General features: G+C 37.6%; 4 protein-coding genes and 1 long non-coding RNA gene across 6 annotated transcripts in view; 4 read left to right on the top strand and 1 right to left on the bottom strand.

Moving 5' to 3' along the window:
• rarga (retinoic acid receptor gamma a) overlaps window positions 1-1,191 on the top strand; it is a 37,287-nt gene extending 36,096 nt beyond the window's left edge. For both annotated transcript variants that reach the window (XM_079477906.1, XM_079477907.1), the window contains one exon: window positions 1-1,191. This exon is cut by the window's left edge and continues 822 nt beyond it. The gene's annotated coding sequence lies outside the window, so the exon portion shown is untranslated.
• A 232-nt stretch (window positions 1,192-1,423) lies between these two features.
• LOC306906547 lies at window positions 1,424-6,873 on the top strand. Its single transcript, XR_013787849.1, has 3 exons — window positions 1,424-1,607; window positions 1,819-1,888; window positions 3,748-6,873. It is a non-coding gene; the product is annotated as an uncharacterized lncRNA (long non-coding RNA).
• On the bottom strand, window positions 4,783-18,758 carry calcoco1a (calcium binding and coiled-coil domain 1a). Its single transcript, XM_079478047.1, has 15 exons — window positions 18,575-18,758; window positions 16,850-16,986; window positions 16,658-16,760; window positions 15,710-15,912; window positions 14,257-14,469; window positions 13,928-14,076; window positions 13,506-13,575; window positions 12,796-12,951; window positions 12,181-12,435; window positions 11,958-12,083; window positions 11,143-11,238; window positions 10,344-10,431; window positions 9,031-9,284; window positions 8,200-8,291; window positions 4,783-7,554 (listed from the first exon to the last, which is right to left on the bottom strand). The coding sequence occupies exons 2-15, from the start codon at window positions 16,979-16,981 to the stop codon at window positions 7,527-7,529; spliced, it is 1,965 nt and encodes a 654-aa protein (XP_079334173.1). The 5' UTR covers window positions 16,982-16,986; window positions 18,575-18,758; the 3' UTR covers window positions 4,783-7,526.
• A 38,536-nt stretch (window positions 18,759-57,294) lies between these two features.
• On the top strand, window positions 57,295-59,925 carry hoxc13a (homeobox C13a; the record flags this gene model as incomplete). The annotated part of the gene is made up of 2 exons (XM_079478856.1): window positions 57,295-57,958; window positions 59,669-59,925. 2 exons carry the CDS (start codon window positions 57,295-57,297, stop codon window positions 59,923-59,925), a joined length of 921 nt encoding a protein of 306 aa, XP_079334982.1.
• A 7,245-nt stretch (window positions 59,926-67,170) lies between these two features.
• On the top strand, window positions 67,171-68,740 carry hoxc12a (homeobox C12a; the record flags this gene model as incomplete). The annotated part of the gene is made up of 2 exons (XM_079477722.1): window positions 67,171-67,771; window positions 68,502-68,740. The coding sequence occupies exons 1-2, from the start codon at window positions 67,186-67,188 to the stop codon at window positions 68,738-68,740; spliced, it is 825 nt and encodes a 274-aa protein (XP_079333848.1). The 5' UTR covers window positions 67,171-67,185.
• Window positions 68,741-72,089: the final 3,349 nt, after the last annotated feature.

The following is a 72,089-nucleotide window of genomic DNA, read 5'->3' as shown; positions in this document are numbered from 1 at the left end:
CTTAGTTATATTTTGTTTGGATAGTTTTCTGGGCAGAACTACAGAATGATAATCGGATTTCTATAACTGGCAAACCTCCGCTGGGTCTTTATCCAACCGCTTGGTTGGGTTATCGGGCACTTTGGCCCAGCATGGAAGTCATTGATAATCAGTTCAATGGCATAGTATCTTCCATTGACCTTTAGGACGAGCTGTGTTAGGGGACTCCCGTTCCGTATCTGTTTTTATTGCATCATATTATTCGCTGCCAATTGAATGGTGTGTCTGTGCCAAAGTTTGCAGCTTGTAGGTTTCATTGTCTGTCCGGGAGCCCAGCTCCAAACACAACACCCACATGTCCATTACCCAAAAAGCATTCTGTCATACTGGACCCGTTTCATTTAACATGCTCACTCTGAAATTATGCAGCGCTTCAGTCAAACTCAAATATGGCCGATGATGTATATGATTACGCAATTTGACCTCATTGGGTTGGACACAAAAGGATAAATACATCTGGAGGACTTTCAGAAACTCATCATAATGAAATGCATACTGATCTCAAACACACACACACCTAAAAACTTATAAAAACACTTATAAAATTCAGACTCAGGGCATTTCTGTAAGGACCAAACGCTTGCCGTCTGGCAGGCAGCTTTGAAACAGGCAATATTTATGTGTGTTGCGTTGTAGAATTAAATGAAGCATTTCTGTTTATCATACACGGTCATTGGCAAATGTCTTCTCTTATGGATATAGAGTTTTTACCTGCAATGTCTTGACCCATTTATTGCCAAAAACACACCATATGCAATTTGGTGGTCATGAGCCGCTGAAAATACTTGGAGTTGTCTCAGTCAAGCAATATATGACTATGACCAGAACTCAGATGTGTGTGTGTGTTTGTGTGTTGAATGTGAGGATGGCTGCACTCAATAAGCTGTAGTATACTACAATGTTCAATGAATGTTATCACAGTGGTGCTGTCAGAGAGTGTGAGCTGCCATACTGACCTCTTTCCTCCTCAGAGTTGCACCACAGCCACACGTATAGCAATGTTGAGATTACTTTGTCATAACTTTCCGTCATTGTTTTGTTCTCTCAGCTTTGGATAACGTATTGTCAATACTATGTTTGTGTTCAACGAATTCTGTTACATAAAAAGCCATATAAACATTAAGAGGCACAATAAACTTTTTTTTCGAGAAACCTCTTCGTCATTTATTTCAACCAAAATGAATGTCGTCATTGACATGTGAGCTATGCATAATATATAAATGCATGCATCGCAAATACACACTATATATATATATATTATCTATACTATAGTGTTTAGTAAAAGCATGTTTACTTTCTTAATTAAGAACCAATAGGCATGTTCGAGATTCTGCATGTCTGCGCATACCCGTCGGCGTATGACATCAAAGTATCGCGAGAGGGTCTTCACGTGACAAGCTTGTTAACGCTGCAGTACCTTCAGTCAGCTTTTGCAATGATTCTCGGACGGAGCAGTTGTGTCGAATTGTATTATATTTATAATACACAACAATATACACAAAACGCAATAACTAGTTTCTGTTACTGCTTTGGTTTCTGTTAACCATGGGACATGGAAATACATAAGGGTAAGTAGATAGTAATAACAAAGCTGTTGGTTGCTTTGTGCACACTTTAAAAGAGGCTAACATTGCAAAAGGTTCACGTTTTTGCAATTAGAAAGGAGACTGCGTGATATCACATGCCTATGAAATAAAACCTGATTCATTAGAAATACATTTTCTTTGTTTTTAACATTCGCAACTATCCTTAATAATGTCATCTTTTCCCGTCCAGCAGAGGGCGTCCATGCACCGTTGAATTGCACTATACCCCCCTGGCTGGTGGATTCGGTGTAATTTATCAACTGGTAACCACACACAAACACATCTGAGAGCAAAACTAATGGATTGGGCCTGTGTGCCCTCATTCATCTGCATGTGTCATACAGTAATTATCCCAGGACAAAGAAACATCCCTGCATTACTCATGCAGAAAGACAGCACATTAAAAGGCTCAGAGGATGGAAGACTCGAATTATTTAATTTCACTAAGAAAAAGGAATTAATCTCGTAGGTCATTAAATAGACGGCCATTAAAAAGGAAAATATTTTAAAATGTTCAAACGTTCATTTTCGCAATCTTTTATCGAAACGATTATAACAACGAAATAGGCTTTTACATGCAGTAGATTGGAGCTCTTCAATATTCAAGCAATGCATTCAATAACCGTACAAATGTGTTCTTTTCGTTATATTACAAATATAATTTACACGGGTCTATTCTTAAATATGCCCTGATGTTCTCAAATAAATATTCAAATATTCTATAAAAAAATTAATTGGATGTAATTATACATCCATTGGTTTAAGACTAGTCCCAGACTAGTCTTTACCGAAAGCAAATTGCCCTGACATATCCTAAAAACTGTCATGGCCTTTGTTTTGTCTCAACATGCACAACTGTTATGTATGTATGTATTGATGGCATTTTCATAAAAGCGGATAAAATATGTTAATTTAACTAAGGCATAGTCCTGGCTTAACCTTTGCCTTGTCGGTGAAACCGGGCCCATATCTTTTTCTGTTAAATGCCTGGTCTAACTCGGCACTTGAAGTGTTCAAACCTGTCTGCTTTATTTGCACGCAGAGGCTTACAATATACAGCTCTATTTATTCTCAGCTTTAGGGTATAGTGGTAAACAGCGGTATGGGATTTTTAATTAAATGATTAGTATAATTGCATTTTATTAAAAATCAATAAACTAGAGCTAAGATTATAACAAGGTCCTTACGATGTAAACTGGTTCACAAGGACCCTATATATTCACTTTCAATGAGATGTTGCCATGGGAACACAAGGCAGGCAGGCAGGCAGGCAAGGTGATGGATTTAAAGAGGCAGGGCATGTTTTTTCTTTCAAGGCCATCATACCCAGCTTCCTGTGGTGTTCACGGCAGCGCTGAGCGTAATGAGAGTTAAATGAAGGAGAAAAGAGCAATGATAAAAGACGTCTAGGCTTCAATTGCTTCAATTACAGAAATAACAAAAGAGGCACATGTGGAGAGAAAGTCACTTGTATAATACATCTTCTGAATAAAATGAGCGCGCCGGTTTCGAGGGCATTGCAATGCTGCATTGCAATCTCATGTCTGCGTGGTGCCTACATGGTTGGGGTCCCTCTATGATTTGTTTTGCTTATTTTATTGCACACCAGGCAAATATAAGTCTTATCAACTTTAATATTTTTAACAATTTATTATTAAAAGATATAAGCTATACATTTTTCTTGTTATAAATTTGAATAAAAGTGTCTGTTAGAAAAGTACATTTAAAAATGTTAATAAATACTAAGGAAATATAATATAATATAATATAATAGCACATTTTCACTCAAAGTGCCTCACAATTGGAGGTCATCCTTCATTCATGTTCTCTGCACAAATCCAGGGAACTGGTTTATGTTAAGAAAGTTCAATATTTTGAGTAAAATTAAATATGAGTAATATTAATATTGAAAATTGCCTTTGCACTCAAAACAGACATAGGAAAGTGAGTATATAAGAGGAATAAAAGCAACTCTGAAATGTCTTAAGGTATTGAACATAAAAGAAAGGAATGACTCTAATAACTTGCCTAGCAAGAATATACAACTGCACTAGTTTAATGCAGTCAAATTAAGTAATAAAATGCAGAATGACTTCATATTTTATCCTTTCTTAATGTACAGAAAAGGCTCGGGCCGGAGATGGAGAAAATGGCTGGAGGAGCAAGACACTAAACACTGAAGAGACCATACATGTCACACCCCAGGAGATGAAGGTGTGAAGCATCTTCCTCAAACTCTTGGAAAAGGTGGAAATGTGTGACAATGATGCATTAAACTCTAAACAAGGCTGAGATCAGAAATAAACTGCAAATAGATGGCTAGAGAGATAAAGAGCGTTAGAAAGTGAATATAAAAGGAGAGAGAGTGTGTGTGGAAGAGTATTAGAAAACAGGGAGCAAGTAGAACGTTGTAATGTCAGAATGCAGTGCAGTTGCCCCGGGCTCTTCATATCTTTTACATTTCTAATTAAAAGAGATAAAGAGTGAAGGAGTCATCAATCCTACAGTGATTTCCCTGTTAAGGTTTTAGAGGCTGCCGTAAAGCAGGCAGCCCGGCTCCATTGATTTTATAATTAGCTCCCGCCGCGCTGCAAGGGGAGTGAATGTAGAAAGGAAAATCACGGGAGCTAGAAAGGGAGAGGTATAGAAAAAGCAACAGAGGAAAAAAATGGGGTGAAGGTCAGCAAAAAGTTGTTAAAAAGCAAGAGAGGATAACAGGAGGGCAATGGTGCAATTCTCCACATATATCTCGACAGGTAAATCAAAAGCACTGCCCGGACCCACCAGTGCAGGTAAATCCAGCATGGTGCAGAATTGTTTGCTTTCCTTTATTCTTCAAAATATCTTCTTTTGTGTTCAGCAGAACAAAGATATTAACAATAAAGCATTTTCCCTACTATTGAAGTCAATGGTGGCCAAGTACGTTTTGGTTCCATAAATTATTTTAAATATCTTACTCTGTGTTCATCAGAACAAGGAATTTATACAGATGTGGAACAATGTGAGGGTGAGTAAATGAAGACAGATTTTCATTTTTGGGTGAACTGTTCCTTTAACCCTAAAAAGATTCAACTAAAAACAGTGGATCTTAATGTGATTTAAACATAAAATACAAAAATGTTGTCATCGTTATAAAGACTGAAACACATCACAGATGTTACATTCATTATTTTATTACTGAAAACCCATCCCACACCCTCAACAAAACCACACAACCTAAAAAACATGTTAGGTCAGTCAATAAAGTCAAATTCGAAGCTAGCCCTCAAATGACCTGTGTTCTTAAAGACACTCTTACACAACAGAAGAAAATGTACTTTACTCGCTAAATATTATTAATCGTAATATATTCATTGTCAGATTACTGGTAATTGTGGTATGGCTGTCAAATGTTGTGTTTTCACACATGTTGATGTACTAGATTACAACTTCAAGAAAAACCTAGTCAAGCATATAATATAAAAGCATAAAGTACAGTAGAGTAGTGAATGACAACGAAACCATGTTTCATCGAGGCATAGCAATGTTGACATCCAATGCAGATGATTAAAATCAATACAGATGATGAAATGTTGTATAAAAAGCAAATAACATAAAACACGAACTATTCAAACTTGACTATAGATATAAGATAACGGCAATATCAACAAAAAAACTGAAAGAGGCAAGATATGTGCTTACAACTGGGAAATGTTTTTTTAATTTACGATACCTTTTCATTAATTGCACTTCCTAATGTATGCATTAAAATATTCTCCTTATGAATGTAGTTTAAATATAATCAGTCCGTCCTGAAATTATCATTTGTTCTCAGGTAATGAGTTTTACTATAATTAAACACCGTCACAGAAGGTCATATGACCCTTGTGAAACCACATAAAGACATTATAATACACGAGTTCCTAAATATCAACCTTGGTTTTTGTGAGGCACACTTTTAAACCGTTTAATTTACTGGACAAATACATGTTACAAATAAAAGGACCTTTTTACTGGAAATGTGCTAATTTCAGATAAACGTCATAGTTGCATAATTTACGTTTATAGTACATTTCAAACAGTGTAATGCACAAAGAAAAAAATACTTTGAGAGCACTCAATATAAAAGCCACGATTAAATAAAATTGTCTGTCATTGGTATGGTGGGGTTCCTCCACCTGATAAAAGCTTTCATATATTGAACGTTGTTACATTAAGATGATTGTTAACTTCCTGAAGGAATCAAAAGTGCCACTTCTACATCTAAACATGATATTCAATCGCTGGTTAGCTGGTGTTTCCCATTGCACATGTTGAGTTTATCTGTGAACTCTCAAGATGTTGTAACAACAGTTTAAAATACTTCTAGCACAGGCACTACAAAATAAAAGCACCCACACTAAATCTTGTGTTTGAAAGGATAGTTCACCCAAAAATAGAAATGTTGTCTTCCTTTCCTCAGTTTAGTTTCTTCATATGATGAAAGAATAAGATCGTAAAAACGAAACATTAAAAAATAGACTATAACATGCATCCACTATATTTCATGACTCCTTCAAAGATGATGCAAATTATGAGAACATTCCAAATTTTAATTTAAGAAGCATTTCTAGATGTATTGTGGTCTTTCCAGTGTCTGTTACATAAAAATAAAATCAAACCTCAGGAGTGACAAAGTCATCCAGAAGCAATATGAAAGACTGACAGCATGACAAGACATGCAATAGATTATTTCTTACTTTTCCTAAATACATGTACAAATATTACTGTTGTACTGCTTAAAAGTGAATATGAACTTGTTTTCTTAACAAAATGTTAGGTTTAAAAAATTACAGAGCCAATTTTGTGTTATTTTGACCGGTTTTCATTTTCTGCAAATACATGTGAGTAGAAACTTTGGGAGAAATATTGTTAGTAGTTATGAGTAATGATTACAAAAGTAGTAATGATCACAAGAATTATATTTTTACCTAAAGGCATAAATAGCAAATTAAGGATTAAAAAAGGTCTCTTAATTTTTTCGCGGCTGTATATAGACCTATTTCACATCACGACGTGTACAAAACGGAAGGAGGGCGAAAGGCTTGTCAGGTCAATGCTTAAGCTCCATTCACTTTACAGAACAGTTGCGGTGACTAGAAGCAGTTGGGCATGTAGCGCTCCCTTTATGGTGATTTGTCTAAATAAATCGCCCAAAAACAAACAATGTTTTTGTAATGTTTGTTTGACCTTTTTTTACATCTCCCAATAAACCATGAACAAATCGGACAACATATGTTACTGTTGCTTTTGATAAATAAAAGGAATGCCTGTGAAAAAACAAGCCGAATGAACGAATGAATTAAACATGTTTCCCTACTTCCGGTCTCTGTCGCCATATTGTGAAATAGGCGAATTGCACACATGAAACACATGATAAGAGTTTCAATGAACACCCGACTTAAATTTCAATTCAGGGTTTGAAATAACATGATGATGACAGCATTTAGCTTTTTTGGTGAACTATACCTTAAAAACCTGATAGGATCTGAATTACATTGTGCTTTGAATTATTGCTAATGTAGTTACAGATATCAGTACGAGCCTTATGAGCAAACTAAGGTAAATCTTGAGAAGCGAGATTCAAATCAGCCCTATCACACACACTCACACAACTTTCTCTTTTCATCTGCTCAATACAGACGCTTCCTTCGCTTGTCAGTTGATATGTCTAAAATAACACATCCGTGCATGTTGTAGTAAAACCATGTGAGAGGAATAGCTTGTGCATATTCTAAGTGCATATAAAGAACAAAGCAAACTGCAAATTTAAATACTCATGTAAATATGATATAAAGCGCAAATGCTTCTAATTACAAAACTCGTAACATGTTGAGGATGGAGCGAAGCCGTCCACAATGTGCACTCCTGCAGTCCCTCTCCTCACCACAGGGGGCTCTCCGCCAGATCTCTGCACAAGAAAGGAAACGCAACAAAGAGTGAGTTTGGGGAAAAAATGGCAGGTTCATAGACAACAAAGCAGGACGGAGGGCAAAAAACATGGATGGATAGAGGGAGGGAAACCAACGGAGGGGGTGTTAGAGTTAGAGAGAGAAAGAAGCAGGTGAAGGAGAGAAAAGGTTTTAATGATGCTGAAAATTGGCCGGTGAGCGCTGACTACCCTTTCAGTAAATCATTGCTACAGCTTCCTGTCAACTTATCTGTCCTTATGTCCTCCCTCACCGAACCTGCCCTATTCCTTTCTCTCTCTCTCTTGCTTTTCACTCCTCCTGTCTCCCTCACTAATTTTATGAGGTGGTATTCAAAACTTCCATCTCCTCACCATATTCGGACTGTCACCGTAAATAAAAGCCTGCATTAGCGCGCGTGTGCGTGCAGAGACGGGAAAAGAGACAGACTGTGACAGGGAGATATAAAGCGTGGCGTCGGGGAGAAAGAAGGGCCGAGTGTTTCTTGCGACAGTGACATATTTACTCGTGGGTTGTGTAAGAGTATATGTGAAAATCTATCTGGGCTCGTGTCTGCAGGTCAGAGATAACGACGATGTGACTGATGGGGTTTACAGACAGTGAATGGGTGTTTGCGCGTGCCGTACCCGAGGGTAGCATCTCTGTTGTCAGGCAGGAGAAGGGCCGTCTCTTCTCCGGAGCTGTGCCCTCCTGACACGGCAGCCTCGTACTCGTCCTCCTGTCAAATACACAGAAGCATAAACTTATCAATAAATGGAAAATGACAGACGAGCACTGCAGATGCTTCACAGAGCATCCAAAATATTGTTTGGTGATAATTTGTCATTTTTTGGAATCAGATTTAGGACTTTTCACCTCTTAAACATGTTTCTGAGTTTTACCCTCCTTTATTTTTTATTAAATACATTCAGACCTCTAAAAACTCACGATTGGTTGATTTAAAAACGAATGAAAAAGAATTAATTTAGAGAGCCTATCCAAAACCATTACAAGGTTATGACGTAAAAATTCACCTGCGTTTAGAGAAGCACACAACCTCAACCTCTGACTTTATAATTTAGAATTGTTTCAGCACAAAGACTAATAAAATAAATTAAAGCTACTGAGACTTGGTCCAAACAGGCCTTAAAGGGCCTCTTAATTTACTCACCCTCATGTCATTAAACCTGTATGACTTTTTTCTTCTGCCGAACACAAAAGAAGATACTTTGAAGAACGTTGGTAACCAAACAACATTGACTTCCATTGTATGGACAAAGACATTGCTCAAAATATCTTCTTTTGTGTTTCACAGAAGAAAGAGTCATGTACAGGTTTTTGGAGGACTATCCCTTTAAGTGTGCGATCATTTCATAGCACAAACCGTAAAAAACATACCTTAATTGTATTGTATTAAATACTATCAGGTTACCACAGTTATTGTATGCAGTACGACAAGAACACAAACAAACCCTTACCGACTCTGAGCTGTGAGGATGTGTGTAAGCACTGGGCTGGTGTGGAGATGAGAGGGGGGCGGGTTGGCTGATGACCACCATGTTCAAACCGCAAGGGTGTCTGGGAGAAGGTGGTGGGGTGGCAGGAAGCAGCAGGTCTGGTTGGGGCTGCTCACACAGGCTGTAGTGGTTCAAAGGGCCAGACGAGTGTGCGTCCTGCAAGGCCTCTGGGTTCTCGTCCTCAGAATCAGACAGCAGGGGGCTTTCTGCACGGCCTGCAACCAGAGACAATTCAACTATACGTTTCCTGTAAGGTCACTTTGTGTTAAGCTCTTAAAGTTGGTGTTAAATTATGATGTACTCAAAAGGCATGTTTCATTGTGTACTTAGTCTGTCCAACTGAACATTTACATTTATTAATTTAGCAGACGCTTTTACCCAAAGCAAATGAGGTAGCGTTTCGCCTTAAGCGTCAACAATAAACGCAGTATACCAAGCTATGTTTATAAGCTGGAATAGAGCTAGCTAGCAGACAAGGGAAAAGCATAAACTATCATTCGTTTTTATTGTTAAAGAGACAGCTCAACCCCAAAACTTGTCTATGACTTTTTGTTCTGTGGAACACAAAAGGAGATATTTTGAGAAATGTCTCAATGCTTTTGTGTCCACATAATGCGAGTCAATAAGGGCCAATGTTGCCTGGTTATTAGCGTTCTACAAAATCTTTCCTTTGGTGTTCTGAAGGCGAAAGAAAGTCATACAGGTCTGAAGTAACATGAGGATAAATAAATTATGACAGAATTGACCTCAGTTTTGGGTGACATATCCATTTTACTACGTTAAACAAAGTTAAATCAACCTGTAAAGTGACAACTGTCTTAAACTAAACTGCTTTAAATGATCTTAATACCCCTGACTCCTGTCTGTTGTGCAAAGCCAGCCGATCAGGTTGCATCTTGCTGTTTTCGAGAATACTCTATTCATTCGTGCAACATGCATCAGAGATTAGACTGTGAGCGGCCAATGGGTGTGCTGTCTGAAACTGAGACTATTTCACAGTTATTGGTCTAAAATACTTCTATAATAAAGCAGTTCTACATTAGATTGTTGTGTGGTGTCAGTAAGTGGGGGTTGGGTGTGCCGTGTTGCACGGTGGTATATTGTTGGGCTGTATAACCGCGTCGCACGGTGGTGTGATTTTACGACGTGGCTCTCATCCGCCCTGGAGTTCTGTGGTATTGTTGTGTGAGGGCAATAAAGAGAGTAGGGCGCCTCACAATAGTGTCGTTGTGTAGTGATGTTTGTACGGGATTAAAGAAAGCAACATGACTCACTGTTCTGCAGCAGGCCTGTCTCACTCCATTTAGAGTCACTCAGCACCTCCAGTCTTCTCTCCAGCTGACGGCTGTACTCCATCACTTCCTGCAAACAGGGCCGAACCGAATGAAAATAATGCCACACTGTAACGTTTAACATTTAGCACACGGTCTATCATCTTGTCTCGAAATCTTTATAAATGTACTCCAGCAGTGGGACTATGTTTGTGTGTTTGAATGGAAAAACTTAGTACTGGAACAGTAAACACATTTTATTTACAGGTATTCATGGCATGAAAATAATAAATGCTTTAAATAAACAAATTTCATACATAGCACAACAACAACAACACATGATAGGATATCTGACTTCTGTGACAGTAACACTGTCTGTGCAAAATTATAGGACTTTATTTAGATTTTAGTCACGCTTCGTTAAAAATAGCCTACGTTTTTATGCCTCCAAGGAATGTGATATGACCACAGGCCTTTGTTGATGTTTTCACACTGGTAACACATTTACCAGATGTTCCTTCTTATTACACCTCAAATAAAACTATTTTCAATTTACAGAAATTCACGCAAGACAAGATTCACATTTCTGCTTTTACAATCCCGTCTGCTTTGTTTCCATTTCTACGTTTATTTACCATCCAGGATAAACCAGGGGCGAGAGATGAGCTGCAGCTGATGGTTAAGACAGGCACAACAGTCTATTTGTGACGTGTGTGTGTGAGTAAAATAGACTAAATTAAGACGGCTACACTGAAACACGTTTTTTTTTACTTTGGTGTGTGTAAGAATGATGTGATCTTGCCTGTATTTCTGTCTGTAGCTGTTCTTTCTCTTTCTGAGCCACCCTGAGACTGGCCTTCAGCTCCTGTAGCTCACGACGAGTCTCGCTCAGCTGAACCTGAACACAAACATACGTCCACATAAGTAATAGTACTTTATTTATCTTAAATCTTTACTTATCTTACTTTATTACTTAAAAATTACAAATTGAGATCTTTGTTTTCTACTTAAAATATTAAAGATGTAGTGTGCAGTTGAGTAAACTTATTTTAGAGAGACTTTCACAAACTTTTGCACGCAGCATATGCACAAGGGATCAACAAACACATTATTACTTATAGTTAATATATGTGTTCTCTAATACATTGTATTGCCATAAAATTGTCAAAGGACAACAACCTAAATATAAAGCGTTTCGTCTATTTTGTACCATATTTCACCGCATATTTTGGTACTCCTTAAAAGACTTAAAGCAAATATTGTATACACATATGCCCCATGGACATCATTTTTGGCCACAAATATGTACAGTATAGTAGGTTTATACTGTAGTATATTTTATATACCTAAATTAGTTAAAATGTTTCTGAGTTCTGGGGTCTTCCTTTTTTTACTATACAATAGTAATATATTTGTCCACATTAAAGTACTTAAGTTTACTACAGTTTGTACTACAGTTCATACATTTACTACAAGGGTACTACAATTATCTGTAACAAATACTATAGTACACTGCTATAGAAGTGTTCAGGACCTTTAGTTTGACGGGTGTGTGTATTGGACGGATTATATTAGTGAGATTAGTGACCTATAAAAAGCGTAGGATTTTATTATTACCCGATTGCAGTCTTTCTCTCGCCCCAGCTCCACCACCACTCTCTCTTTCTCCATCTTCGCCTCCTGCAACATCTCCTCCTTCTGCTGGATCTCGTCATTCAGTCGGTCAAGATGAGCTTTATCCATCTGTCAATCCATACAATCATTTCAATAAACAGTTCTATAGTTATTAACGCAACATCACAGACCTCTCTCAGCATCTGTCTCTCTGCTGTCCTTCTACCTCAGTGTTCTTCTGTAGGTTCTCTCTCCCTTGTGCCCAGCTGGCTCTGCCCTCTCTTAAAGCCAGGCTGACATCTGCCAGCTGGAGGGTGAGTTGTGCGGCCTGCAGACGGGCCTGATGGAGCTCGGCTTGCGCGGTGTCCCTCTGAGCGACCATGTCTCTCAGCTCACCCCTCAGAGTTTCTACAAAGCGTTCGCTCATGTTCAGACGCTCCTGAAAGCTCCGGAGATCCCCCAAGGCCACTTCATTGGCTGCCTGCTCCATCATGACACAGAATCACAATCACAGACGTTGTACATTTCATTCTTGCAGGATAATTGATCTATGAAACATACTACATTTTAACTCGTCAAAAATGAAGTGATGATTAAAAAATCTACGCTAAAGCCCTTTGATCTCATGTGTAGGTTGGGAGTTCAGTCTAGAGATAGTTACGGGGCATCTGCACATCTCGTACTTGTATTCTGCTTCCGAAAATGAAACATAAATAAAGCGTAGAGCTGGCTAGCTTGCCTTACAAATATTTTCCTATCACTGTTGATGTTTCTCATACTTTCTGTTCCATACAACTGTGAACACTCCCTGTCGAGGATGTGAAAACTGCCGGAGTGTTACCTCCTTCCTGTGCGCGCTGTTCAGTTTGTGTGTTAGGGTTGTGATGGTGTCTCTAAGCTGTAGGGCGTGTGTATCTCTCTGTGCCAGTGAGCTTCTCAGACTCTGAAACTCTTCAGACAAACTGTGCAGTTCTTTCTCCGTCTGCTCCATCTTTAACTAAGAACAACAAAAACAGCACTGTATTTATATGTCTAAATATATATACACTTTATAGCTGTTTATAATCTATATTACATACAGCCACAGAAAAACATCCATTCCAAAATTGTACTTCATAGTGAAAGTCATCCAAAAGCAATGTGAAAGAATAACAGCATGACAAGACACATGAAAAATCTAGGTTATTGCATGAAAAATTATTGTTGAACTTTTCCTAATTAGATATATTATTATTCGATTTTCATACATATATATTACTGTTGTATTGCTTAAAAGTGAACTTTGCTGTATTTGAGGTCTGAAAAAAATATATAGCATCTTTTCTGTATTGACCTGTTTCTCCAGTTTTCATTTTCTGAAACAAAAATAAAAATGTGAATTGAAATGATATCTGTGAAAAATATTTTTAGTGGTTCACCGAATGAAACAAAACTTATTTTACCTAAACAAATACCTATAAAAATACGTTCTGAAAAACTGAAAATCATTCTGAAATTGTGAATTTTTCCGTGGCTGTATATCGTTATAAGCTTATATGTTAGTAAAGAAACCTTCAGGTTGTTCTGCTCATCCTCATCTTCCTTCTTCTGAAGTGCAGTTTTCTTGGCTCGTTCCCTCATCCTAGACAGAAACAGCACAGATGAATGGGTCAAGCAACGGACAATAAAACACTGTTTACAAAACTAAACATAAAGGTCTAAGTGGTGTCCAGTGCATCTTAGAGAAGCATTAGCATTCAATCACTCCAAGTATTTTTAGAGGTGGCTAAGGATGCAAAACGCCACATTGCATTAACGCTAATGGGTTTTGCTGAACATTTAAAGACCATAGACTCGCACAACAGAACTGTGCCAAAAACAAGAGTCTAAACTTTACTGAGTGGGTTTGTTTCAAATACACATCTTGGATATGTCTCACATTAACATAGTAGCATCATCTGGGGAAAAAGGGCCACTTCTGAAAAGCATCTCACCTTTCTAGGTCAGTCTCTCTCTCCAGGCCTCTTTGTGTCAGAACTTTAATATCCTCCTCTAGCTCTCTGATTCTTTGCTCATTCGCTTCTTTTTGAGCCAGGAGGGCCCCCTTCTCCTCTGAGAGGTCCTCACTTACGTCCTCAACTTCCTACAAGAGAGGGAGGTGTAATGATAGTGAGGAGTTTATCTTAAACCACAACACTAAAAATCATTTAGCAGTTATACTATGGCCAGCATTTGTGAAAGTAAACATTAAAGACAAAATATTTACAAAGGCATAACTCAGGGTTGACCACACAGGGCGATGGAATGTGCGTGTTTATGCTACCTTCTGCTTTTTCTTCATCTCCTCCACTTTTTCTTTATATTCCCTCACTTCCTCCTTCAGATCGCTGATCTTTCGCTCCATTTCCCTACGGCTGTGCTCCCAGTAGTTTCTGTCTCTCTCTCTCCTGTCTCTCTCTCTCGTCACGTTCTGGTCCGCTGCTTCCAGAGCCTGGAGGAGCTCGGCACGTTCCTTCAGACAGTCCTGCAGGTGGCTCTGTTAAAGAGAACAAAAGAAAAACATTTCGGAAACATTTCATTGTTTTCGAAATGCGGTCGATTCGATATTGATTCTCAAAAGCCACAAATAGACTTTGCCTTTCATGTGTCCGGAAAACATTGAACATTCTGTAAGATAATTATTAACGTGGATTTTACTGCTAATACTAGTTGTCTCCACTAGATGTCACTTTTGTTTTCACAATGGAGATGTTACAACAGGGAGAATATCGTTCATTCATTACTTTATTAACATGGTGGATGCAGATGTGTTGTCGAATATAAAAAGTTTAATATACAGGTTTTTGGCTCCTCGTTTCTTTTTATTACATCATCATTGCAATCTAATGTTTACTTTTCTTTTTTAGAAATATCTATAGGATTTGTTTTAAATCTATATGCAGAATCGAGAGCTTGCGAATCAGAGCATCTGATACCCAGACCTATTTCAGACATGGACCCTATGATTAAAAACCTTAAGTCGTTTTATATCAGGAAAACATGAAAGTTATGATACAGGTATTTGTGCTGGAAATACAACCCCAAAATGTTATTCATAAGCTTTGATGTTATTTTCTTAAACCCTTCTTAAACTTGGCATTTCAAATATGTATGACTTTATTTCTTCCACAGAACACAAAAGAAGATATTTTGAAGAATGTTGTGAACATCCACTTTAATAGTGCCCTTAATATTTTCTCTTAGTAAGTTTTATATAATACTTTATATAGTACTTTTGAAAGATATATTTAGAATCATGTAGACTCACATAAGGGAGTAGCATATCAAATATTTTAAATGGAGCGGGTCAACGTGTGATCACATGACCAGTAAAGTTCAGCTCACTTTACCTCGGTAAGTCCCGTTTAACTCAGTATTTAGACTCTTATATATGCTGTTGCTTTAAGACATTACATCTATAAGGAACTGTGACAGATCAGCATTATTGACTTGGTTGCAAAGCTCAACACAGACTAGATGGCGTCTGATGCTTTTCATGTGATTATCAAGTCACACATCACAACCGCACATTGTGGGCATTTTAATAGGAGACTCTCTGTCTGAGGTTTGCAGCTTCCCTGGATTAAAATATCGATAAACTGCATCATCTCTTTTTTCTTTTCACTTTTACGCTGTTATTTCTACACAAACGGACTGTTGTTAAAACAAATCCACTCATTCTCTAATAGATAAATGTATTTTTTTACAGATTAAAAATATTTTTGTTTCCATCTGACCTGCAGTAGCTGGGCTCTCGGGATAACCAGCAACATGTCCTCTCCCACTTCCTCTCCCTGACACTCCTCTTCCAGAGTCACCAGCTCTTCCAAAGGCTTCGGGGCAGAGAAGGTAAAGGCAGCGCTGACAGAACAAACATCTTCCTTTCCATCCACATACACAAACTGGTACTGCTGAGCACTGGTTCCTGGTAGATAAGAAGCTAAACGAGGGAGGAAAAAAATGACGTAAAAGGTCACACAGTGATCACAACCTTCGGTTTATGGTACACATAATAAACCTGAATGATAATCAAAAAAACTGTGGTGAGGAAGGCGGGACGAGAGCCGTGACGCGGGGCCGGTGGCGTGAGTGATAAGTGCAAGCAGCTGTGCGCGCACCGGTCCCGCATCTTATCACGGAGGAGATTGGGAGCTTAAAAGGACGATCGGCAGGACTGTTGACGAGAGAGGACCGGGCCCGGACATGTGTTTAGTTTGTGTATGTTTTATGGCCGGCAGTCGACCGTGAGGTGGCTGCCGGTTACTTCCGTGTTTATTGTTTATTTAATTAAAGTTTTATTGTTGGAATGTTCGCCGGTTCCCGCCTCCTTCCTTCCCTTCTAACGAACTATATTACAAAAACGTTTCCGCTTGTTTTAAATATTGGCAAAGTACATTTGAATTTTGTGGTTATGTCAGTGTGGTTAAGAGATGTCAAAAACAATGACATGAAGGCTGTGTCTCATCCTTATTACATATCCTTTGTTGAAATAAAAAGCTACAAGGAAAATCTATTGTGATTATCTGTTACATAAGGTCAAGCTTTAGGTAATGTATCGAATGATGCCGGCAGCCAATTGAATCAATGAAAGAAACTGCTTCTTTTATGTCGCTATAGCACTCAATGCCTTTTTTGTATTGCGTTGAGACCATCACTGCCAAAACCAAAATCAATGCTTGTGAGACCTTGGAAATTAACACAGCAGTTGACAGAAGTCCCCTCTTTGTAGCTGGATGGAGCCACTGCCCACACAAACGTATGGTAGTCTCTGACCGATGACCAGCCAACCTGATTGTAAAAGGAAACAAAATACTTTGTCAGGAATTACTAGTAAATCAATATTTTCTGACAAATTCATGCAGGTGGCTTTATCTTACCTTAAAAAGTCCAATCCAGTCATTACTGGCCCATGTGTGATGCTGGTTGATTGTGTAGTGACAGTCCACTCTGCTCTGAGGGAAATAGCAACTTCCCACATTTCTGAACTCGACCCCCCATGTGTTCTCCATGGCAGCTGTGTAGTGATGAAAGTAAAAATAAAATAAACACATTGTTAAAAATAACTCATTCTTTCATAGTTATAATGCATGCTGTTTTTATGATCCCATATTAATCAAGAAACCACATAGAATGTTAGTATTTTGCTTTTACACGCTGCAATGCGTGACTATTAAACTTTATTTGGAGAAAAAACGATGGATGTGTCATTTGTAAACTATCCAACTCTGACCTATGGAAGTGTTGACATGTGAGGTTTCAAGGCAAAGTATAAGAACAGTAGTGCTATCGATATCTATTTTTATATCCCATCTAGTCTACCTAGTTATTTATCTAGATCTCCATACGCATGTAACCATTGGTTTCTAAATGAATTTAGGAAAGGTTTTCATTAATTAACGCCACAAAAACGGCATGGACATCATCATCTGGGTTCAACTAGGACACCACAGTAGGTGAAAGTTCGATGTATTGCGTAATTAAAGTGGACCTGTTTGTTATGTCATACTAGACGGTAAAGGCCTGAGGATGACGGAATCATTTCTCTCACCCTGACACACAGATCAGCTCTTAAGAGTGCTTGTGACACTCTGTCACATTTTGCAAATGCCATGACTGACAGTGTGAACTGTATGGATAACTTGCAATGACAGGTGGGCCCATCGTCACTTGTGCTCATAATAATCCACGTGCCCCATATTTAGGCTGTCCTCATTTTTATGACAGGCTGCAATGTGTCTAACAATGCAGCAGAGAACAATTTATAAGCCATTATGGTCGGATCTCATTATTTAAGTTCCCTAAGGTCTCTTAGAAATAAACAGCGACTATGGTGCCTTTAAGAACTCTCCCCTCGAACCACCGGTGCACTTAGCAACAGCACTTTCATTGACTTCAGCATCTTGTTTCTGACAGGTGCTACACAGAGACTGAAGCATCACAAGCATCTATCCGGTTAGTATCTCGAAGTAACTTTTATATCAACTCAATAAATGCATTTTTAAAACATGTTTTAAAGTATATCAAACTAGTTCTTCAGATCAAGAATAAGTTGATTCCCCATATATGTGTATATAAATATATATTTGTTTACTATAACATATGTGGGTGAATAACCTATAAATATGTGAAAAATACCCTAAATAGATTTTAATAGAGAGAAAAAAGTCAGGTACATGTACATTTAATATTCTTATCAAAATATCATACGTTTATGTAATAATATTGGCAACAGCAGTTGTAAGCTGCGTGCTGTAATGTAAAGCAATATTTTTAGTTTTTAAATAAATGGCTGACTTGCCAAATAAACTTAGCAAACAATCGCGGATGGCCTTAAGCGAGGCCCAAAGTTAGAAACAAGCTCAAAGCACGCGCGCAAAGAAAGAAACAATACAAAAGCAGATCTGACACTTAAACAACTAATACAAACCATATCTACATTTTAAGGTTATTTTGAATAAACATGATCTTGAACTGCCATAAATCAGACATCCTGTCCATTACGAATGTGACATGCATTGTGTCCACTGCAGCTGCGTGCTACGGAGCAACACTGCAGATTTTTCTTTGTGGAAAAAAATGCAATTGTCGTATTAAAAACTCACCCGTTATAGGTCAGATGATCAGGATAATTTCCGACAGAGATACGATGTTCCGTTATAACGAAGAAAACACATCGATAAGACCGACGACAAGTGTAATTTACACTGACATTCGCCGAGATGAGCTGTCCCACGAACCCCTTCACAACAATAACAAAAACACAAGCATGGGTGCTTGGAGAACCCCGCTGCGTTTTGGGAAATGAAGTTACTTTGGTGATTCCAATAACGGATCAAAACCTCGAAAAACTACAATCCCCATATATATCAAATATGCCTTCGAAGGTCAACACGGGACGTTAAACTCGCGGTGACGCTAACGCGAATAGCGCTCTGATTGGTTTACGTTCATCATATGTTTCCCGATTCGGCTTCTGTTGGTTACATCTGTATGTCAATCATATTTTCGTCGATTTAATTGGTTGGCACATAATACGCATGGTGCACAGCAGCACGACGCATTTTTAATAGACGATTGCGAAATGTAAAGTCAAGCGGTTCTGTTTACATAGAGCACCGGCATCGTGTATTGATGGTTAATATTGTCTATACATCTATAGTCTTGATTTTTGTCATGACTGTGTCAAGCTTAGTTTTGTCCTGGATATTTAACCCTAAAACCCGCGTCGACTATCAAATATTTAGCTCGAGTAAACAACACGCTACATATCTTTGCAGGCTCGAGAGAAACTTAATACTGGAAAGCTTGGCAGTGAAGCCAAAAGGCCTATTATATTTCAATAATTCCTATAAATGTTTGTCTCTCCCGCTTAGTCTCACTTTAAAATAAGACGTGAGCTCAGTGGTTGTAATAGTGAAACATTGAAAGGGGATTTTTAATATGTTAAATAAATAGTTCCTGGAAGGCAGTAGTTTGGCAGCCATGTGTGTTGAGTTTCAAAACAGTAGCCGTTTTAAACTGCTTTCCTCGTTTTGAACACCAGGTGGCGGTGTACTTTTACAAACTAAATATAAGCGAGTGAGAGGGATTGTGTCTTGGACCCAGCAAGGTGCTTCTTGCCTTTATTATATTTAATATGAATACATTTTGAAACTGATTTATTATAAATGCATAATTAGTTGTTTAATAAAATGATAATGCAATCTTTAATGCTCAAAACCGGGCTGTATTTTACCATTTATGTTTTGTCTTTATTTACACCATTTAATAATTGAAAGGTTATTACTTTCAATAATGTTCCAAATAGGATTTTATCACATAATACTATATTTCACATGTAAATTTTATTGAAGGCACCGATACACAACTTCGCCTAATTTTTCTATATAGCCTGGAGTAATAGGTTGGGGCAGTCAGGCATGTTATCTTTCATATTTGTGGTGTACTTAAATGGATGAACGATTATATCGAAGAAGAACTTTCTTGAGGAATTTGGCGCACGCAGGACGAAGGGTATCGGGTGCTATTAAGAGGTCATAAGTCACAATGATATATGCAATCTAAATTAAGCTAAAGTGCCAATTTAACACTTGCCTGCTTTTGATGTTCAGGATTTAGACTTTCATATTTATAATCTTCGCACACTGGCTAGCGCACTACATGCAAACATCTTGATATCCTTCAACCTCAAATTGCCTAATCTATTTAAGATTATTATTATCTTTTGTACCACTGACAAAAAAATATCACCTTATTTTTTGTATATATGTATGAAAATCTAACCGCAACAGAAGGCTCTGCTCTGCAAGGGCGGCCACCGCAAACAAGATGGCCACCCTGAGTCTGTAATTGCATGCAGGCAGTAAATGAGGCAGCCCAATAAAGGTGCTGGGATTGTTTTAACAGAGTGAGCTTGGCTGAAATGCGTCAAAGGCTGCCGTGAAGAGCAGGAAAGGGGGAAGGGCAGAGGTCTGTGATTGATGACACACAGACAGCATGTTACCGACCTTGCATGATGACGAGTCTCCCTCAGGCCCGTGACACTCCTAACCTTGCTCCTCCCCCCATGCGCTCCATGTCATATGATTTTGAGCAGATCAATGAAAAGAACTGGTGCAGTCCGGAGTTACAGCTTATGTTGGACCATCATTTTTCCATGTCAGGACTAACTTGGTCAGGGATTCCTTATGGTTGTTTTATAGATGCTGCAAAACTATTGATGTTGTCAAACGGTTTGCAACCATTCAGAGCAAAGGTCTAAATCACAATGATGTAACTGGAATTAACTGGGTGCAGGTTTTCAGGTTTTATGACGTCAGGTCATTTCAGTAAAAATAAAGACAGAGACCGAAAAAACTTCATCACGGTCTCTACACGTTTAATGTTGTTTTGGTTGCTGTGAGTAAATCTTTTCTAATGCTTAAAGGGATAGTCCACCCCAAAATGACAATTATTGTCATATTTTAATGAATGACAGTAACCGAACACCATTGGACCTCATTGACTTCCATTGTATGCACACAAAACACTGAAACATTTATCAAAATATCTTCTTTTGTATTTCACAGAAGAAAAAGTAATATACATGTTTTGATTGACAGGAATGCGAATAAACGATGACGGAATTTGTATTTTTGAGTGAACTATCCCTTTGAGCCTTAAAGTTTAAGGGTAATGATGCCACCCGAAAAAATAGTGTCGGATCATCTTTAACCATGTATGATGAACATTATGTTCACAAAATTACAGAATGTATCTTTTATAATTAGGTTTGCGTGACAGATCACAGCACGTTGAATGGGATGAGCACTGTTGACAAGCAATAGCATGCATTTAATTGCAACACGAATTCACTGACAGTGGGCCTCTGGGGTGGGGCAGTTTTGCTCATATCATGGTGGCATCTTTGGAGAGAAACGGGAGGGAGCAAGCAAACGTCAAAGACGGGTAGGCTGAACGACATGTGAGAGACAACATCTGTAGATATAAGGGATTTAATCGACGTGCAGAACAGCATGTTGGTTGCCAATGTCTAAACTAGAGAAGACAGAGAGCAGGATCCAAGGGTGGCGAAGGAGAAAAGGTGATGAAACTAAAAGTCAATCAAAGGCACCAGAAAGTGTAGAACAGGGAAAGGAGGGGAAGTAACGGAGATAAAGGTAGAAGATAAAAGATGGAGAGAGAAGGTGGGTGTGCCAAATAAAAGGCACAGGGGAGGGCAGGGGTATTTAGTATGCATGGCCAAGCTGCCCCATCTGCTTAGCACAGCAGTCCCCATCGTATAACTGTCTGTAGGCTGTGGGCCACATAAAGAATGTCTCCAATTTGATGTAATTCGGCAAAATTAACGACAGCTTTACCCAGGATGGGCCGTGAGGGAATGATTAGAGTTTGATCATCCATCTGATCAGTGGCCATGCCTGGACCGAGCAAAACGGTGACACACCGGGCACGCTCTCGCCAGAGACCCACACTCGCAGACAAACACGCAGAAATCCAATGCCAACCTGGCAGGCCGTAGCCTCTGAATCGGCACCTTTAAATGAGATCTATCTCTCTCTCTCTCAGCTCCACCCAAACATTTTGTTACGGCGAGGAGATATCTCTCGTGTGCAGTGGCCGGGCTGACATCAGTTTTAATGCTGCTTCAGGCAGGCCTGCGCTGTATTTCAAAGCAAAGGGGTCCAACAGCCATCTAATTTACGGAAGTCTGAGGTCGCATTGTGGTATTTTACAAGAGTGCTTTACTGTGGCCATGATTGGAATTGGGTATGAGTTTAAGAGAGATGGGGTGGATTGGGAATTGAAAGGGGGATTGATCCAGGCTAAGGATTGAAGGAGTTATTTCCTAGATGCTCCTTCCATTCTCATTTCATGTCATACGGCTCTCTTCTACCATCCCCCATCTCTCTTTCTGTCCTCCCATCCTCCCAGGGATCCTACTTTTACAAGCGAGCAGGGACATTCCATTTACTAGGGGCCTGGTGCATCTCTCTGTGCTGAGGACATAAACAGTGAAGCCTGTGTTATCAGTGCAGAGCGCAGGGCTTTAGATCAGCCTCTTTCGGCTGGCCCGCACTGTTCCTCTGGGTTTGTGCTGTTGTGTGGCGTACTCAGAGAGCCACTTGGTAATTAAACTGAACCCACAGATAAACAAGTGATAGACTACAGGGGTGTATAAAGGACGGTGGAATGGCTACCATGGTGACCGGGGAGATGGCAGAGGTTGTGTTGAAACGAACACTAAAGTCTAATAGTGTATGCTTGAACACCTTACGCATCACGTACATTGCAACTATTGCATATACATGCTAAAAGAATCACACATTGTGTGATGTGGAGGAATAAAGCATGATTCATTTCATGAATATGGTACATTTTGATGTCATCGCTTGAATGAGCAAAGAAATCCATGTTTTTTTTGTTGTTGTGAGAACAGTTAGATACTGTAAAATAGTTTGCCTATTTTAACTTAAAAGCTCAAGTTTAAAAGCTGCGTTAAGTTTTGATTTAACAATTTGATTTAACTTACAAATGTCAGGCAGCTTTTGAACGTAACTTTTTAATCAGAAAATTTACCTTCATAAACATGTATAAATAAAGTGTAAATATATACACTTAATACCCCTTTCACCGACGTTTTTGAAAATAATACTCTGTAAAAAGTTCTGCTTCACTACCTAAAGCAGTTATGTTATCTGCAGCATTTGGAACACAAGCGGTGCATTTTGTTCTTGGCATGTAATTGCTGAGTGGAAAAGATTTATTCATGGCAATGAGCAGAGCAAAATTAATTTCCCATCTGACAAACACTCTGGATTTTAACCAGACTGGAAAAGCGTGACTGCCAGGTACCTGCATTAAAGGCAGGGTGCCAATACACTTTTAAGGGATGGTTTCAGACCCGATTTCTGGATATGTTGGCATGTTTCCTAACAGCGTTTTGATTTTGTGAGAAAAGCCGTCCAGAAAAGTAATTGCATGTATAAGAAAATATCTTGCATCTGGTTTGATGGAATCAATTCGCATACGCTCGTTAGAACATAAAATGTTCTTTTCGCTTTTATGGCTTCATCAACTTTCACCCTCCCTTTGTTGTCTTTGTTTCTTTTGTTTTATGTCATTACATTTGGCTTGTTCTGTGTTTTTTGTGTTAAGTTGGTCTCTTAATGCATTTGTATTCATCGCTTGCCATTTGCCCCTTGTATCATTTTACCTATGCTCAACCTCCACATCTATCTCTTCCTCTATCTTCGCATTTTTATATTTTTGGCTGAGCTGGAGACCTTTCTCTGTGCCGTGACCTTTAGGTTTTAAATGAAGCCCCACTGCGGCTTGTCTCTCTTCATAGACCGCCAGTTACGAGCCTTGGGAGGACCGCAAAAAAATAACGATTCAGATGAAATGGCCCCTTTAAAAAGCTCTTCCAAATTCCTTTTACATTTTTCCTCCCTGTCCTACTGCCTTCCCTCTTTTTTCCGGCCGCATTAATATTCACACTAATGAGGAACATCCTAAAGTGCAAGCTTTGGAAAATCTAAGCCAGACAAAGAACAGGCCATAAGCGAGTAGTCATACACATAAACTCACGAAACTGTACACTGTGCAAACAAAGTGGTACAACCAAGCATGCAAATACAGTGATGCTCATTACTGATGAAACTGAAACAAATGTTTAAAATGTCAAATGATTTATTGAAATGGGCAAAGTCTGATTATTATTATGTCTTTGCCAACAAAGTGACTTTCTCATTTAATTATCCTTTAAAGTTTGCCTCTGTATGAATCAGTCATAGTGGCTTCTCATTTGAATGCATATATTGGGATAATGAAAAACAAAATGAGTACTTTTATCCCATACATGGGTTTGTAATGATGCACTAGCATGAGAAACAATTTGAGGACTGCAGCTTGAGGCTTTTGCATTACAAATTTCAATCATGCATATCTCACCCGGAGACAAATGATTGCACATCATGAAAACATTTGAATTAAAGGGCCCCAACATACATTTGTATCATTTCCCCTATGAAAAAAACCTCTCATTTTCATATTGGGTATGGGTACATATAAAGCAAGTCATATGAAACAATGCTAAAAGAATGTGAAACGTTTTGATTTCTTTTGTATTGTATAAAAATGATTAAAAACGTAATTGGCTTTGGCCTTTTTTGTGATTTTCAAGGCCTTCTCTATACCTTAACCTGAAATACTGCATTGGTTAAAAGTAATTTTAGATATATTAAATTCAATGGAAAAAGTAGTTCATAATTATTGCATAAATATTACATTAAAACATACAAATCACTAAAATCTATATAATATTATTGTACAAAATGTTACTAAACAAAAACGTATTAAATTTATTTAATCTAAAATATTCTAAGTGTTTCATGTTTAGTCCCTTTTGACTGGGAGGAGTGTGACCCCTGAAAACGGAGCACAAGGGGGTTAAATGCGTTTCAGGGTGTGGTGGAGGGTTCCTCCCACGATGCTTTTACATTTCAAAGCGATTTTTTTTGTAGCTAAGTTGATGTAACTGAGAAAAAAACGTTTTAACATCCTGATGCCTGTTTTCATATACATTTAAGGCACGTAGGTCAAAGAATTGTTTTTCAATATTTTTTAGACACAATCAAGATTTTATCTGGTTTTGAAAGGGCTCTGGCATTCAGCTCTGGCTTGCTTCGCTCTTTTCTCGATTAAACAAAATAAGTCAGGCACATGATAGTGCTAGCAGAACATTACCCTTCTAATATGCCATACAAGCAACAGTCAACGCGGGTATTACAGTACATATAAGGCAGTATAAAGGCCAGCAAATGCTTGTCCAGATATCAAAGAAAATTCGATCCAAGAGTGAACACGCAGGCCGAACACATTGCTGAACTCTTTGTTTGAGCTCAAGAATTCAGAGCTTTTTTCTACACCAGACTCTGGTCAGCACAGGTCCTAATTGGAGCCAGATAATCAGGGCCCAATTACAAGTATGCTAGATACACAGATTGTACACACACAGCGTTGCTTATGCAACAATTTGGGTGCTTTTTTAAAGGCAAACTGGCACACATGCAAACACACGCACACCTGTATAATGTTATCCTGTTTACACTGACATTCCAGCTATAAAAAACTTTCAACACACCCAAAAGATGCACAAGAAAACAGCTGAATAACAGGACTTAGGCTCCACACACCGTTAACCCTTCAGGTCAGCCACAAAACAGACCATCGTGTGTACAGCATCAGTGTTGAGAGCTTTGCTCTGGAAGACATTAACACTCTACTTCACTGCATTAGGGCGATCATTGGGTTGGTGTGCTTTAGAAACACACATTTTCCGTTTTCAGATTCCTTCTCGTAAAATTCCCACCACCCTTCCAGACACCCCGAGCGGAAAATAGAGTGATGGAAAATTTCAGGGAGTTTGAGCTTGAGAATGGAAAGGTGTTGATTCTGCAGTTACGTATACATTAATAAAAAGAACAACCCTGTGTACGGTTTTGAGACCATTTACTAAAATAAGTCTGAAAAGACCTGAAGATGATATCACATTTACATTTATTTATTTGGCAGACGCTTCTATCCAAAGTAGGAGAGCATATAAACGTTTTGTAAACACGCCAAACAGTACCGTTAGTTTACAAGGCCATGCTACTAGGAGAATAAGCAAAGGAGAGAATGAACAACAATATATATATTATTTTATTTAAGGCACAAGACATAGACAGTTATTGTTAGTCAAATAAATGTGGAACAGGTTTTTTTTGGGCTGTTTTTTGATAGTTGTGAAGGATGCTTCAGTTCAGGCTGGCAGTTCATTCCACCACACGGAAACCGAATGAGTAAAGGTTTCGCCAGGCATCGCTCATTTTCAGACCGAAGATGACGGGAGGGGATGTAGACCTGGAGCAGTGATGGGAAGTAAACAGTGTAACTTCAAAAGTCAGACCTGTTTTTGAGCATGTGGGTGTTCCTTTACAGCGTCAGCGACTGCTGAATGTGTGCGAGGGAGAGTCCTGAAACTGGACCTCATTCCCCTGTAAATTCTCAGTGTATGATTTGTGGCTGTGATGAGGTAAGGAAACCTCATTTTACACAGAGTTACACTCAAACAGAGGAAAAAAATAGAGGCGTTTCAAGAACACTGGGGAGTAGAGAGGATGAAGTAAGGAGAAACAAAAATTTGAAGAGAAGACATCTATGCATCAGATCATTGAAAGAATGTTTCCAATTCAGCATTGTGATAGAAGTAAAACAAATATATGTGGACATCTGCATTCATAAAGGCCTGAATAAAAACACACAATAACTGCGCACATGCTTACACACGTGCGTGATTTGTAGCCGAAGAGGAAATTCTCCAGCAGAGCGCGTAAGGCACTGCCAACACATAAACAATAGCTCACCAATTCAGGAAGAAATGTTGGTTCCATCGACACATAAAAAGAGCAGTTTGCCATGGAGACATAAACACTGAGCGCATAAAAATTTAGTCACATAAACTCTGCACTTAATATCTGTCATGTTTACGGTTAAATCGGACATTCCGTCAAATTCATCGCCGCGATTTAAATAGTGGCAAAATAAATGCCACATTTGGGTAATCTGTAGTTTTTGATGCTACCTTACTGGTGAGGAATACTTAAATGCACGATTAAAAACAATCATCAATTGTTATGACTTACAAAAACAGTCAAAGAAGAATTACAATGCTGACACCATAATAGAGACAGTTTCATGGTTAGGTTTGGAGAAATAGTGAGAAACTAAATAAAATGAATGGCACTGTGCCATATTAATCGACTCTAATTTGCACAAAATGGAATGCCAGTTCAAGAGTTTCAATGATGATTTAACCTGAGGATCGAGGATGATACAAGAATGATAAGAGATGAACTATTCCATATTCAGAAGGCAGTATTTTGGTAGAAATTTGAATTCCCCAAGTATGACTATAAAACCTTGTTGATTGAACTGCAAATCTTCCTGAGAGGTCCAATAAATGTAAAGCTGATTTATTTCAGCAAAATCAAAGTCAGCTCGCGCAGGCGGCCAATTCATTTTCAGTGATCTTTCGTTGAATACGACATGTAATCACGTCAAGAAATAGACCCTCCCTTGAAATGAAAGGCATTCCTTTGCTCTGAACACACCCCACTATGTCAGAGATCTGCAGTCTGGCCATCACACAGAATGTTCTAGTTCAGGTTCAATGGAGCTCGGAGCCTGAGGGAACCAGGAGATGGTTATCCACGCCGCTCACACTGCAATGCAGAGGCTTCGCTTCTCACCGACAACTATACGTAAGCCTGCCACTTTCTCGTAGTTGCACATACACAGACACACTCTCCCTCCCTTTCCTTATCACAGAAATAAGCATTTTTACAGAGTTTTAGCTATAAAAAAGCAGGAGCAGATAGCCCATAAATCCGGCCATAAAAACGTTAGGTTGTCAGAGGTGCCATCAGCTATCAATCGTGTGGTCGGAGGCTGGTGGAGGGGAAATCGGTGATAAAAAACAGCATTTTAGGGAAATTATGTCTAGTCTTCCATTTGCAAAGTGCTGCAGTCGTATCCTGCCAGAATCTTAATCACGGGCTCGGGTGCGGGTGGGTAGGAGAGAAAGCGTGCGCGCGTAGAGCATGAGATCCGGGGAGGGTGGGCTGGTGCCTGAGGTTGGGTTGGAGTTGGGGGGATTATACAACTAGCATAAATCTTCAACACGGTCTCAAGTCTTTCACGCACACACACCTCTGCACACTCTCATATTCTCTCTATCCACCTTCATCGCATCTCGGTCTCTCTCTCACCTCATTTGCACTTTCCCCTCGCTCATTCTCTATCTCTTCGTTATCCTCAGCTTGACTGTGATTTGTTTCCTCACTTGCTCTATTGATTTTCTGTATTGTCGCTGTAATCTCAAACCGCATCCAGTAGATTGACACACATAGGGGAGATTTCTGTGTGGGAGAGTGTAGGCATATTTTCTCTTATGTATAATTTATTACACTGTACATAACAGGGATTTGCCACAGTGATGGTGAATAACATGTATGCCTGACACTTTTAGCAAAAGCTATTTTATTCAGGCTGTTCATTTTATCAGTACATGCATTCCCTGGGATCGAACCCATGACCTCTGTATTATCAGCATCATGGTCTACCAGTCGAGATGGACAACCATTATGGCTTTTCTAGTGAAGCTGTTGGACTGAAGAGATGCTGCTGCAAGATAGTAAGCAGCATCCCGTTCTGGGACCAGCACTAAAAACACAGCATATGCTGGTGGTAATGCTGGTCTTCTGAGGAAGTTGGAGGAGCCATATTTCTGAAAGTGCTGCTCATGGACTTGACAAATGGTGTGATTGTCACATAGGAGGCGCCATTTTTACATTTAAGGTAATTTGTTAATTAATTTGAATAGGCTCCAGAGCGCTTACAGAATGAATGATGTGTCTTCGAAAACACACACACACAAAGGCATAAAGCATTGTGGGACTGTTGTTTTAATGCACCAAAATAGGTCACTCACATTAAAAGAAGATCTCGATTTTTTTAAACGAATAACAATAATCAATGACTTAATTTCGACCTTCTTCTAAATTTGAGGCTCATGCAAAGTTGACCCTTCTGCTTGGAGTCTCAGGTGCTGTGCTGCCACCTGTGGTCTCACCAGAGAATTGCATGCTGGGGTCATTTGCCTGGTCTACATCTTTTGATTCTGTGGACGTCAAACAAACTGCTATTGGATTTTTTTGATAAAATATTTTTTACATATTATTTTTGAAAAAAGAAATACAAAGTGTTTTATGGAACTGTTTTGTGTTTGCCACGATGCGTGAATGAGGCCACATATGATCAAATATCAGTCACGTATCAAACAAAGGATTTTTCATAAATCATTATGCGAGCCCATAACCACACAACAAAGCTATGGAAGCCCAATCCTGCCAAAATAAAAAATGTAAATACAAAAAAAATCCATGAAGAAATGTAAAAAAGCGAAAATAAATAAATACAGAAATAAATTTTCTAAATAAATTAAAAATTTATGAAACAATATATTTAAACGTATATTATTTCTTTTACAGGGATTTCTGTAATTATTTTATGCATTTTTGCAAATATAAGTTATAATATATATACATTTTCACATTTATTTATTTCTATATTTCTTTGTCCATATGGTAATGAGGGGGCGTATCTTGCTTCAGACATCGCAGTCGAGCACAGAGTGGTGCTGTATGCCATAGGTAAACTCTAAAGCCATAGTAACATCTTGTGCTTTGACAAAATGACATGCAAGATATGAGTGTAACCAAATGAAACAATAATATATTATTACAGCAAATTAGACTGCAGCATACTATATACTGTAGTGTACTATAGTATTTACTATAGTAGGATTTAAAAGCCCTTAAGGAAATCAACCAGGATTTTATCATAGTGTTAGTGTAGAAACCAAGGATTTTTGGGCAAATTTGTATGACCACAGATCCGCTAGAAAAACCATGGTTAACTCTGGTTATACTGAAGCAACACCATGGTTAAATTGTAGGGGTGTGACGAGATCCGATAAGTCTCAAGAACACAATTTCCTTATGCAATTGACATGATGGAGTGTTGGGCTTGAAATTGCGATCATTTTAGTTGCATATGCTCCCTAAATTTAACCTCTGCGACCTCAAAATATACTTGGGAGGATTTGTGTGAGTGCACATTTTGTTGTGGTGTGAGCTGTTTTCATTACTGTACAGAACACGCTAATAACTTCACAAAGTATGTGCATGCCGTGAGCTTCAGTGACCGGCCCTGCCATTTGTAGACAACGTGATTTTCCATACCGTGGTCATACTTTCACACAGTTTTTATGTGTAAACACGCGTTAGACGGACCACAAGTGCAGAATAGCAACTGCTAATTCATATTATGTTATTTTAAATACCTCACAGGCAAACCTTTAAAAAAACGGATCATCTGTCTCTTACTTATATGCAAAGCATAAAATATGATGTGTTTATGTTATTTTAACTTTTTGTCTGAAGGTTATGTTCAGTCAGTGGAGGAAGGAGGATTGACATTGTCCACCTCAGCTAACACGAGCATGCAAAAGCTGAGAAAACAACCACACTTCTTTACTAAAAGCTACTCCTGTTAAGAAAACAAAGCATACATTTTTTGCAATTACTGTCTGTCATCTTAGTTTGTGACCAAACATTTTGCTAATTTAACATATTGTTTATTTCTGCATGATATAATTAATTAAAATTAAAAAGATTAATGCGTTTCATAAAGTACAAGCTGATTTTATAATGCCTATATTTTACATTTTTTATTTAAGTTGAATAAAAGACAATTTATTTTAAAAAAAGCCTAAAAATCAAGTATCGTCTCGTTCTTGTGAGATAAGTGTCTCGTCACACCCCTCTTAAATTGTGGTTACAATGGCCTAACTATAGTGGCGATTTTATTTATTTTAATTAAAAGTTTATTTTAATGAACACTGTAGTATCTGGGAATTTGACTAGACTTTACCTAGTGTTCCCTTATTAAATTAAACATTCAATTAAAACAAATAAATGGTCACGTTAAGCCATTGTGACCACAATTTAACCATGGTGTTGCTATAGTATAACCAGAGTTAACCATGGTATTTGTAGTGGAACTGTGGTCCTTCAAATCTGCCAAAAAACATGGATTCTTTCTAAACTTACAAAATAAATAATAAATAAATAATGGTTGATTTCCTTAAGCGCTTTTAAATCATACTATAGTACTATAGTGCACTACAGTATATATTACTATAATATAGAATGCTGCAGTTTACTATAGTAAATGCTGTAATATACTATATTATTGTTTCATGTGGTCACACTCATCTATTGCATGTCATTTTGTCAAAGCAAAAGATGTTACTTTGGCCTTAAAGTTGACCTGTGGCCTGCAGCAGCACTCTGTGCTCGACTGCCATGCCTTAAGCAAGACACGCCCCCTCATTACCATATGCTCACAGAAATGAGAAAAATGTGGAAATGCATATATATATATTAGCAAAAATGCATGAAAGAAATACAATAATGTTAAAAAAATAGATATTTAAATAAATAAATAAAATAAGTTTAAATATAATTATTTTTATTCAATTTTGTTGTTTTTAGATTACATTTATTAATCGATGTATTTTTGTATTTATTTATTTTAATTTTGGCAGGATTGGGCTTCCATAAAAAAAACTACAGTGACACATGATATAGAAATCTTGTTCTCTTTTTCATGTTATTTTTGCATTTGGTTTGCATTATTTATTTGTGTATGTTTTAACCGAAGGTTAAGTAAACTTGAAAATAAAATAACCAAAGCGCCTCCAAATTATTATTAATTATAAAGAATTTACCTGGCTCAAAAGAGTAAATTAACGTTATTATATTATGTGTATGTATCAAAAGCTTTATGTTTTATTTATTTATTAAACTTGAAAAAAATTGCAAGTAAATAACCAAACTATGACATAGTAACTTAATGACAATATAAATTCACCACAAGGCACTTACACAGCGTGAAAGGAAATAAACGTGTGGCACTTTGTAGCTGTTTCCGACATCTAGGAACACGTTGTTTATAATCTCGCGATGCTGAATAATTTTACAGCAATGTAACGTGGTTTAATTATGAATGTCGATTAAAACAATGCCAAAGTTTATCAAATATCTACACAACACTGCGTTTGCGTGTCGAGGTTGCCGGTGTAACACAGATTTGGGGGAGGGGGATCAGACGTGCAGCAAAATACAATTTCAACCGCCAGAGGGCAGTGAAACATCCATAAAACAACACATACAGCCAATCTGCTAGCAGTAAATCTACCGGTGTATGTTCAGAGGAATGTATATAAAATATATTTTCAGTGTTTATGAAAGAGTGCTGCTGCGGCTGCTGCTATTGTTATTATTATAAGTAGTAGCAGCAACATCTAATGGTGGGAATCATAATAGTACTGTTAAAATTATTTGCTCTTTTAATACTCTGAAAGTATTTTATTCCACAGAATTTATGAATGAAACTGGTCATATTGCAAATAATATTTTATTTTGTAAATGCACAGTGAATCACATCAATGCCTCATGCAAATTTAAAGACCAATAACAAGATACTTCCAAGATTCGTCATTTTAAAAAGTTTGATAACTAAAATAAAAGTGTTTTAACAGAGACCATCATGCTCTAACCATACCAAAATGTGGCAATATAACAAACTGCCTAAACATTTGAGATGTCTTTGACTTTCCAAAATAAGCCCATAAGCTGCGGCCCAGTGATTCTCAAATGTCACACTATAATTTTCCACCCATAAAAACGTAAATGGATTTGTATTTCTTTTTAATGTTCAGACAGTTTATCACTGATAATTATTAGAGGCAATAATGTAACTGTACATAGAAACCGTTAAGTTAACTCATCACGGTGGCCTTTAAAGTGCAAATGTCTGTGTTAAATATATCGAAAGATTCATTGTGGCTTTATTTTCTTTTTCAACCACGCAGTAAAAGGAAGGGTAAAATGAGTGAACGACTTTCACTTTAGCTGGTGAAAGATTACGTTTGAGTGGAGAAACTGTGAATGTTTACCTCATTAAATAACATGATTTATACACATCATTTATTCATATTAAAATCTCTGACCAACGTTTTAAGGGAACGATGATATGTTGTAAATCATAGCAGAGATTTTTACCCGCCTTGAATTTTTACGTTATGTCATTTCTCTCTCTCCCCCATGTTTGTGTATGTGTGGCACGGCTGCGATCACGGGGTACATGGTTTTGACTTGTTTTGTGGCTCTGTGTCACTTCTGGTTCCCCAGGCCTCTACAAGCTTAGTCATAAAATGCCTTTTTTTCTCGGGGCAACTGTGGTAAAAGGAACACCTGTAATTCGACTCAGTGTTCTGAGCAGAGATGGCCAATGGCATCTTTACAGCGCTTGGAATGAGGACGCACACCTAAATAGACACTTTGTGTAGCCTATTTGAGCGAAGCAACGCACAGATATGCGTCTCCCACCCGGAGAGAGGCCATCTCCTGAAGCATGTGAATGGGCACCATTTTGGCTCTGCTCGCGTGTGTGTTTGCACAGGCCTTGCGTGGAGGGGGGATGGGGTAGTGTGCAAAGGCCCTGAGGATTCCTGTTAACGTTTTAGTCGTTCACTAACCTGTGGGCTGCCAGACACATTCAGTCAAAAAGCATTCGAGCTGCCCCAGGTCTTTTGAATGATTTACCATTTATTTGGACATCTGCAGAGCTTTTGCACCTCCAGCAATTTCTCTTGTTCTTCTTCTTTTTCTTCGCAGCGACTTTTAAATGGCTCCTATTTACACACACACACCCACACACACACACACACAGTTTGACCTCTGCTCTCATCTTGAAATTACCTTCTGCTGATTCACCAACAAAGTATCTGCAGCACAGTCATCTCACCTGCCCAATTGGAGCGCTCTAAATCATGTCCTCGTCTTCAGATCACACCTAACCCATGCGGCGAGTGCTCTCCGGCCCCCTCAAATCTACTGCCCTGCTGACACCCAGCACATCTTTACCAGCTGGACTCATCAATCCGACTGACAGCTGCCTGGTACTGCGTGTGGACCTGGATGGCATTCAGAAAACCAAACCGCTCTGATGTGACATCCACACCCTACGCAGAAAATACCCACTATGTACGTGACGGCGCACAACTCCAATCTGGTAAATACGCAGGGATATTTGACATTTGCCCCCAGTAGCAGTAGCAAAATAATTTGTTGCACTTTTCTGTCACGCTAAGCCACAGCTGCCGGAGTGGGAAGGGGATGTCGATCAATGACAGGTCTGAGTGCTGTGGGTGGGACTGCCTGTGTGGCATGATGGCCAAAGGCCTTCTGTCTTTTAAAAAAATATGGAGTTATTAGCCTCTGTCTCTCCGTCAGAGGCACACACACTCTCACACACAAACACAGCAGGCAAAGCCATAATTAGCAGAGAAAGAGACAGACAGGATAATTGGTGGACAGTATACATTCACAACTCTGGTTCAAGTAGGGCTTGGCGCGTAGTGTTTTACACTTCAACCGGACAAATAGCTCGAGGAAGCAAAGTACAGATGGATTTATTGGTCACCTCTGAGTCTTTTGTTTTGAAAGGCCGATAATAAATCAAATTGTCAGCTTTAAAGAATGGAATGGCTTTCACAATGTTGACACTTTTTTTGGGTTAAGAATTGATCTTCAATTATTAAAAACTGTTTTGATCTGTTGATCTGAAAAGGACTTGCATTTGAAATGCATTGAAGCATATAATGGAATTTCTGATGTGTTCTTGGAAAGGCATCAGTGAGCACAAACGGTTCCGGCATTGTTCGCCATGTACGTGTATTTGAACATTCTGACCACATCCAAGAATCAATGCAAGACAAACACAAGACCGCTACGTTCCTTCCTGTTGGTTACTTTTAAACAGAATTCGTACCGTTTTTCGGTGTTGAATACAAGCTCGTCTTTTTTGACTGATGAAATGAGGGAGAGAGAATGGGGGGTGGGGAGGAGGTGAAGCTAGCACCGAGAGAAGGAGGAGGGAAGAAAGACGGAGAGTGGGGGATGCTGCATTTGGACATGACATTGTAAAATCTAAAGGCCTTTTATGACTTCTAGTGCCAAGGAGAATATACGCACCACAACAAAAAGATATCAGCTCACGTCACGAACCCATTTTTCTTTCTCTGATTATCCATCTAAAGTTCCTTCCATATTTCTGTCTGTTTGAAGACAGGGAAAGTATCAACTGAGGATGATGTAATTAGTTTCATGTGGGATTCAGACTTTGTTGGCATACAAATGTAGCAGCATGTTGTTTGAGACATGTTTACAACCAAACATTATGTCTTCCAATAAAAGTGTTTAGTGATAAAAGAGCACTGGTAACTGTGGGACAATGATTAACATCACAAGAATAAGAGGAGGTATGAATGGATCCAGTTTTGAATCTTTTGGAAACAGAATGTTGCAGTGATGATATCAATAAACATCTATAGTGTTTTCCCTGGAAGGTTGCTGTGGGAATCTAGATACCTGAATAATGGATTTGGATAGCTACATAGCTTGTATAAGAAACATTATTCAATGTCCAAATTCTTGTCAAACACTTCAGTGGACACTGTGCAGGAATGAAGAGAGCATTGATTATTTACTGAATAGGGAGTGTGCGTTTGCTTCCTGCTTGGCTAGCTGTTTCGTCAGGCTACAGACTGGCTCGATCCAAAGGGTAAGACCTTGGGTTTGGCTCTCGCTGCTGTCTGTTTACCATCCCTCCTCATAAACCTCCTTACCGCGCCATCCAGCCATCCCTCAGGTACTCATTGAGCCTGCAGCAAGCCTCAGCCAGTCAGCACGGCAAACACACAGATGTCATTACCTGAGAACAGCAAGCATCGGGGAAAACCATTAAGAGAAGTGGACTGTGTTTTGCATGAACCTCACACAGCTACTGTGGTGCATAAACAATTGAGCTGGACTATCTAATGAGTAAAATTTGGACTAAATACCATTCTTTATTTGCTACCATTGCTAAAAGAATGAATGTGTGAATAAATTAACATTTAATAACTTGATTTAATAGTTCAATAGTTAATATAATGTATAATTTTACACTCCTAGTGGTATATTGATGTAGGCATCTATTGCATACGAATACAAAATACATTAATCTGTTTTGATATAAAGAAAATGTGTTGGGCCAAAAAAGGACAAACCCAACCCAATGGATTGTAAATGACCTCATGCTGGGTAATTTTTTTGTCAAAAAGACACTTTTTTTACAGTTTCTTACAGTGATGCTGTAGCACAACTCATTTGATCTAACTTACCTCTGCATTCTGTACCCGCTTTCTAATACAAAGAAAGTTTATGTGGATTTATAAATAACTTTGTAGTAACCTTTAGTTTTAAGAGTGAGCTAAAATATTAACTAAACGTCACGTGAATGTGTCTGCTAACATGACCCAGCTAGTTCTAACCTCCTCCAGAAACTCGTAATAACTGTTATGCCATGCTCACATAGTAGTGGACCATAATTATGATATGACAATTTGCAGATATTTACTGAGCTTACACAAGTTTGAAATTCTTTGTTTCTAAGGAAACTCATAAAGCTAAACAGTGTATGGCTTGGATGACAGAAATGACTTAACATTAGTTTGTCGTAATAGTCTTTTTGTAAATTGTAATGGAAATTTTCTAGTCTAGCTTCTTGATGTGTCTATCTATATGTTTATGAAGTTTCTATCTATGTTTTCTTCTCTATGTTATCATGTTTTTCTCTATACACGTCATACCACTCTGCCTTTGCCCTCGAGCAGAGGCCAAGATGTTCTGTTTGGAATAACGGGCATCACTTCTCGGAAACCAGCTCGGGATTCTGGCTAGGGGGCAAAGGGAGGGGGTTTTCACGTAATTAATATAAAAACTCTGGGTGCAGGAGGAAAGAGTGCCTTTTCTCTGCACATGCTCATTGCTTATGATGCAGATTAAACGACAATAAAATACTTTGCAAAGTACCTGATGTCTCTGTATATTGCGTTTGTCAAAATTGACTCACCTTGATTAAGGAATAAGAAAATTCCACAACAATTTGGCGACGAGGATGGGATCACAAGGCTGACGGAGAACGGACTAGAGTTGACTGATCATCCTGGACATAGCAAATCCAGCTCTAACCCCATACAGGGATGAGAGAACTTTACTCCGGACTCCAAGCTGAAGTGATCCCAAAAGAACTCAGTGCAAGGCACAAAAGTGAAAAACGGTGAATCGTGTTAGATTCTAAACAGTCTGATTTAAGAAGGGGGGACTACTCTGAATCGTGTTAGATTCTAAACAGCCTGATTAGAGGGGGGACTACTCAGAATCGTGAATATGGATAAACCAACATACAGAGAAATGAGGAAAAGGTGGGGAACGGGAAGTTTACAAGGTGTACCCTATTTAATAGAAAAAGCTAACTTTCCAGAAAACGGTACATTTAGTACCACAAAATTAGGGAAAATAAGAGAACACATGGGGAAAAAAGACATATTTAAAATGTCCAAAAGAGAAAGGGAAAAATATGACGAAGCGTGTAAATGTTTAGAATTATGGGAAAAGGAAGCAAATAGACGTGACTATGTTTTTAAAGAAATGGCATTTGAAGAACTGCCACCACCGAAAACTCCATTGTACCCTGTTTTGCTTGAATATAATGATTTAACCCCTCTGTCTTCTTTACCCCCATCTATGACTGAGTACAACCACCAACCGGAGGATGATTGTGTCCCTCCTCACCGACATCTGAACCCGATCGAGGCAGCTCCAGTGCCCCCACCAGTGTCTCCACCAGCACCAGTGCCGTCTCCACCACAGCCCGTGGTGTGTCAAAAGCAAGAAAGAGCGCAACCAGCACCGACAGACAAAGAACTTTTGACATTTTGCAAAGAATTCTCACCCTCAATGAAAGAATTAGAGAGACTGTTGAAAGTCAAACTGAAACCATCTGACCTGAGAAAGTTACAGGGTAAATGGCCTGTGGAGGAAGTATTTAAAGAACATTCTGGACTTCAACCTGATGCAGACGGACCGGACATTGGTCCGTTCGAAGGACATTTCAGATCCGCTTTTCTGCGACACCTAAGGGGAGAGCTGAGACGAGAAGTGGAAAAATCGTGCATCGAGCCAGATCGCGCGAGAATGAGTGAGATTGTACGTCATGCTGTACACGCCGAAAGACAAACAGGCAAGAAAGAGCTTCAGAAGAAAAACACCCAAGATAAAGAACTCCACATGGCTCTAATGAATATCGGAGGAGAACACGGAAGAATAGGAAGATGGCGAGGGAGAGGAGGTTTTAAACCCTCTAGCACCTATGATCCAGAGAAATGTTTCAATTGTGGAAGAACGGGGCACTGGTAGAACGACTGTCCGAAGCCTCTGAGACCAATGGGGTCAAGAGAAAAGGTAGATGGAAGTGAGGAGGTGAGGCATCATTCCGAGGGTGGTGAGTATGATTTCCCTTAGCATATGCAATGAAGAAATGCTTTTTCCTACTGTATGCAATGAAGATCTGCTTAGCTCACATTCCATGATGAATGAAACAGCTTTCTGAACTTTGCTAAAATGCACAATGCTTGTGTGCAACAAACCGCTTGAATTTTTGATAGATTCAGGGGCAACAAATAGCCTACTGTGATTCACAAGAAGTGTTTAAATTTGCCAGAGTCTAAACTAGCTGTGTTTTCCCTAAATGCTAGTGGCTCTAATGTAAAATAATTTATGTCAAAAGGGTGCAATGTGAGTTGGGGAGTGTCAAATTTCAACACAGGTCTCTCATGTCTGACTGCTGCCCGATTCATTTGCTGGGCAGAGTCATAATGTGTATGATGACAGATTGAGCATGATATCAACACGACCCGAGTGCAGCGCTCGTACAGCTGTACGATGTAGTTTTGAATTACGTAAGTACGATGTAGAATGTATTGCCTCACAGAGCCTCATGACGTTGATTACAATGGTGTGGGGAGCTGTGGGTGTTTTGCTGACAAATATGCGCACGCCATAGAATGGGTTAAAAGGGATGACGTGCAATATTCAAATTTGTTGCACGCCCATCGTGAGAATCATGCCTGTCTGTCAGCAACAAGGGGACTTGAAGTGTTTTCACACACAAAAAAAAAAAAAAAAAAAAGATTAATGAAGAGTGTTGACATACCAGAAATTCTGGGAAAGGTGCCCGTACAGCTGTGGGCAACAGGAAAATATGATGTTGGTTTAATAAAGAACTGTGAGCCTGTTGTGATAACGCCCAAGAGTAATTTCCGCCCATGCAAGCAGCAATACCCCCTCAAAAACAGAAGCCTCAAAACAGAAGCCCTCAATGGCATAAGGCCAATATTTAATGAGTTTAAAAAGATTAAAAAATAAAGGCATAGTTGTGCCATGCCCAAATTTACCGGTGCGCAGGCCTTTGTTTCCAGTTTAAAAGATAAGAGAAAAGAACACAAAGTAAAATGTCTCCAAAGTCCAGCTGGCAAAACGATTTGTTCATTTTTGGGTCACGAAATTACTGACCGCGGCAGACAGCTGTCCGCAAAGCGTGTCTGCAATTACAGACATCGCAAGTCCAAAAGAAAAGAAGCAATTGATATCATTTTTAGGGACCATTTCTCTGCTCAGACAGCAGAGCTCATTGCACTCACACACGCATGCAAATTATCAAAGAATAAAAATGCATACATTCACACAGATAGTAGATATGCATTTGGTGTAACTCATGATTTTGGCACACTTTGGAAACACAGGAACTTTTTAAAAGCTGATGGTAAAAACATTCTTAATCAGACACCGGTTGCTGATATGCTATCTGCCATTATTCTCCCAATTGCCATTGTTGTGGGTGACTATGCCACACACACTTTTGTATCTGAAACTATTTTTTGCAGGAAGCCGACGAGCTGACCTTGCAGCAAAGCAAGCAACATCAGAGACAGACAGATTGTCTCCAGAAATCACTAACAAAACTCTTTCTCTTGCAGAGATGCAAACATTTTGCAGAACCAGCTGAGCGTGCACTCTGGAAGGAGTGCTCATGTAAATACACAGACAATGTTTGGGGGGGCCCAAATGGCCTCACCTGTTTGCCAAACATTTTTTCCCTGCTTTTGCGATTTTGACGCATGGCCTAGACCACGCGTCAAAAGGGGGGATGTTACAAGGCAATGTGTTTTTGTGTTTTTGCTCTCAAAATTTTTGTGCAGGTCAAAGGAGCAGTAGCAAATGGAGCTGACAAATCATTACACAGCTTCCAGGAAGTCGTAGGAAAGACACACCTCCCACAGCAAAAAGGTGTCCAAGGAGGGGCAACTCCATCCACAATGGCTCTTCGCAATGGTCGTGCTGACAAAGGGAATCAACTGTTCGAGTCGGGGACACATCGAACCCCGAGAAATTAGAGATTATAGAATTTTGTTTCTGTGCAACACTATATTCCAAGTTTAATAAAATGGTATGGGGAGGGACAGTGTTACCCTAATTCTGCTAGGTACTGGGGAACAAATATGTATTTGTGTAGAGGTACGTGTACCTCAGGTGATGTGATGAAAAAGGCAATCAATTTTGAAAATGTGGGCCATTATGTCCCCTGGGACGGCCAAATAAAAAGGCAAAGGAGAAAGTTTTAGACTAGCTCTAACTCAGAAAATTTTAATTATGAGGGAACGGGAGCAATTTCACAAATGAGAGTAAGAATATGGAAAGTGACGAAGGTTGAGCAAGTGACGAAGGTTTAAGCAAGTGATGAAGGTTTAAGCAAGTGATGAAGGTTTAAGCAAGTGATGAAGGTTTAAGCAGGTCAGTATTGGTGTGGTGGACGAGGGGGAAAGACACAGGTCAGAAGCTTCAGATATAATTTCAGCCAAGGAATTTTCAGGCCGCAGAGCAGGCAGAAAAGGAGGCAGGAGAAGCAGAGCTAGAAGGTAGATACGAGAATGGCAGTATACCAATGCAAAGGCAATAAGGCATGTGCATTGGCACTGATAGAAAAGAAAGAGGTTGGAGTGAATGACAGTTGTTGGTGGTGTATGCGACTCGAGCAGGCATGGAAAGTCAGTCCTCTGAGATTAGAGGACCGGAAGAGGCTAAAAGGTCACCCTGCGAAGTCACAACCCTGTTGACAGTTGCAAACTGTACCAACAAGGCCGAAGAAAAGACAGTGCAGAGAACCAGGTGGTAAGTAAAGTACAGAATTGAACAGTTTGGAAGTAGGGAATTAGGATTGCAGGGTAGGTTAGTTTTAGATGTGATCACCGCAGAGAAAAGCGTTGTGTGTGTAAAATGCTCAGGGTCAGTTGTTGTTTCTACATTCAGGAAGCTGGATGATATGACTGAACAGCCTAAAGTTGGGGAGTGGGGCTGAAGCAGGTGGTGTTACCAATTCTAGTGGGATTTTAAGAACTGTTTAGATAGAAGAATGAAACCTGTAAGAGAAAGGGCGTTGCTCATCTTACATGGTCAAAGTATAAAGATTTTGGTTATCATATATGATAAAAGGGGGGAATGTAATGGAAATTTTCTAGTCTAGCTTCTTGATGTGTCTATCTATATGTTTATGAAGTTTCTATCTATGTTTTCTTCTCTATGTTATCATGTTTTTCTCTATACACGTCATACCACTCTGCCTTTGCCCTCGAGCAGAGGCCAAGATGTTCTGTTTGGAATAACGGGCATCACTTCTCGGAAACCAGCTCGGGATTCTGGCTAGGGGGCAAAGGGAGGGGGTTTTCACGTAATTAATATAAAAACTCTGGGTGCAGGAGGAAAGAGTGCCTTTTCTCTGCACATGCTCATTGCTTATGATGCAGATTAAACGACAATAAAATACTTTGCAAAGTACCTGATGTCTCTGTATATTGCGTTTGTCAAAATTGACTCACCTTGATTAAGGAATAAGAAAATTCCACAACAAAATCTTTGTCAAAGCACACAAAATAATTTTGGCCTTAATATAATTTCATACCAACAGACTGTACATAACAGTTCCAAAACATGTTGAAGCCTTCACTTCAACCTCATGTCATTCCACACAAAACAGTTTTTCATTATGAAATATAACTAGAAAAAATTGAGGGGTGGAAAAGAGAGCTGTCATATTAAAAACTACACCATGAAAGAAAGTTCTGGAATTCACTGAAGTCAATTGACTAAAAATCAAATGTTTCTTAATATCAAGCTTAAGATTCTAGTGGTCAAAATTGTGAATCTGTGCGTTGTTTGTTATCTTTGATGTATGCCTACCTCATAGATTATCATACATGTTTTGTTCTTCATTTAAATGTGTCATAATATAAATTATTTAATTTAAATTTAGATAATTGTATCCTGGCTGGTATTCTCTCAATGAAACGAAAATAAAGGAGAACATTTACAATATTGTCTCAAACATGAGGTTCTGTGTATGTAAGCAGAAGGTGGAAATCATAATTCCTTCAATGTGTTTATAAAAGATCTCAATATTCAAAAAACAATTAAATAGGCTTAATAACGGGTAATTTGAAATAAAATGCATTCATGTAATCAGGCTTTTGAATACGACTCTGGATACATTAGATATCAGACAACCCGGAAATAGCCTACCAAATCATCTTTAGTCTACATGCCGCATTTCATGCAGCGACTGCATTTCTTCTTCTCGCGGTGCTTTATGTTACATGTCATCGTGACGCGATGGTGGCGCCAATTTCTAACAGTCGTGCATTGAATCGAGCCATTACCAAATGTGTTTGTATATGCTACAGTTGAAGAGGTGTTTACATATCTCGAACGGGGTTTGAATGCGTTATTTATGTCCTTGCAAGGTTTAAGTGCAAGCATAAAAGGTATAAAGCCGTGCAGTTAAACGTCAATTTACACCCATCTCCAAGAACAGATGCGAGACGAAATATACGTGAATGTTCTTTTAAAATGAATAAACATCGACCGGAACGGATATTCATCAAAAATATGCTTGATCGCATAAAAACGGAAACGTGGATTTGGGAACCTCGAAGTTCAAGCATTGAAGAGAACAACAATGGTAAGGTAAGCCAGCCAGGCCGCCCGGCCAATGCTGTTTTAATGAGAAGACTTTCCTTCATGTAGAAGAAAGTTTATGCGATTCCTTCTGTAAGATCCTCCTGTGGGCTTTGCGTTGATCTGATTATGACCTGTATTGTTGTGGTGATACGTTTCGTCATGTAAGCTCTGTTCTTTTGTAGCCCATTTCAAAATCTATATATAAATGTCTTATTTATGCAAGTGGTAGTGAACAGTGATGCCAATGAAATGCTCAGTATACATTAAAGCACATCGTTCTGCGTCCAGCACATACGATTTTAACGATACTCTCAGTTTAAGATTCAATGAATATGTTCACGATGCAATAATGTGACAACAATTTCCTACAATACTAGAATTGACAACATTCAAGGTTTAACTGATCCTTCTGTTTGTAAATAAAAATGGAAAAGGTCTGTCGCTGAAAAAAATGATTTTAACATAACAATACAAGTAAGAAAGGGATAAAGAAATGTAAACACTAATATCAAACTTCTTAAAGCAGTCAAAACACAAAATATAATCTATTATTTCATATTGGTGTAGAGATATATCGCCCCACTGTGTAATTGTACCCTTACTGGATCTGTGTTTCTACTGAGGAAGTTGAAAGTTGTCATGAAGTTCTAACTATAATCTTTAGTAAATATCATTTGTTATTTCCCATCCATTCCCTGAGAAATGCATTTGATAGTTGGTGGTGGATGCTGTATGATCAACTATAGGGCTTCCTTAACGGCGACTAGTCGATTATGAAATCTGTGGTTTTATGTATTCATAGCAAGAGACAACGATAGGGACAAACCTTCACTGGTTATTTAATGTAAGTCAACTCTAATGAGATCCATATTTCTCTGGATGAACTGGTCTGGTACTAGGAGGGGGAGCAGTGACACCAGTGACATTAACTGGAACCAGATGCAGTCTAATTAACAAAAGAGCAATGGTGTAATGGAAACTGAGGTGGGGCTTAAATGCAGGTGTCAAAGAAGCTGTAAGGACGATATAGAGTTAAACTGAGGCTAAGGAGTTAAACAGAGGAGACGTCACACCATGCCTCTGATGGGCCTGGCTCAAGAGAGACATTTTTTCCCAGTTGGGTCATGACTGGAGACCATGAGCTTAGCTTGAGTACTTAAGCAGTGTGCTTTGGGTTTGAGGCCGGGCCTTCACCACTTGAGGCACAAACCAAACTCATTTTTCCAAAACCTTACTGTGTCTGTTTTGCAAGACAACGTCTTGTCATTAGTAGTGTTGAGTGAAATAACAGTTGTTGCTTGGTATAGATGTGACAGGACACTACAAAGGAGTGGGTCAGACATGGTTGCGGCTTGTGATTCATGCGACTGCAAAGGTTGATGGGAAGGACGATACATGCAAATTGATCAACACTGACAGACTCTTGTTGTGGTAAAATCTTTGTGCTGAATGCGGTTGCGGATTTTTTAATGCAGCTAAATTAGGTTAAGTTAGTTTCTATCTATTTTTCTATCGATTTGAGCTACCAATATTTATCCTTAATTTCAAATAACAATATTGTTTCTGTTTGCATTTTTTTTGCTTAAAATAAAAACTGGAGAAACAGGTAAAAACAGCAGAAAAGATGCTATGCAGTTTTTCAGACCTTGAATACTGCAAAGAAAACTAAGTTCATATTTTTAAGCAATACAACAGGAATGTTTGTAATTAGAAAAAGTGATTGATAACCTGGATTTTTATCACAATTTCACGTGCCTTGTCATCACAGTCTTTCACATTGCTGTTGGTTGACTTTGTCACTCCTACATGAGGTTTGATTTAGTTTAACTTCATAAGACAACGCCCTGGAATGGCCACAATAAATCTAGATATGTTGATTAAATTAAAATTCGGAATTGTTTCTTAATTTTGCTTGCTGCTAATTCAATATTGAACCTTAATAATATATTGGAGGGGTGAACTATAGTGTACTGAGTTAGTATAAATCGGAGAATACTAAATAATTGAGTACTAGCATAAAAAAGAACTATGTCTTTAAACTCAAGTACCTCCTAAATGTTGAAAGTAACCTAATATGTAACAGATGATTCATGGCTATACTTCATTTGCATTTTGTACTTTTTGTTGTTTTACAACTGTATTGTTGAATCTTTAACATGTAGGTGTGTAACAAAATCTATATGTTTTGTCTGGAATCCAAAAAAGATATTTAAAAAAATGTCTCAGTGGTTTTATGTCCATAATGGCAGTCAATAGGGCTCCAATGTTGTTGGGGCACCAAAATTCTTTAAAATATCTGTTGTTCAGGTTTGAAATGTCACAAGGGCGAGTAAATGATCAAATCATTAAACATTTTGGGTGAACTATCTCTTAAATAATTGACATACATGCTTCGAGAGGAACAGAAACATGTGACAAAGATACACTCAAGTTTCTCTAACATTAAAAAAAATTGTGGTAAAAGTTATATTTCTTTATTTACTTTGCTTGTTTTACTAGAAGTTCTTTCAGAGTACTTCTATTAAAACTTTTATAGAGTTTTCATCATCAGGAAAATCCATATAATTTAAGCTTTACCTCTGTGTCTCCACAAGTACTGCTTTAGAAAAATTATTGAGGCATGATACCCTACATGGAGCAAAATGTATACCTTTATCTTTTCACAATACTGTCAGTGCATTTAACAGATGCAGAATTTCTTACCCCAAGGAGTATCTTAAGGTGTTTAGTGTAAAGCAGTTGATTTGAGTGTGTACATTTGCACATTTTTCTGACAGTACAACTGAACAGGTCAACTTGAAGGATGCAATTCTCTGACAATAATCAGACAATTGGTGTACATTAATCATATACCAAGGCAGTATATGTGCAGACCTAAGGCCTTTTAACAGTTAATTTATTAAAATATTATAAACGTTTGTTCTGTTGCATTTCCTCATGTGTTATTGGTTTGAATGACATTTCTTTTAATCTTGACAATTATTTTGTTTCCACAACAGCTTCATCCAGCTGTCATACTCTCCTAGTCATTTAACACCTATAACTCTCTTAAAATTCTTTTACCTATTTCTTTTTTGTGTTGCCTGAATTTTTGTCTGACTTTCATAATCTTCTACTTCTGCTGCTGTCCATGTAGCGGGCAGCCGAGCACTATTGGGTCTGTTTTTTTTAAATAAAGACAATACAGATCTTTTCACTTTTCCTTCGGTATAGATGACAGTGTATAAAATACCCTTCATCTCTAAACAAATGAGTTGGAATTAGTTTTTAGAGAAGTTTGTTTGTTTGGCTGTTTTTGAAACCAAAGTTAACTTGTACAGATAAAGTAGTAGTTTACTTTGTTTTCTCAGTAGACTGGTGTAGTAATGACTGCAGAAAATAGGGTCTCTGGTTTTTATTATTATGCTTTTAAACGTTGCCCAAAGGTTAAACGCAAACGTTGGGCAAATCTTTTTTTTCAAAACCACAGTTTATTGATATTATGATGTTCATTGAAATGGGGCACAATGATCATTTGATCAGTTGTCTCTTAACTGAAACATTTTCTTTGTGTTTTTAGATTGTGTATCTACTGTCTTAACGCTTTATGTTAAAGCTTATGCTTATTTCCTCTTACAAAATCTAAACATTGTGATGATATAAAAGTATTTGTCTGTTTGTTAAAGCATTCCTGCAGTTTTACATAGCAACCAATTGCATGGAGGGGTCAACCAATTGCATGGAAGGTTGGACAACTGCAGTGGATGTTTGATCAATGGCAGACAGGGTATGTGTTTCAAAACAATCACTGTCTTTGCAAATCAGTTTTTCCATTTATGTCACTGTGGCAATGATTAATTTAAAGGGTGCATTCTTGGTCAAATATATACTGTGGCAAACAGGGCGGGACGAGAGCTGTGAGGGAACGTCACGAGGCCGGTGAGGTGAGTGATAACGAGCGTCAGCCGCGTGTGCACCGGTCTCGCATCTCTCACGGAGGATCCTCGGAAGCATAAGAGAGGAGTGACAACAGGGAAGGGCGAGAGAGGACCAGGCCTGGACTTTAAGTTGTGTTTAAGCGTGTTTGTATGACCAGCAGTCGACCGTAACTATTTAAGTTTGTTTTGTTGTTTGTTTATTATATTAAAAGTCTGATTCATGTTCAACGGTTCCCGCCTCCTTCCTTCCTTTTATTGAACTTTGTAAAATTATTTATTATTTAAGATAATTCTAGACTATCTGTCAGCTTCTGCAGAAAGGAAAACTTTTCTGTATAATGTTCTGTTCTTTGTCCGCCTCATTTTCACTCTCCTTTTTACATGAGCCAGAGTGCTTCGATAGCTAGCAATCAGGAGACTAGTGTGTCCACATCATTGTATTGCACATTCTGGTGCAAGCTGTCACTGTCTTGACACATTAATGTTCTGTCTAGCAATCCGGATCTAGAAGCCTTGTTATGAATCCATTTAGACCTCTGTGACTATTTGTCTCTGACAAATATCATTAAGAGATCTACTTCAGTTTCACGATGGACAAGTGGTCTAAGCCTCTTGTTAATTAACAGATGTTTTTACATAATACTTGATGCTACCAAGAAACATGCCAAAGAGATGAAGTGTCTATGTGTGACATTCTACTTCGTGCTATAAAGAAACGTAAACTGTTTTATAGTATTAAAGCAACCTATTGCATGTATTCAATCTTTATCTTAATGAAATTAAATTCTTACACTTCCCCTTACATAATTAGGCTAGTTATCTTATTTTATTATAATAAATGTGGCGTACAGTTGGTAGTATAGCTGTCAAATATAGCCTACTTATTGTGGGTTGTTCATCATCTCATGTAGGCTAGATCTTTATTTTGTTATCAATCATTTAGACTTCTTTTTCTCCCAAAATTAGCTTTATGAAGTGGCTTTACTCAGCTCTATGCACACACCACGTTTTTTTAACACAAAGACACTTTTACTATCCATTGTTCAGAGGCTATACTATCGTATTCGACAGCCGTGTTAAGTCCTGTCATGCATTTAATATCTCACTCATGCATATTATTTTACAACCACTGGATGCGTTAATTATCTGATTAAGAACAGGATTAATGAAGGACCCCAAGTGCTCTCTCTTGTTGACATAGCTGGATTTAAAATCACAGCTCTTCACTTCTCCTGGGCTCTTCATAAAATCCCACGCAGGATGAAATGTTGCAACATGCGGTTTTTCGATGGCTCATAACCGTTGTGGATATGTTAATAAAAAAGCTTTGATTTCAAATTACATTTGGTTTGAATTTACTTTGCATTTATAGTACGTTGACTGAGAAAAACAACTTTTATCCAAACAAGAGTAGGTCTTTAAACATACCAATTAAATAAAAAAAACAATCGGAGGCCTTGAGGCACTTACATTTAGCACATTTAAAATGTTCATTTGGAACTCGTGGTGGAATGGCTTTATCTGATGACCACTCCAAACCTTTACATATAGCTCCAAACTTTATGTCGATTGGTTTGCCCATGCATATGATATCGAGGGCTCTAATATTTACACTCTTTGGAACAAAGTTTTATTTGATCATGCAAATTGTCGCTTTTGCTCGTCAAAATATTGACAAAATACAAATGAATATAATCAACTTTTTCTAACCATCACACATTTTTGCGTTTTTCAGCGCGCATTTGACCTATGCTTATGTAGACACAATTCATCTACAATTCTATACTGTTATATATTTGTATTATAGACATGCATTAAATAGTTTTATTTTATTTTAATAGCACGTGTTCTATTTGCCAAACTGACTCGTGTACATATATAGCTCCCCAGATTATCACTAAGGTATAGGCCTGATAGAGTTTTGAACTGTATCTGCTGTATTGTTCTGGCCTCTTTATACTGAAATCGAAACTTTACAAAATCAAAAATACACTTTTATTGAGATATGTTTTACAAGTCCTATAATGTTTTAAACTGCTTGTATTGCAGAAAACGGGGAGTATTTATAAGCAGTTTGGATTTATAAACTATTGTTGAAGTAGCGCAATGTGTCTTTTAAGTTTTAACCCTCGATTTTAGATCTGTGGTGCATTTGTCGGTGGTATGGGCAAATAATATATCATCCGAGTATATAAACGCAGATCGTGTCTAAACATCGTCCAAAGAAGCTCTTTGGATGAAGATGGTCGTGGAGAGAAAGGGGTCCTACAGTGACCATAGAGGATATAGTGTATAAATAAAAGTCCTTTAATTTCATTATTGACGGGTTAAAAACGATCAGTGGTGGATTTGAAAAATATTACATAAATCGTCGCGAGTTTCTACAGTTTGATTTTAACTTTGGAGATTAAAATGTAATTATGAGTAATCGACTTAAACCAAAAATAATAAGGGAAAGTTGTTCATTTGGTGTGATTTATTTTGTAAGGGGTGAGGGGGGTCTTTCTCCTTGTGCCTTCTCCCAGTCTGTCTGCTGAGACTTTGAACTTGAACTCTACTTTTTGTCCCCGTCCTGCAGAATGTTATCGATTTAATATGTGAAGACTGTAAACAACGTTGTAAACAACTTTCAAAGTTCAAAACATTTAAAAAGTAGACATGGCAATGTCTCCTGAACACGCGCATTCAACCAGGATTTTGTATGAAGGATTCGCCTTTTCCCTTTCGGACTAAAGGTTCTGGTGATAGTTTATCGTTTAAAATTATTTTTTAGTGTTTGCTGCGATATTTTATTTGTTTTAATTGTTTTTTCAAACGTTTTATTTTGGACACCATGTTGGACAGTTCTAACAGGGCTTTTTATGTTACCTGCGCCGTAAATTGAAAACTAGCGATAGGCCATTGCATTGATAATAATCTACATTATCACAAATTTTGCGCTTCACCTTTATACATAAATGGATGTATAAAGAATACGATTAGAACTACAGTTTTCATTTAATCATTTAATCGATTTGAATTTCATAATTATATTAAATGTACAGAGCCTGGCTGGAACTATGCAGCTGTGCTGAAAGATTTGCGCGTATAGATGAAAATGTATTTCAATAAATGTTTCTTTAAACTCCTTTACATGTTCCAACACTTAAATGTAATTTTATTAAATATTTTAAAATGTGTTTGGAATAATACAATAATAATAAAACTTCAACTATCTCATTCCTGGTTTTAATATAAACGTTTTCGTGATACAGTTCCGCGTTGACCATTATGTCCGTATAGCAATGAGAGCAAAATTATAACAACTTTGAGTTCTAGAATACATGATAACTTCGTATTCGTTTTTGCTCTCATCCATTCTAATCTTTGTCCTGAACTTCATGTTTTATTTCTTTAAGTGCATGTAAACTATTACTGTTAATTTTTCGGGTAACACTGTAATTTTTTCGCTTGGGAAATGGGTGGCACACACCGTACTTAAATAGTATCTGTGTTGTACACCAGACCACATGAGCCGACAACGACTGTTGGATCTGGTACCTATTTTTTGCACAATATTACCTCAAGTTTACACACGAGAATTGTGAAGAACTGTGGTGTTTTCAATGTTTAATATTTAATTTGTATTATGTTGTTGAAAAGCAATACAACGTGTAATATAGTTCAATGACGTACAATAGGCAAGTTGCTATTGGTATTTTGAAGGATAAAAGACCTTGTAAAATGTTTTCACACTAAAGAAAGAAAAATAATTCAAGGCGAATGACAAACAAATTAAAGAATCGACGTCGATATTATCGATCGTCAAATATGTAGGCTACTTGCAGATATTTGAGTGTAAGAATCTGTGATGTTTGAAGCACTGATAATAGAAAACAGCAGAGTTTGGGACTGAAAAGCAGTCAACTTGAAATAAATGTTTTTTTGTTTGTTTGCTTTTCAAGCTATAACAAGTTTTTAATTTAAGTAGGAATATTAATTGAAATAATCTTTTAAAAATGCACCTTATACGAAAACAGACTTGTTTTGTGCATGGATAGCTGCAACATCTTTCAATGTTTATGTTGCATTACCGTAACGTTTATAAATGGGTCTGATTTATCTTTTTCGAAACAAAAAGGAAACATTCAAAGTTTAAAGTTATGCAAAATATTAAAGTAGAGTAAAATGTTTTTAATTCTTGGGAAAACGGTATCAAAGCATGACATAGCATTTACTTTCTTTGCATTTCATTGCTGATCAATATTACTATATGAGTTATGAACGAAGTGTGTGGCATGTTCCACATTTTTGCAGTGTTATTAAACCGTACGGGCAGTGTTTTCAGAATCTCGGCTTCACGTGCTTACCTTGAATTAAATCTGTGCCTGATTGTAGTTTTATTTGTCGCCTTTTTCTCGATTAAAATGCGATAAAATAATTCGAAATAACATCTTTGCAACTTATTGTACAAAAACTATGTTCACGATAAAACACTCGTCCACGGTTTATACACGGTTAAAATGTTCAGAATGTATATATTTACATTTTTGCATTTGGCAGACGCCTTTATCCAAAGCGACTTGCATTGAATTGTACTACACATATGTACATGAAAACACATTAGGCACATTATTGACACATACCTTCTGAGATCTTTCAACTATTAGAAAATATCAGGAACAGAAGTGTTGCCGGTTTTTTACTCTGCTGTCGTAATTAATGTCTGCAGAGGAACTGACCGCCTCCTTTAACTTGAACTTGGACTTCCGACTAGACGTGTCTGAAAGTGGTGGAAACATTTTGTCTTTCGTAAGACGCTTTGACAAACGGACTTTTAGTTGTTATTGAAATGCAGCCCCTGCATCTTGGTCCTAGCGTGTTGAAATGAAAAACTGTTCAAAATGTGAAGCTACACATGGACGAACTGTCAACATTAAAGAGATCATCTGAATCACTTTGTATTTGGATAGAAATGCTTTAATGTCTCGTTGTACGACAGGGAACTTAAACAAGTAATAAATGGACTGGCAAAACAGAAAACATGGCTGTGGTCCACGGTCTCTATGATCAGTATTTTGTGGTATGTTTTGGATTTGATAACATTTTCAATCAGGATGCGCTTAACCTGTGGTAGCCTATATCTCACTTAAAGCTGATATAGCTAACCTTTGATGAAATCTGAGTACCAGCTTTGAGCAGAAAAGTTGACGGTTTGTTGTTGTGAATACATTTTAAGGCTAGTGTCAAATGGATGTTGTGTGTTTTAAGACAACGCAATGACGTTTACCACATTTTTTATGTCAGACCACATATTTAAATGACCCTACTTGTTTGCTGTGCCAGCCACACGTTTTTACCGCATTGCACCGAGACTGAAACGACGTTTCATATTCGACTGTTATCCATGTGAGATTGACCCAAAATCTGTCCTTTTCCTAACCACACAGCTCAGCCCAATGGTTTCTGGAAGGACAAACAAGGTCACATAAAACAGTTTTAAATAATGTGTTTGTAACGATCAGCTATGAATAATAGCCACTTGACTTTAGTATCCCTTAAAGGTTGTGGGGTATAGTAGGCCTATACTTCTGTGGCATTGCAGTGGCCTATTGATATATATTCGTACACATGCCAGGGCTCTATTCAAGATGTAAAATGTTCATCTTGTAAATTTCAATGTCTGACCAATGGCCTGCAGTACCCCCCTCGCGTCAATGCAAGAATGTGCATGCACAGGCAAAGGTGTGGCTTTCAGCTGCCTTCAGCATTTTACATTTTTGATTCGGTGCTCATTAAGGCGTAGAACAGGTTACATGTTTGCAAAACAGTTCTTTTTTTGTTTTAAATATTACATCAAAGCATAAAAGCGATTTTATTTTAGCAGAAAATGTATTCTTATTCTTTTAATAACATTTAAGGTGTATTTAACCACTTCAAGACCAACAGTTGCCTCAGGCAGGACGTTGTGCTTTGCATTCATTTTACCTGCAGAGTGGGTTTGACGGAGAACACAGCTGTTACAGACGGAATGTTTTACGTACCTTCAATGCACACATTGTCAGAAAAAAGCAACAACCTAAATAGAAAACGAGTTTCAAGCGAACAGATGACCAAGTGCCACATAATTTCTAAACGTTAGTCAACCAACGGAAACTACTTTATCATGAATTTTCTATTACATGTAATTTTGTCTAAATAACCATAAAGTTATGTTGAATATTCCAGTATCCTGCGGTGGTTGTGTCGAAAAACAGAACACAAGCTAAAATTTAATAGCATCGAGGCTAGGGAACTTTAACCAATGCGGGAATCGATTTTTAGCCTCTCTAACAACGTTGGCGCGCAGCACTAACAGTCCAGCTTCCAAATGATTAAATGGCAGATTTCTCTGGCTCACCTCGTTTCATTCATATCTGGCGTCCTATGACTTGGTAATTTAATTGGGGGATAGATAAATGCAGCCATAGTGTTAAGAGCCCAGGAAATTATAGTTTTCATATTCAGATTAAAAGATAGATGCTCAAACAAGTATTTATCAGTTAACTATTCGTGCGCAAGATTTGCTGTTCATCTCCTCAAGTAGGGTCAAAAGAGTTTCGGAAAAGCCACATATCTTTGTAATGCTTTCTATTCTCTACATGTATCCCTTTATATGTGCACATGCCAAACTAACATATACCCAATGCAGATTTGCTGTAAGGTCCCAAATATATGTACTACTGTCTTTCTGTCTTTAGTTTTTCTTGACCGATGCTTTTGTTTCCAAAACAACCAGCTGGCATGCAGCATGCACACATTTTAAGCTGATGTCATGTTATTTAGGTCATGCTGTTTATTTCATTTAGGTCGATAAACATTAAAATCTTACTTACTAATATACAGGCGGATGCGATGAGTCAGATGTTATCAACGTATCCACAGTTTGTCTGAAAATTAAAATGGCTTTAAATTATTGGATTTGGAGTATTTTTAAATCGTTAAACTACACAATTAGTTTTCGTGTCTTTTTAACATTAAACACTGCGAGCTTAAATATTTTGATTCAAATTTGAATACTCGTCACTTTTCACGCAGATATGGAATAGTGCTGAGGCGCAATATAGAGACTCGCAATCTGATCTATGCCATCGCAGGGACGGGCACGATTAAGGGCATTCCAGTATACACCTGTGATCGTTTTGCATTAGAAAAAGTAAAACAGCACTACCAATAAAGGCTATATTTGTTGTCAAAAAGTGGAGACATGTATTAATGCAAGCAACTTATATTATTTGTTTCTTTTGGATACAATACACTTTCTTTTACATAAACAATTAAAGAATGATTTATTAATAATTTAATTTACGCATAGTTTCAAGTTTAGAACTTCTAATTTCATATAATGGTAATAAATGTATCTGGAAATTCCACTGATTGATAAGAACGTTTTTTAACAGAAATGACAAGAAGGTAAAGGTGCTCGAACACCACCCCAATCGCAGGAGCGCATGCATAAATGTACCCGTCCTTTTCCAGTTTAATAATTGGATTGAAAGTCTCCATTGGCTTTATGTCATTTTTAACTCTCTTGCAATTTTTTGTAACAACAATTGCAAGTATAACTGTATTTGTTAATGTGCACATAGGATTTAAGTGAACCGTTATCATTCAATGTGATATGCAAACAACTTCGAACAAAAATGTCTAAAAGATCTCAGAAGCCCGGGGTTATAAGATTACATCGACATTGTTGATGTTATGCCGTGATCATAGATCAATCTTGCATAATTTTCAACAACCATCGACAGGGAGAGAAATCTTTCTTTTAGTAGACGTTATTATATGTTTAAACACGAATATAGATATTGCGAAACTACAAACTGTATTATTCGAACAGATACGTTTATTTATGATTCCTTAAAAGGAAAAAAAACATTGATACGTTCTGATGATGGAGCTTGACTCTAAAAACAGTCAACAGCCTGTGCTTTAAAATTACACCACATATTTACCTCTTTTTCTTTAAATGTATTACTTGTGTAAAATTGTATTGTACACTGTGAAAACTATTTTGCAATACAGAAATCATTTTAAACGAGCGAGGGCAACCCAACAAAATCCCTTTGTTATAAAGCGCTCGATTTACTTGTGAGGTATTCAAATACATTTTTAAACAAAGTGGGTGACGATGATATAGTTTCCAAAAAAACATCCTACCTCCACCCTCTCGCCTGCCAATTCTTGTGTGAAATGTGCGCACTTGCTAATCTAGTGTTTCGCAGTATTATGTAACTTGGTCATTGTAGCTCGTTTAATTTCATGTCAGAAAATAAAGCTAATATAAGTCCATCTGAGTAGACTGAATGCTCCATAATTAACACAGTGGAGAGGAAAGCTACACAGAAAACGATAGGAAGAAAGCAGAATCACCGGAAGGGAATGTCTGTATTGTTAGTCGTGTTTGTCTTCCTACTCTTAACAGTTTAACAGTTGCCGGCGCTCTTTAAAAAAAGTAGAAATTTCTTTGGGGACCACTGGGTTGTTTGCCTGTGCCTCTTCCAGATTCTCAAAGACTTTAAAACTACAGCGAGTTCGCATGCATACGAGTGTGAAGTTCATTCTTGTCTGTCTAGACTCCGATTACGACCCTGTTTGTCTGCGTTTTTTACCTTGACCTTGGACTTCCATGCAGCTGCCATTTGTAGAATCCGTCCTTTCGTCAGCCTGTGAGGAGAACACTGGATGTATCTTTGCGAATAAGAGTAATCAATGAACTCATTATATCTAGCGCAAAGGAATACTGTCTTGATGCTTTATGTTATCATCTTGTATTTCCAGGAACAGTCTCTGTCCCTCCCGTCGCTATACAACACATTTTACCAACAGCAGAGGAAGCATAGGAAGGTTTTAATGGAGTCAAAAACTGTTATTTATTTCTCAGTCATCGCTGTAAAAAGTGCAACATCAGCCCGGAAGAAACTACTCTGGCGCAATAGTGGTTGCATTGTCCTTTCTCAAAAAAATAACAGGGCCTCTGTATTCCGTATTCTATTCTGCAGTGTAGTACATATTACATTAACATGTTACATAGCAGAATAAACCACTACTAGGCTATATGAAATTGCAAATACATGTTTTATGTTGTGTTTACGTTATATTTAATTGTGACTTTTTGGTTCGTTTTTTAACAATGATAAGTTGTAACAAGTCCTTGGAAAGAACAGAATCAAAAAACTTAATTCTCCACACTAAAGCACTACCAAGTGTGTATAAATTGTAATTCTAAAACAATTTTGTGGATTTATATACGTAAAGTCGAAATATTTTGTTCAAGGTGGATTTATATAAATTCCTTAGCGTGGTATACGTACATACCGACAAATGGTAAGAATTACAAAAGCCTGCTTCCACAACAAGTATACCGACAGATATAACCCATTTTTACTATTATGTGTGCTTTTGAAGAGGAGACAATTTAAACAAATGCGCACTCCTGTTGTTTAAATCAATTTTGTCAAAAGATTGTTTGATATATGCTATCTGTTATTTTTATTTGCTTTTTATAAGATTTAAATTTATTTTTTGCTATCTGGTAGCCTATTTATATTTGTTTGTAATATAATGATTTGCAACAGAGCCTGTTGGACATAGAGAATTAAATAACGAAAGATACTCTTCCACATGATACACGCTTGATTGATTTTTCTTGATGAAGATACAACCTTAATGATTTTAATTTGCGTTATCATTACCTATATGAATGCATATTTTCGTGATACGTGGAAAATATAAAGTCTTTCAACTAAATAACAAATAGATTCGCAATTCATTTGCACGAGTGTTTTTGTTGCCGAATTAAGTCTATTTGTATGTGCAACAAGATCAAGATTTTTTATACATACATTTGTTTGTTGTTGCCACGTCTGTTATTGTTTATGTGGGAGATTAAATTTCACTAACTGTGCATAATGCTAAGTGTCCAGACTTTCATCGGCCGAAATACTGAGGTTGTTTTCGTCCCGCTTCGCTTGGAGCCTTTGCCTTTAAGAACAGCTCTCTCGGACACTCTCAGCCAATGCCCGGGCGCTGAAAACCTTACAAGCCAGGCGTGAAACGTGAGCCAGTAGTTGTTTAAAGGGATATTTCTTCCAACCCACTACCCAGTCTCTTCGGGCTAGTTAGCATATCACGTGTCTGCGCTTTAATGAACTGGACACATGGATTTTCCGGTGCGCATGCGCGTGCGTAAAATCTGGTTGGAAATGAGGTATCGGTCTTGGAGTAGGCGACTTTTAAAAAGCATCGGCAGCTCGTGATATGACGACTTCGCTGGTCCTGCATCCACGCTGGGCGGACACCTTGATGTACCTGTATGAAAAAAGCCCGAATGAAAATAATCAGAATAAAAGCCAAATTATGGAGGGATTAAGCGGGAATTGCCCTGCGACTCATTGCAGGGATCTGATCTCACACCCCGCGTTGGGGCGGCATTCCGGCACCATAGCGACTCACCAGGGATCCGTGTACTCGGATATATCTTCCCCTGACACCGGGCGACAGTGCCCCGCTCCTCAGCCGTCATCCAGCGCTTCTCTTAGTTACGGCTACCCCTTTGGAAACCCCTACTACGGTTGCAGATTATCCCACTCGCACAACGTCAACTTGCAGCAGAAACCATGTTCGTACCACCCTGCAGAGAAGTATGCCGAGCCGAGCACCACTTTGCCCACGGAGGAGCTCTCCAGTAGGGCAAAGGAGTTTGCTTTCTACCCGAGCTTTGCCAGCTCGTACCAGGCAGTTCCAGGATATCTTGACATGTCGGTGGTTCCCAGTATTAGCGCACATCCAGAGCCACGTCACGATGCACTGATCCCCATGGAGGGCTATCAACACTGGGCTCTGTCGAATGGCTGGGATGGGCAGGTGTACTGTTCGAAGGATCAAACACAGTCTTCTCATCTTTGGAAATCTCCGTTTCCAGGTTGGTTCTTACTAAAGCTATAAAACTTTTAACTCGCAAAACGCATAATTTAAAATATATATTTTTTTATAGTGTACATTTCACGTACTGTAAATTATTCTCAATTATTCGCCATATTGCTTCTCTTTTTTCTGAATGTCAGCAGCTGTCAAACAATGTAATTATTTCAAAACCCACATAATAGATTGTGATGACATACACACACAAGATTTTCATGTACCTATCAAAAGTGTTATTTACTGGTTTCAGTTTTGACCTGTGCTTGACTCTTTATTGGTAAATGTTCAATCGGCCCTCCAGAAAAAGGGTTTGGCCAAAACCTATATTCTGCAATAATAAAATTGTTAAGTTACAATATGTATCGTGTTTACAGCCTCGCATAAAATAGTACAATGTTTGAGTGACGTATCAGGGAGCTTAGTCATATATTAACTCGGACATTATCTTGTCACAGGATGTCTTAAGCTACAGAGTCACGCTGGAATATGGCAATACTGCCTACCTTTGCTCCTCTATAATACATGTTTTATTTGTTAATGTGCTAGTAATGTTATGTCTTTGACAAGTGACCAAGGTGCTTCACAATTTAAAGTGGATATGTTGCAAATGTCAGGAGCTGTTAACTAGTTAGCTTTGCTCCTGCGTGGCAATATATCAACGAGCAAATATCATGCCCCTCGGTCATTTTGTATTGTTAATCAGGTTGTGGCACCTCCAGACAAACAGTATCCTTTGCAATATCTCTGGTGATCTCAATATACTGTGGCATTAGTGGTTGTAGTGAAAGCTTGTCACCACCACACGCCCCTGACTCGATTAGCCACCCTTCCCCCTAAAAGGGAACACATTCACAGATTGCCTTTATTTATTCAAATAACTAAATTTCAAGACGTACAAAGAGCCACAATGAATTTGTGTTTAATGCATTTTCTGCACTTTTTAAAATGCTGCATTGATGCATGGCCCAAAACTGTCTGTTTGGGGCCATAAGGCAATAATAGCATGTTGTAGACATAATGGCAGTGGGAATGTCTATTATTTATAATAGCTAGAACACATTCACATTCATTTTACGGTGTATGTCAGCTTGTGAGATGAATCCAACAACCTTCATCTTATTGCATCTTACTTTAAGTTCATGTTTTTGAATGTGTTGATAGATGTTAGGACGATTTCATAGAATAACAAGTGTTTTTATATAATGGTATGGCACCGTAACAGAATGGGTGTATTACTAGTCAAAAAATTGTCATTGGAATGCATACACTTTTGCTTTACTTAGAAATTAGAATAGTTCTGTTTTCACAAACCTCTTACATCCAGTTTGTTTATGGTATACATATTCTTGTTTGTTAAAAGCCTAATTTCACACAACGTAAAATAAAGAACACTTGTAGGTGTATGTTTGTAGTTTGTACACAAGAAATGTGTTTCCTACTTGACTCACATAACTTCTTCTGTTCACCAAGTAGAAAAAGTGTGTTTTTTCATTTACTTAATTTAAAAATGTCTGTGAAGTTGTGTGATGTTTTTTTTGTCAACGATTAGCCAGTCGCCCGTCTTTGTGACACTTTCGGTGCAACAGTTGGATGCTTTACACTAAATTTAAGATGTCTTCCAAGGCGATTGAATTGACTCACTGACAGGTTCTCATTTGGCAGCTATAATAATATTTCCGTGTATTTAACATCTTATTCATTTATTTTTCAGATGTTGTTCCGTTGCAACCTGAAGTCAGCAGTTATCGCCGAGGACGCAAAAAGCGTGTTCCCTATACCAAGTTACAACTGAAGGAACTGGAAAAAGAGTATGCAGCAAGCAAATTTATCACCAAAGACAAAAGACGGCGCATCTCTGCTACAACCAATCTCTCGGAACGTCAGGTTACCATTTGGTTCCAAAACCGCCGAGTGAAGGAGAAGAAGTTTGTCAGTAAATCAAAGCCAAATAACCATATGCATACTTGATGTTTCGAACTTTTCCCAACAGCTTACAACCTTCCGTCCAGAAAGTCCGATATTTACCTCTGTTCAAAAAAACACGAATGAAGAACATCCGTTCAGCGTTCTGCCTAACCTTCCATTTTAACTTTAATTTAATTTAAAATGTGCACACAGTAGCCTACAATAATCGCTGACTCTTCGGCCTTTGGGACATATGCTATAGAACTGTGAAAAAACAGAAACAACATTTCAACTTCGTCATTTTCTATGAATGTACATATATAAATATTATGTATTTAAATTGAGATATCAAAGAGACAAATGGTTTACGTGTATCAGAAAACACAAAAAGACGCGACCCTTCTCTGTCTCCTCATTTATGCGTCAATGCCAGCAAACCAGAAGAACAAGCACGAGGAGAGAAAAAAATCTATACGGGACACTTTGGAAGAATCAGGACTTGTATAAACTCGCAAGGCTATAGCAAATATCGAACTGAGACACGAACAATAACCATCATTTCCTTTTGGTGGAGATGACAACGATTTTGCTAGAATGAGCCTCCGAGACTTCAAAAGCTAAATGGTTCACTGTGGGATATACACATTGCTTTGTGATACCGGTGGGAGCCAGGCTGCTATATTAAATGTACAGTTAAATGCTTCTGTTATTTAATTTAGATTTCGCTCATGACAGGTCTGTAAAAAGGAATGTTTCAAGATCATCTGTATGTGTCCATATTAGCATTGAAGGATATGACTACCATGCAACTGGAATGATTGTAAGCATTTAAAAATCATTTAGAGTAACACATTAATGCACAATGTTTTTGTTTTATATATAAATATATATAGCCTATCGTAAAGCATCGGAGCTGTTCACAAAAGTTGTCTGTATCTCTTTTCGTGCAGTATGTGAACTGTATTGTGGCGTTCAATACCTAAAGTACTGAATTGAAATGTTTCATAAATAAAAAATGACATTGAAATTGATCACATGTGTACGTTCTATTTCTTCCCCTACCCGTTCAATGTATTTTCAATTATCATTTTGATCGGTGGTCCGTTGATGACAACCAGTTTCCATCTGTTTGCCGGCTTATTTCTATATATTTTTCTATCTGTCTGTTAAAGCTTGCGACATGTTTTTGCCTAACAGAGAGAAAGTATATTTTTGTCAAGAATGCGAGGAGTCTTCAGTCGGCAAAATGCTTGTATTTACTTGGTTAATATCTTCTTAACATCAGTCGTGGATCCGGTTTAGGCCTACTTGAAGAATAAACTTCGTTAATAAAGGTGTTAAATGGTGTTAAAAATATGAAAAGACAAAAAAACAGAAGGATGAAGTAACGATTCAGGATGATAAAATAACACTGAAATTAAAACTTCTCAACAATACTTCCATTACGTTTAAGTGAATAAATATGTTTAATATGATTTCATGCACGTACAGTGATCTTCCGGTAGGTCTTTACTTTCAGAAATGCACTTACCTGACCACGGGCATGCTGTGAATATTACTTTATAATACAATTAATAATACTAATGGGTTATTACCTATTTACATCATTCAGTTTGAGTTGGGCTTGAAAATATCGAAGTTCGTAGTTTCTTCTCTTTGTCACTGCAATTTTATCAAAATAAATAAATGTTTATGAAAATTGACATTTTAGTGAAATCTCACTTTTAATTAATCTTCACAATGTAGTTCGTGCATCTTGCAATATAAACACATTACCCTTTGAAGTTTCTAAAAAACAACTTTATGTCCGAACCATGGTCTGTATATAAAATATAGTTGTTGGTTTATTGTAATGGCACGACATTTACGTTGATATGGTACATTTAATAAAAGAATCCTGGGAAATATATTTTTTGTTTCAGACAGTCAACAATTTAAAGATAAGAATATAATAATTAAGAGAATAATTCAGGCATCATTTAACGCTACAAAACTTAGCTTTTTGAGTTAAATGAACTAAACTTAATATGTAATCCATAGTTAATTTTGAATATGTCGTTTTGAATATGTAATTTAATAATATTTTAATTAAACTAAAAGCTAAGTTGATTACGTGTGTCATTGGAAAGGATGTTTTATGTTTTTCATTTTGGCATGGGCTCAATTGAAACAGGTCTTCAAACTTGTTGCGCTATGTTGTTCTAAAATATATCCTGGAGGACACGTTTTTGTCAACAGATGTTACATAAAAATTGACTCGGTGTAAGTTGCATCATTGTTTTAATTGTAATAAAAAACTGTCGTCTATTGAATGAAACAGACACACGCGCACACACATTCATTTGTAAAATAAGCTGTTTAAATCATTTATATTTTTGCAGAGTTTGATCACGTCGAAGGCCACAAATGTTGTGTTAATTGCGTGATAGTGGAAGTTTTGACGTCACGTGATTGTTACCCTTGACCATGACTATGCAGTCGCTTTGACCTTGACATCACAGAGGTTTGTGAATAATAAAGAGAGGGGCAGGACACCACTGCCCGTGGTTTGTTTTCAGGCAAACAAGGTGTTATTTCCCTGTCTAGACGGCGAGAGTTAATGACGTGCCATAAATGCATAAAAAAGGGGGAAAGCACTGATATCCAAAGTCCTTTTCATTGTGAAAATGTACATAGCGTATATTTTCTGTTCCATACTCTTTACCTCACACGCCACTGAACACCGTGATTTTTCTCTTCCGCAGTCCTATGGCCTAATAACTTTTAAACCACCAATGGTTGTATTCTCTCATCATGAGGTGTATGGACCGAGAAGACAGGTAGTGCGTTTACGTCTCCAAAAGACAATGCCCACAGTCATGTCATCTCCTAGTTCCATTTCGGCTTGCACCGATGGGTACTTCTTCTTTCCAAATATCAAGAGAGATATCCTCCTCAGGGCCAAGTTAAAAGGTATGGCTAGCTTATTTCTTTTCAGAGTAGACACGGTGATGATGTTCCTCTATTGAGGTTGTGATGTTAATATTTTTATTTATTAAATATTGCTTTCAGTTGATGCTCCTATTATTTTAAGATACCGATTTATGTCTGGTTTACGAAGAGGCCTGTACCCATGGTCTGTAAAGAATGCAAAGGGAAACAGAGAACCGTCTTCGTAATATGTGTGGATATATTTACACTTACACTTATATTTTAAATCATTTATATTTTGAATATACAAAAAAACTAATTGTAACTATTTAGTAAAGAAAGGTCGGAATTGCATAAAGTAAACTGAGTACAAATTACTAATACAAGTAAAATAAATAGTTATTAACAAATTACTTTATTATAATTTAAAGACATTGTTGTCGTTATTACTTGCACGTTCTTGTGTTTAAATTCCAAGTTAATGTTTTTTACCTTTTTAGTCATGTTTATATTCCTTACTTTTAATCAGATTATCGAGCGATTTTTGGCAAACTTTCTTATAACTCATTTGCATATAGGTCAGATGAAGCTGAGTTGGGCCTAAAATATGGTTACATACAAATCTAGTGAAGCGTGGTGCATATTTGAGAAATATTTACGTACGTATTTGTATATTCAAATATACTGTTTTAATAGGATTTTGTACTATTTTCATAATATTTTTTAAGACAAACAATAAGATATTTCACTAGTAATCCCAAGGTAACATTTAAGGTAACTTTTTAAAATATATTTTTTATGGAAAAATTAATCACTGATCCAGATACTGAAAAAGTTTTGGTCATGTGACTCTAGAAAATATCCTCTAATCTATTTTAAATAAAAGATCAAATTAAAATACTAAAGTTCAAATATTCTACATGACTCGAAAACTTTGAATTAGGGTCGTTATTTTACGCAATACAGGTGGCACAAATGTAACTCTTCATAAAGTGTTGAAAAAAATCAAGTTTTTTGCTATAATGATAAGATGTTTAATTCATCAGCCCTGTTCAGCCGTACACACAGTTCTGAATAGCAATAGCCCAGCTGTAAAGTAAGGATAGAGCTTAGTGGGTTGAGGAGAAAGGGGGCTGATAACCTCTGGTGGCGGTATGGTGGAAATATCAGGAAGTGAGCTGCACGGATTCAACAAAAAACACATGCTTTGGGAATTTCATGGAAACGCTTCATTTTATCAAAATAAAATATATGTTTACTTTAGGATAGTATTGAACTGATACGTGAATTAATTTACATATTTATGTATGTGAATGTCTCGTGAAATTGAAAGCGTAATTCAAGTAAGATAACGCAAACAGAGATATGATAACACTGGATGTTTTTTTTTAATATTTGAGGTATTTATAATCTAGTTTTGAACAGTATGATACACTAAAAATAAATAAAATGTAACACAAACACGTTCGCTTTTATTTTTATTTGTTCAGATACTTTAGAAAATCAGATCCTCGGGTTCACGGGTTTTTTTTATTTATTAATTGTTTTTATTTAAATAACTGAATATTTCTAGCGTAAACAAGAAATAAGTGCACAGTTAGAAAATCCAAAGAAACAATATAAAATACCATACAACTTTATCCTTCAGATTTTTTATGATTTCTTGCTTGATTCTAAATATTTCTGGCTCAAACTAAATATGTGCGTATTTAGACTTGTAAATAAAAATAATTAATCAAGTTAAAACAAACAACACTTTAAACTTCAAATACCCAAGTAAAGAAATTGAAAGGTTTTGGCTAAACAATTATAATAAGTGTATTCAAATAATAGTCGTCCTGTTTCTATTTGCTCACGTGATATACAGTATTCATTTTCAAACTTTGCTTTGTTGTTTATACACAAAAATTGAAAAATATACGCTACGTGGAACTGAATGGAACACAGCTAAAGTATTTGACTTGAGGTTTTTTAAGTTGCAGCTGAATTTCTATGCTATTGTTGTTGGTATGATTATTATTAGTAGTGGTAGCAGCAGCAGCGGTATAGCATTGTGTAATAGTAGTAATAGTATTCAAACGAAAAAATGTGTACACGTTCCAGAACTGAATTAATTCACATTTTGTTTTGTTTCAGAAATTAGCCCCGGAGGAAATTCCCGGCTAGACTGTCTGCCAACCTGTCTTCCAGAATTTAAAGACAATAAAAGGCCTTTGTTTACGCTATGGCCCTGTCTGGACGGAAAAGCGATTCCAAGACAGTAATCTCAGCAGACGGTGCACTAGACACTGACCTTGAACTAACAACTATTTTAGTAATTTTCTCGATTTTTTTTATGCTTCAGCTTCGGCGATCCACATGGTAAGAGATTCTTGTTTTTAATGTGACTGTTAAGGTGCATTATGTTTTGGCGCATTTCTTTTTTGTATATTGTAGTTAGAATTCCAGGGGAGCAAGTAACTCGTTTCACTGTCCGTGATGAGACAGAATTGACTAGTGTTATCTCACACTAGCTAAACCTCTGGTCTCTGTAGCAGCTTCATATTCACTTTCATACTTAACACATTCAAGTCTGGACATTTGTGTGAAATACCTTACCGCTTTGTAAGTTTATACTGCCTACAACAATGTTTTGTATCAGCCCTATGTTAATATGTAATGTTTTATGGAAAACGGGTTAACTCTAGGGCAAGCTCGAAACGTTATCTTAAGTACACGTGTGTCTAACATTTGGAATAACACCCTCGGTCAATTTTGAGATCTTGGTTGTTTTGGGTCTATACTTCATATTGGCAGGCCTACATCAATATTTGGAATGAGATAATAGCAGGATTTCTTTAGGACCTTTTGTTTGTTTTGTTTGTTTGTGGTTTTTGGTTAGGAAGCAGGCAACAAAAGAAAAATAAATAAACAATCCCAAACCCCCTCCTTCCTTGAAGCGACAGATAAACACAAAACCATTCGCAGCAGAAGTTTATGTGTAGTTTACAAAATTAAAAAAAGTAACTTTTAAATGTAAATTATTCGCTACTTACTTGTTTTATGTCAGAACGGGGAAGAAGATAATGTAAATAATTAAAATAAATTATTGAAAATGTGTCACCATGCTAATGCTGCAACAGACATATGCATGCAACAGTTATAACTTTATATACAGAAATGTAAACTTTTATAAAAGTCTACAGTACTAATCACTTCATAATAATAGAACAGATGTTCGCACATGAATATAAAGATGTTATTATACTTATTTGCCCCCACAACCAAATAATAGTTATGAATAAATGCAGGCCAACGTCGTATGACACTGACTTTTGCTGCATTTATTAGAATTATTTAATAATTTAATTAAACTAAGAAAAATAACATTCAAATTAAAAGAATCCCATCTAAAACATACGACGTTTACAATAAATTTACCACTATGCGTAGGCCTTTTGCAGTACAGTTTTAATAAAGAAAACATTGTTTAATTTAGACTGTTTATATTGTCTCTTTGTCAGCATTATGTTCTCAAATATTACACACGTCATAAGTCTGCGTCGTTGCAGTTGATATGAGGACAATTTGCGTTTGCACTTTGTATATATAATAAAAAAACAATTAATGTGATCCACTGTGGTGTATTTGGTGCGGCTGAATCATTTAAATGCCTTCTGCCAGCTTGTTAAATTCATATAAAAGGATTGTGAGATGTGTTACAATCCTCCAAGAGTTTGACTGCAAGTATTTATAGGGTGTATCTGTTAAAGTTGTTCATATGAGGTGTACTAGAGCATATTATCTAAAATATAGGCTACGGTCTTAAAAAAACCTTATAGAATATCATCATCTTTTACTGAGTCAATGGTTTCAACCTGCTGACCCCACTACAGTAAATATGAGTGGAGCTCAGCACTGAGCATCAGTATTTCTTTAAAACAAGCCTGTAAAAGATCACATCACAGCTTTATATGACACTGAATTCAACCGTAATTTGTTTGAAAATAACGTGAATCACTTACTCCTTCGAGAAAAAACAAATTCTTGCAAAATAAAAGGTTTTCTTTTATTTATTTATTTATATGCCATTTAATAAAGACATTAAACGAGGCAAGGGGCACTTCTATGAATTTCCAAATATGGCAAGTGGGGAAAAAAGGACGGTTCAGACCGAATGGGCTATGGGAAAAGAAAACAAGATTTTACATTTTTAATAAATCAGTTTATAGTATTTTAAAAAGCATATAAAACCCATAACACAGAAGTTAATGTTTTGTTTTGTCTGAAATGTACCGAGTGGGTGGTACCTTCTAGTGTTCGAGTAAGCTCCGGCACGTGACGTGGAAATGACCAATCAGGTGCACCTCCAGGTTTAACTACGTTAAATGTCAGATTGCAATAAACTAGAAGCTGTTGGTCTGGCCCGCGGAAATGGGCGAGCATAATCTTCTTAATCCTGGGTTTGTGGGACCTTTGGTAAACATCCACACTGGAGATAGGTTTTACTTCCCGAATTTTAGAGCCTCAGGGGGACAGCTGGCGGGGCTACCGTCTCTCTCGTACCCTAGAAGGGACAATGTTTGCTCTCTCCCGTGGAATCCATCGGAGTCGTGCAATGGATATCCTCAGTCTTACTTTAGCAGTCCCGTATCCATTAACCCCTCTTTTAATCGATCTTGTGAAATAACCCGACTGGATGAAGGCAAATGTTATTATGGCAGTTCGAGCAACACCAGAGAGTCTTGTTCAGAAAGCAACAACCTCAAACGAGAGGAGCGAGCAAGAGATACATCAGTATCGTCTGATCACGGGATGCACAATGGGATGGGCAACGGTGGCACCTTCTCAAAGTATGATTATGGCACCGAGCATCTGACCCAAGACCCGCCGTCCTGCCAGTCCTTGGAGTCCGATTCCAGTTCTTCGGTGCTTAACGAAGGAGGAAAGACTTCAACGAGCGACCCACAAACCCTTATATCGCAGGGAAACCACGCAAGCAATATCGCCAGTGGAGGAGGTTTGTCCCCTTGCATTCACATTATTTTGATAAAGTATAATAACGAAACGAATTCGTTTTAGCTATATTTTTCACGGCCGTTTGTTTGTGGACTTATTTTGTGGCAACTCTTATTATTTTCGTGCATATTTCTTGCGTGTTTGTTCAAGGCCACTAGGGGTTGCCCTAAAATACTCCACGTTCACCACCAGTTTAAGCGTCCAGTCATTTATACAGCCAGTAAACACAACACCATAACATTTTGCAATCCAATTGGCAATGTTTGACGTTTCGAACATAAAAAGCAAAAGTAGAATTGAGTTGTTTTAAATCATCTATTCTATTCGCAATTTTGAAAAATGGAAGTTTCTATGTTGACAGAAGATGGCTTTGTTTTAATGACTCGTAAACTGAATGGATATCTGTTACCGTGCTGCAAGAAGTCGTTTAAATTGCATTCAAACCGTTAAATAGATAGTGTTCTTTGACAGAAAGACACTTATCGCGTTAATGTGCATTTAACTTGAAGAGTGAAACGTTCTGAGGCATGCTATCCATGTAAACACACTACTTCATTATATTCACAGTTTGCATTACACTGGGTTCTCATTGAATTGTCATATCAACAGCCCAGTTATGCCACATCAAACGAGACAGAATGTATATTGTGTTTGCTATATTGTTTATGGTGCTGGTGGCCTGCGAGGGGACTTAATGCTCTCTGATGACCTATGCTTCGCCTTCTCTTTAGGTGCCCCGTGGTACCCGATGCACACCAGGACCCGCAAGAAACGAAAGCCATATTCCAAATTGCAACTGGCCGAACTTGAGGGGGAATTCATGCTGAACGAGTTCATCACCCGGCAGCGACGTAGGGAGCTGTCTGACAGGCTCAGTTTAAGCGACCAACAGGTTAAAATTTGGTTCCAAAATCGTCGGATGAAGAAAAAGAGACTGTTGCTGAGGGAGCAGGCTTTGTCCTTCTTTTAGGACGACACTTAAAATCATTTCTCAATAGTCCAGCAGTAGTATTCAGTTATTGGTAATCTGGCACATTTTACTCTGAAAGTCTTGCCCCATGACACATTCAGATAAATCGAATACGATTATTAGGGGCACGCGACCAAACCTTAGCTCTAAAACTCAACTCTTACCATGTTGTGGTGTGGCGTTTATTTTAGCGGGTTTGTGCCAAGAAATTTTGGGTATGTATAGGATGGAAATGATTTATTCAGAGTATTAAAAGAAACAAGCTGTCAAAGCCACCTCTCACTTGAATAAATATCGCAATGAACTTCTTGCTAAAGTGTAAGCTGTGAGAGAGCTTTGATAAGGTAATTAAAATATGTTCTCATCCATTTTAGTAACATTGAAATGACTGCTATTTATTTATTACCAGAGTTCTAGAAACTATTAAAATAGCGCAGTAATATCATCTTGTGTCATGGTAAACATGCTGTGGTGTGAATGTCAGCTCACACATGGTCACAGTCAGTTTATAGATGTTCATAATCTCATATCTGTTGTTTTGACCGTTTTCGTTAAACCCGTGCGTTTATCCATCAAAGTCTTATCTCCGTTCCGCGGTCATCGCCACGTGTTCATTGGCACGTTCACGGTCACGGGCATGAAGTTAGTACCCCAACAACTATCTTGGGCCATTGTTAATCAAACGACAATAACAGACCACCTTTAAAGAAGAGTATGAGATAACTTTTAAAAAGAAATTATTCGTGTTGCATCTATTATCTATAACGTGCTATTGGTGTAAATAAGGCCTGCAACTAAGTCATGTAGATACAACATTGTGCTGCTGCTAATCATTTTTATAAAGTGAAAGACGTTTTACTTGGCTTCATCATATTTGCATTGTTGAAAGCATAAATTTCCCATTAATGACTGCTCGTCCCCTGATCCGTGTTATTCAGACGTATTCGCTTAGGTCCATTTCATTATTTTTCAACAACGCTTTGGGGAGAGAAATGCATGGTCACGCAATGATATGAAAAAGCGCAAACATAAATGAAAACAAAGATGAAGTAATTTATAAGTATGGTGGAAATAGCTATCTATATGAATTATAGAATCTGATTAGGCTGAATTAAAATTCTAATATTCACAAGCTTGTTTCGCAAATTAGCTCTACTGTTTTGTTACCAGAAGCTTTTTTTGCTCAGATCATCTAATATGCGCGTGAAAAAAATATTTGCTGCATGATTATTATAATGGCTGTAGTTAGGAGACAAAAGCAAATGTTGTTCCCAATGTTTTTATTGTGAAATGGCGCATGTAACTATTATTTTAAAACGCTTATCGAACTAAAAAGATGTTGCTATTATTAATGTGATTATTATTATAATTACGTTTATTATTAGTAGTAGTACAATTAAGGAATTTATCCTGTTAAGTCAGTCGGTGCTTTTTTCTTATGTGACTGACTGAACTTGGTGACTTTCCTTTGATTTAACTGACCTTATGTGTGACTATTGAAAGTACAAATGAAACTATATGAATGACATCATCAGCAACAATAACCAGTCATGTCCCATCCTTTTTTCATTGTTTTGTGAATTTGTCTGTTGTATAATTTTTCTGTGTTGCACCGATGTCGCATTCCTTTGTACGTATATGTATTGTAAATAAATTTACGAGTTCATGAATGTATCCATATATGTCTATCGCACAGTTTCTGAAGAATAAAGTCTTAAAACTTGATTTTATTTTAGTCTATCTGTTCAATCATATTATAATTTTTTTTACGTGTATCTTCTTCAACAATAATATAAAAAGAATAATACAAAAAGAATAATGATTTTTTTTGCAAACACTTAGACTTGCTTATTAACATCGCTTTCTTTTCATTTATCTTAATAGCTCTTAAATATTGCAGTAGACCGTTTAATGCTACTGCGATTTTAAACGTTTTTGTCGTCCACACTTACAGTTTTGTCATATAAATATTTGCCAACATGGCACATTTCGAGCAACATTATTGATGTGCTTTGTCCAGAGCTTGAAAATGGTGAAGACATCCACCTAGTGGATAAATTGAACAGGGGCCCTGGACCGTGCAAACATAGGCCAATACTTTTCTTTTCAAGAATACCCAACAGATTTGAGACTTGATAAACAGACTAATTTGTCCACTTGTTTATTCTTTTACTAGTTTATTTCTGAGTTTATGTCCAAAGTGCAAGGAAAATAGTTTGTCTTTATTTGCTATGCGTTTAGGGTCAACTTAAGATCCAGTCATAGTGAGGTGTGTTAGGTTATATGTTATGTTATATAGCTTATTTCTAACTTTATCTTAAAGAATCGGTAGTTAAGCTACAGTGGATCGTCTCCATAGCGTTATTCTATAGCCTCGTTTTAAGAAGGCCTATCCTATAGGCTTTCTTCAAAGGAAATCCGCTGCAATCTTCACAATGACTTTTTATGTGCTTTGCGGCGCTTTTGACTTTGAGACTGACCAAATCTGTTTATGGCGGCCTGTCTCCCTAGCTCAGAGGTCATTGAGCACCTCCGTGCCCTTCAGACAAATTTTGTGTAGTCATGCGATTTAGGCACGGTCGACTCTGCTCCTATCACAGGCATGGACTACGGTTTGACGTCGTTTACATTGCACGTACAGTAGTAATGTCTGTATGTTTATCCGGTTTTGCGTGCGAATAACTGAGAGTAAGACAGTCAGAGAAAAAAATGCCCTCGTTTCTTGACGAGTAGCTTCATGTATATGCGCGCCTTAAAAAAATGTTGGTAACCTTATCTTATACTTATGCAACTGCTGCCTTTCTGGTTATAATTTGCTTGGGCTAACAAAAGATTAGTCTATCTGAATCGATAATTACTCCATACATATGAAAAATGACGTTCTTCACACTGCATTTCCAATGCAGATTGTATTCAAGTTTGGTTTGTACTTTTAAACACTGCCTTAATTTGCAAACTGCAAAGTTTGTTTTAATTCCATTTGTTGTTTAATTTGTTATTTAAACGTCACGTTTGGTATCATCAAAACATAATTTTAAATTAATATGAAGTCAGCTTCGTTGAACTGAACTCATAACAATGTCAGCTGCAACCCGTTTTGTTACATTTTATACCTAGAAGTATTATATTGTAAAATAAACATTACTTAAAGCTGTTTAGTTCTGAACATAAATATTTTTCAGGATGTAGGTTTCTTGCCTTTGGATTAACGCTTCTATGTTTATAGATTGTTTCTTATTATTATTGTTTTAGAAACTTTGAAAAAACTAAGAAAGCATAATAAACATTCCAAGGTTTTTGGTGCAGTCTGTCCCAGCCATGCCTTATTTTGCTAGTATATTGAATTCTT

This window comes from Barbatula barbatula (assembly GCF_947034865.1).
Source record: "Barbatula barbatula genome assembly, chromosome: 17".
NCBI lineage: Eukaryota > Metazoa > Chordata > Actinopteri > Cypriniformes > Nemacheilidae > Barbatula > Barbatula barbatula.
This window is presented reverse-complemented; position numbering and strand designations above follow the sequence as displayed.

Bases quoted from the DNA above. Each gene is read 5' to 3' on its own strand.
- calcoco1a (XM_079478047.1), bottom strand. From the start codon at position 16,981: ATGGAGAACACATGGGGGGTCGAGTTCAGAAATGTGGGAAGTTGCTAT. The intron at 16,761-16,849 runs GTAAGATAAAGC...TTTTACAATCAG, and splicing joins ACTGGATTGGACTTTTTAAG to GTTGGCTGGTCATCGGTCAG. The intron at 14,470-15,709 runs GTCAGATGGAAA...TCTCTTTAACAG, and splicing joins CGAGAGCCCAGCTACTGCAG to AGCCACCTGCAGGACTGTCT.